Source organism: Amphibalanus amphitrite, unplaced genomic scaffold (genome assembly GCF_019059575.1).
Source record: "Amphibalanus amphitrite isolate SeventyFive unplaced genomic scaffold, NRLGWU_Aamphi_draft 000272F_arrow, whole genome shotgun sequence".
Classification (NCBI taxonomy): domain Eukaryota; kingdom Metazoa; phylum Arthropoda; class Thecostraca; order Balanomorpha; family Balanidae; genus Amphibalanus; species Amphibalanus amphitrite.
In genome coordinates, this window is record NW_024881767.1 from 536,640 (window position 1) to 604,240 (window position 67,601).

At 46.3% G+C, this 67,601-nt stretch overlaps 1 protein-coding gene and 1 long non-coding RNA gene across 2 annotated transcripts; both read right to left on the reverse strand.

The window, feature by feature from the left end:
- Positions 1-20,894: 20,894 nt before the first annotated feature.
- Positions 20,895-56,307, reverse strand: LOC122387050 (respirasome Complex Assembly Factor 1-like). The gene is made up of 6 exons (XM_043376849.1): positions 56,254-56,307; positions 55,769-56,010; positions 53,788-53,812; positions 31,500-31,603; positions 31,085-31,214; positions 20,895-21,300 (listed from the first exon to the last, which is right to left on the reverse strand). Exons 1-6 carry the CDS (start codon positions 56,305-56,307, stop codon positions 21,259-21,261), a joined length of 597 nt encoding a protein of 198 aa, XP_043232784.1. The 3' UTR covers positions 20,895-21,258.
- Positions 38,036-48,219, reverse strand: LOC122387072. Its single transcript, XR_006257495.1, has 2 exons — positions 47,250-48,219; positions 38,036-38,768 (listed from the first exon to the last, which is right to left on the reverse strand). It is a non-coding gene; the product is annotated as an uncharacterized LOC122387072 (long non-coding RNA).
- Positions 56,308-67,601: the final 11,294 nt, after the last annotated feature.

Sequence of the window (67,601 nt, forward strand, 5' to 3'; positions counted from 1 at the left end):
TAACTTCTGATAGAGACGTGCTAGAGCGCTGAAAACGCCTTAGATGTGTTCGGCTCGACGTTGCGGATCGACTGATATGCAACATGACCTTTCCCGGTCAGGTCATGACCTTGACCTGAGGTCAAATTTTCAAGTTGACCTTTCAAGGTCAAATTATAGTTCATTCGACGCGTCTCGACGAGAGGAACACGATGGTGGTAAAAGTAATGTCATGACTCTTTTGAGTCAAAAGTTATTGCCGAAAAAACGTTTTTCGTAAAAACGGCTATTTTTGGAGTTTTTGCCCCCTGGAGGCTAAACCGTTGACCTGAGGTCAAATCTGAGAACATTACTCAGAAAGGTCTGTAAAAGGGCTATCGAATGCGCTTTTCCGCGGCGCTGTAGCTCTATCGGTTCCCGAGATAGCCGTTGGTAGTTTCCAAAATGTTGAAATAGCGGACATTTGACCTTTGGTGACCTCTGGTGACCTGACCTTTGACCTGACCCAAAAAATGACCGAAGTGTTTTCGTCCTTATTTTGGACGTTCTTTCGATTGCCGCTTACCGCGTGTCGCTACGTGGCCCAGGGGCCGAGTTAGAAGGGGGGGTGTTCAGACCCCCCCCCCCCCTGCCCGGCGCGGAATCTCAGAGCACCGGCCCGGCGCGGGTTAAAAACGGCGGCGCTCCGCGTCGGTATTTTTTAACTTATTTAATAACCTTTAGCTTTAACTTTACCAATACCAATACAAACCAATACATGCTATATATGCCTATAGGCAACAGGTGTGGCATCATATTGGACCTTTCTCCCCCCCCCCCCCCGCTCAGCAACCGGACTGCCAGGGATCGGGCCGGCCATGAGTTACCCCACGCCCACCCTTAACCAGGGATGCGGAGTCGTGGACATTTCAGACGGTTCCGACTCCGGCTCCGGCTCCGGGTGAAATGCCATGGCGGCTCCGGCTCCGGCTCCGGCTCCGAGTAAAATGGTCCGGCGGCTCCGGCTCCAATAATCAGTACATTTTAAATACCTACGGGTGGCAGAAAAAAGAAGATGGGATTGGTGCACGTTGCTTCTCCATTTGCATAACTTAAGGCTATTTTCATATTTTGAATACCGTATTTCTTACTGCCTGGAACTGCAAGTTCAAGGCAGTTCGGTTTGACAAACCGAACTAGGTCAATATTTGTTTCTTCTTCAAAAAAAGGAGCCGGAGTCGCCCCCTTTTTTGACAGCTCCGGCTCTGGCTCCGGCTCCGAACTATATTGTTTCACGGCTTCGGCTCCGGCTCCGGGCAAAATATGCCGGCTCCGGCGGCTCCGGCTCCGGCTCTGCACCCCGGCCCTGCCTCAAACCGAAAGTCTGGATCCACCCTGGTGCCCTAGCTAATAGTACTAGAATCAGCGCACACAGATGTCGTGGTTTACATGTATATGCATAGATGTCGCAGCGATAGCGACACATGCAGTGCAAATGGTAGCAGACAGCAGTAGTTTCCCCTACCAAAGTGGTGGTTTTCTACCACAGACGCTCGTCAAGGTCGGAAATTCCAAATACGCGCGCGGCACAGGTGCCAAATTCACAGGTCACATGTCCCGATGTTTGACCATTAACATATGGTATGCTCGGCAGCAGGGGGTGCGGAATGCACGCGCCAGGGGCGAAAAACATGTTTTGAGGATGCATCCTCCGATTCCGGAAAACCTTGACCTAGGCACAGCAAATTTGGCACACTGACACTACTGGACGAGCGCTTTAAGGCGCTGTGCCAATAGATGTGCTGGGGTACACGGTGCACGTGCTGTGCACGTGCAAACCTTTTGATGTTGCACTCTGTGTCACATATACGGGCAGAGCGGGTAGCGCTAGCAAGCTCAAAGTGCCAAATTTACACAGGCCACCCAGAATGCATCCCAGCATAGTTATTGAGCATATCTATCTCCTGGTGGACCCCAAAGGTGCGCTCTGCACGTGCAAAAAATTATCCGCGCCGGGCGGTGGGGATGCTTGGACACCCCATGTAGGTTTATGTAAATATCTCGAAAACGGCGTTGTGGAGCGTCGCCGTTTTTAGCACACCCTTTCATGAATCTTTTTCACACATGCTGCATAACTTTAAGACCCAGGCACTCAAGGTTTGGTCACCAGGTTACGTCCAAGCGGCCTTACCTTAGGAAAAGTTATAATGCCTGTCATAGCTACACAGACTGAACAATCGGTCTAAAACGTTGGCGGCGATTACTAAGAGCACCATATAGGTATACGTAAAGTATCTTATCCATAGTAAAGTATCAATTATCCATAGTAAAGTAGCTTATCCATAGTATGTAGGTCATAGGTGTCAACCACCACTGATGGCGTCGTAACATGTTACGAAGGCACTAAAACTATAACTTCTTAAATGTTAAACTGAATGCTAAATTCGAAATCAGCTCCAAAAACTGTCCTAGAAACATGTAAAACTCGAAAAGGTGAACCAAGGTCATTAAAGGTCAGTGACCTTGACCTAATTTTCACGTAACCTTGACACCCACCATATTGTAGGTATGTGACCAACATCATATCACATGTTTGAACGCTTGAAACCACGAAAAGACAGCAAACGCGCGGCTAGTGCGCGCCGACGTACGTACCTACGCCGAATCACGATTCCGGCCAAACATGGTCTCGTAATAATAACTTAATATCAGATGCTGATTTACCGCTACTCAGTCAAGTTAGAAGCATTTCTTCTTGGCCGCGGTCACCGGTCCAGGCCACCACATAATCGTATTCACGTATTACACCGCGCAGCGCTTGCTCAATGCTCAGTTCGTATTGTAAAAGCACTGCGGCACAGCATAGATGCAGGCGCTCTGCTACTGCCATCTATAGGTGAAAGATGAAGATAATGGTTATTGCGGTACAGTATCACTAAAGGCGCAAACAACGTGCAAACAAATACGATGCCTATGCTGCGCTACCGGGCGATGGTAGCGTAAATTTGCGTTGCTGGGTAGCTAAAAGTTTTGGAGCCCGAATTTGACAAAAGAAATGGTTTGCCGTTTTAAAGACCGTATCAAACAATCTGCGGTTACTCTCAATTCTTGCTTTGAGATAATTGGTGATTTGTTTATCAAACCGTGGTACTTCCAAGCTTTTACCAGCACATAACGAACTTCAGGGGACACCGCTCGTCTATTGTGTCCTTTGCCTCACGTGAGGGTGATGGGTAGGTACTACCTACTGGAGTAGGCAAAAGTGATATCATCTCCCATTTTCAAATGGATCAGCACCTAAATGGTGAGCCGACCAGGGGGACCGATGAACGTTGTTGTCGTCATCATGGACCATAGGTGGCGGAACGGGGAGGACCTAACCTTGAGTGACTGGGGTCTGAAAGTTATGCAGCATGTGTGAAAAAGATTCATGAAAGGGTGTGCTAAAAACGGCGGCGCTCCACAACGCCGTTTTCGAGATATTTACATAAACCTACATGGGGTGTCCAAGCATCCCCACCGCCCGGCGCGGATAATTTTTTGCACGTGCAGAGCGCACCTTTGGGGTCCACCTTTGGGGAGATAGATATGCTCAATAACTATGCTGGGATGCATTCTGGGTGGCCTGTGTAAATTTGGCAATTTGAGCTTGCTAGCGCTACCCGCTCTGCCCGTATATGTGACACAGAGTGCAACATCAAAAGGTTTGCACGTGCACAGCACGTGCACCGTGTACCCCAGCACATCTATTGGCACAGCGCCTTAAAGCGTTCGTCCAGTAGTGTCAGTGTGCCAAATTTGGTGTCCCTAGGTCAAGGTTTTCCGGAATCGGAGGATGCATCCTCAAAACATGTTTTTCGCCCCTGGCGCGTGCATTCCGCACCCCCTGCTGCCGAGCATACCATATGTTAATGGTCAAACACCGTGACATGTGACCCGGTGAATTTGGCACCTGTGCCGCGCACCGTTTAAAGGGACCCTCCCACCTTAACCCACGAGCCGCTGGGGGGGGGCATAAAGTTGCCCCCCCTTTACGTTTTGTGGAATATCTCCGAAACCTGATGAGCTACGAACGTGAAACTTGGCATAGCTTCAAATGAATACCTAGGCAATGTTTGAAGAAAGTTTGGTGGTTGTAGCATTTAAGATGACGTCACAGTGACGTCATAAAGTTTTGTCGTTTTCCGATATGGACCGTTTCTGATGACGCTGAGCATGAAACTCAACTGTAAATGAACTAGACAGCACCTGCTGTCATCCTAAAACATCTAAGTACACTTCCATCTAGTTGCTAACCAATAATTGGCCCTTTATATTCGGTCCCATATACCTGATGTATCGTGAGGAAACTGAGAGTCGCAAATCTATAATTTGACTTATGACGTCACTGTGACGTCATTTCAAATGGGATCGACACCAAATTTGGACACAACCTCGGCTAGGTATTCAGGAAGATGTGTGCAAAGTTTCGCTTCTCTATCTCTTCGCGTTGCGACGATATCGCCGCGGAAGTAAAGGGGGGGCAACTATATGCCCCCCCCCCAGCGGCCGGCGGGTGGCGCGGAGGCCCAGCGGCCGCCGGGTTAACATTCGATTTGAGTTGAGATAGCCAAAATGGGGTCCCTGGCTCACAATTACCGGTTTCGGCACTCACAACATCGAGAAATGCCTTAAATAGGAAATATTGAATTTCAAAATTGCAGCATTTGGATCCAGAGGGGCTAATGCATAGGAATACCCCTCTGAATGTGTGACGTCATCGCAGATATCTAACGATTTTTAAATGTTTGACTAAAACGTTTTGTAGCACGCGGTGGTATATGCTGCTTTGCGCGCAACAAATGCCGCACTTTTAAATAAAGTCTCTAGGAACAGCGGAGATCCCAAAAAGTAAACAAAAGTAAAAGTATAATATCTTGAAAACCGGTGAATATTTTTCGATGAAATTTGGTAGATATTGGTTTCCGCTCTTTCTGAACCGAGCGACATCACTCATGCCAATTCATTGACTTTTTTGAAGGTGGGAGGGTTCCTTTAATTTGGAGCGTCGCTTAAAGGTGTTTGCCCTTCCCGACACTTTGTCGGCACGTGGCACGCGCCACGTGACACCGAATGACCTGTGACATGCATCAATACCTGCCTCAAAGCATTACCCATCGAACGGTACCACCAGCATCTCGATCCGATCATCCGTTTAGACGCAATTCCAATTGTAATGGTTCGATGACCTTTCAGAGCACGGGTTTTTGGCAACGTAAAATGGCGCCTTGTCGGCTTCACTATCTTCCATAGGAGGTCCATTGGGATCAAGGCCATATAACCTTGATTGGGATCGTCAGTCCAGTTTATTTATACGTCCGTGGCGGCGCCCGGCTCCAAGCTGTACGTCGGGTACATCTGGCACCGTATAGTTGTTATTATTACTGAACGGAACAACTACCTAAATAACTTTTTTAGGGTAGACCGGGGCAAGTCGCCCCGCCGAGGTAAAACGCCTCACCGATGTTTCTCGGAACTGGCAAGGTTCTGTTCTGGAGAAACATCATCTCTTCTATAAAACGTGCACTATATGATCATTATATGAGCAGACTGGAAAGAAATTGTGATGACTCTTTAGGAAGATATAGCCAAAAATGTGTTTTTGGAGTGATTTTTATGTTTTGTTGTCAGCTTATGCATCATGGCGTTCTTTAATGGTCCACATCAGGTTAACGACTTTTATGTATTTTGAACAACTTTATCTAACGCTTATAATGCCGGCTTGGTTCGTGTTAAATTATGCCTTGCTGGAGTGCAAGGCGTTGTTCTCTGACCGAACTACGTGATGGGGTAAAACGCCCCAGTAGGTCGCGGGGCAAAAAGCCCCATGGGGCGTTTTACCTCATGTGTTGTTTGGACTACCCACTTCCTAATGTTCGGTAGCTGGCTAACAGTAAGTTTCTATGCATTTATATGTACTTTTCTCAGCAACTGGATGGCAAAGGCAAAGGAAGTATTTTGTTAACATTTGCATTGCAATAATTTATTATTTGGCCTTATGAGGCAGGTCAAAAACATGCTCATACAATAGTGTTTTAGCTGAACACCTGATAGGGTGGAAGGAGCTAACTTCAGTGCCGTGCTTCCCAAGGTCTAACAGACCTCTCATATAAGATTTAAGTCAACTAGCATGTTTAATCTTTAATCTAGAGTATGGGGCTTCTTGCCCCAGGCCGTGGGGCGTTTTGCCCTGGGGTTGGGGCAAAATGCCCCATTTGCAGTTGCTTCACAAATCACTTCCTAGCTAGGAGTCCGATCATAGGTGAATGAATTTTAGGGGTGGAATTTAAAGTAAAATGTCCAAAGAACGCATTGAGCACAAATTTAGCCTTCCAGGTGATGTGGGACAAAAGTTGTGTAGCAAAATAAATTATCTGGGGCGTCTTGCCCCAGGCTACCCTACTCACCTAAAGCTGATTTCCTTGCCGGTACATTGCCGACCCGAGCCCCAGGGTTGACAATCATGGGATATGGGTAGGATCACAGGTAGGATGGGCGGCCTCGCGACGGGAGAAGGAACGATTGCAATTGCTGTGTCCCGCACCGCCGATTGCATTCTCTACCTGCACTTGGGGGGGGGGGGAGGCAGGGGGCACGTGCCCCCATCGGATCAGGGGGCCTCAGGCCCGAGGGGCTTTGCGACGCCAATTGGCGGCTGAGGGTCCACGCTGGCATCTTTCGACTCAGAAGGGCCCACAGGGCTCGAAAGAACACCTTATGTGCTCCGAAGAGCCACATTTCTCTCCTTTAACCCTCGCCGGCCGAGGGGGGGGGCGGGTGCCGCCCCCCCCCCATAGGGTTTTTCGCGATAGCTCCGAACACGCTGGCGATAGAGAGCTGAAACTTGGCATACCTGACCTTTGATCCAAGCCGGATCTTTTGACACCAACCGCATTTTTGGGTCAGGTCAGGTCACTGACCTATGACGTCATAAGTGAACCTCTGCACGGTCTTCAGATGTCGTAACTTCGCAACGCCCTCACTGCCAGAGGAGATGTCACAGGGAAATGAAACTTGCAGGATCTAGTATCCATTATGAGTCCCACAACTTGTATATCTCGGATTTTTCCTAAAGGTCATATGAGGTCAGGTCATTTTCGTGACCTCACCATTATAAGTCAATGGGGAAAAATTCAAACTGCTATTCTGGCGCCGGGAACGATCTCCAACTATCTCAAGCACACAGGATCGTGATTTGATGCACTCCTTGCAAGGTTAGATGCGTCACTTTTGCAATGTTGACCTTGCGTGACGTCATTTATGACGTCATCAAGGTCATATTAGTTTTTCGTCAATAACTCTTGATCAAATTGAGCTAGCGAGTCGGGAAAGCCACCAATGGACTCAGGAAGACCTGCCGAATCGAATGATATGCGACATGACCTCTTTCGACCAACTTCGTGACCTGGGGGTGCTGACCTGACCTTGACCTGAGGTCAACACCCCAAGTTGACCTGACCCGGACAAAAAGTATATCATTCGACGCGCCTGAGCGAGACGAACACGATGCTGCAAAAATCGGCGCGCTGCGGCCGTTTTTTGCGAAGTTATTCACCAAAAACTGAACCGTACCTTGGGGCACTTGACCTGACCTCAGAGGTCACCGGTTGACCTAGGACCTTAAAATCGGGTACCAATCTCTGCGTCTCGTAACGGCGCACACGCTCGTTTTTTCCGCGACGCGCTAGCTCCACCAGGGGCGAAACGGCGAGGGGGGGTCGTACCCGCCCCCCCCCCCCCCTCGGCCGGCGCGTATGTAGAAAACCAATAGGTCCGGCGAGGGTTAACCCTGGCCCTGGCAGGGGGGGTCGATGCGACCCCCCCCCCCCTAAGGTTTTTCGAAGATAGCGTAAAAACGGCGGCGCGCAGCGCCGCCAAATTTGGCACAGCCTATGGGGCAACCTTTTTACATATGACCTGAAAATTTCAGGTCCGGGTGACCTTGGGTCAGGTCACCAGGTCAGAAAACCGGTACAAGGTCATGGTCAAATTTCAATTTTCTTTTTGCACCTGTCCAACTCACAGTTTTGGACTGATTTCTTTCAAACTTTCAGGATGTGCTAAGTTCACCGAGTTGTATAACATATAGTTCGGGTTTTTTGAGGTCACTGACCTGAGGTCAGTTAGAGGTCATTACGTCGTAATGTTAAGCCTATGGGAAAATACTAAATTCGGAAAATACTGGAGATATCCGCTTTGTTCTATCACTTATGTGTTTTTAAACCACAGTACTTAACAGCAGGTCACTTGGTGCTTCTTTGTTTGGTGTACTTATCCATGGGTCAGGTCAAATGAGGTCAACTGAGGTCAAATGACGTTTTTGCCAATAACTTGGCACATAATGACGCTAGAGCTTAAAAAATGGTATCATTGTGTTCCTGGTGATCAGCCGAATCGAAAGATATGCGATATGATGCAATTTGGTTAACTTAAACTTAATTTACTAATTTAAGTTTACTTAAAATTTAAGAAAAACTTTAAGTACACTTAAGCAAGCTAAAAAGTATATCAATCGACGCGCCTTGACGTGCTGAGTTCACTGGTGCTTTTCTTTTTGCTCTATCTTAATTAGATCAAAAGTTATAAGCGAAAAACTTTTGGCCTGTTTTCAGCGAAATTTTTACATTTATAGGGGAGAGTGGGGAAAGATGCCCAGGGTTTTGCTATGTCATATATTATTCGAAAATGACGATCGGAAAGCAACAACTTGGAGTTTCAACGGAAGCCGACATCATTTTTCTCCAAAAATATCACACTTTCGTGCCTGAAATATGATAACTTTTTTTGCTATTAAGCATTTTCCTGAAGAAGTGAAAGGGGGCATCTTACCCCACAGGGTGGGAAAGACGCCCCCTGGGGTTGGGGAAGATGCCCCCTGCACTATAAGTGACATAAATGGGCACGTGAATCGCCTGAACGAATCAGTAGTCCATTTGAGCCTGCAGTAAGACACCAAACGTCATCGCAAGGGCCCTCAAAAGTAGTTGTAAGGGGCCTCAGAGGTCATCGTTAGGGCCATCATAGTCCAGCGCGGCCAAACAAGCCTCCGTGGTGGCGTTCGGAGACCACTGTGGGGCCCTTATAGGTCTTCATGATGCTTGAGGGCCCTCGAGCCCATCGTGGGGACCTCAGATGCCAGCGCGGCCCGTGGAGCCAGCTTGGGAGCCCTCAAAGGATGTCGTGAGGGGCCCTGGAGCCAATAATGGGGCCCACAGAGGCCGTCGTAAGGGCTCTCAGAGTCAGATGCCGCCCAAAAAGTCACTGTGTGGGCCGAGAGACCGGCATGGGGAGCACCCGACCGCACTGGACTCCCAATAGTCCCAGATCGCCTTTTGTCTCTCATCAAAAATATGTAATAAATGATTTGACGGGCTGCTTGAAGGACAGCCTACAGATTTAGGGGGGCGTCTTTCCCCATCAGGACAGGGGGCATCTTACCCCAAGGTACCGAAGTAACATTAAAGGAAGGGTGCCACCTTCCGAAATTTTTGTTCTATAAATCTATTTTACTTATTTGAATTTTTAGACGTGGTTAGCGCGTCCACAATATACAAAAAACCGAAACATTGCATTTAATACATTGGCCAAAAAAAAGATCGTTGTTTATATCACCACTACAACTCAAGGTCGTTTGATGTGGCAGCTAGGACGGCTGGCATATCCTGTTGTCATGGCAACATATCATTCTGCCATTTGCATTGATGGCGCAACTGAGACAAAAAGATGAACAAATAAAAAGGAAGAAGATAACATGATTTGAACTAAGTTGTAGGTAACCAAGTAGGTAACTGTTGGCCATATTTGCCACCTAATTGGTAATGACGGTAAAGTCGAGTAAAGGTTTTTCCTTTACAATGCTTAAGAGATCTATGGAACCCTTCACCCTTCATGCAACTTACTAGAAAAACTTCCCAATTAAAATTTTAAAACTTAAGTGTATCCCATAAAGAAAAAATATACCCTTTCAAAATGATAAAACATGCTTCAAAAGTATAACTTTTATACATAGGGGAAGGAGGGTGAATTGCGCCACCTTAAGGAAAAACGCTAATTGTAAGAAAACCGCTGGAAATATAAGCATACACTTGTAATCATTTCAAAGAGGAACTCATTGGCTACGATTCAAGAGCCTTCCGATTAATTAAGAATGTTTCGTTTGCTTCTGACAGCTGCTTTTTCAGAAACATGCAAAAGGGCGCATTTGCCAACAACTGCTGTAAATTGTGCCAGGGGGATGGCGCAATTAGAACCCAAATGCGCCCTATACTTTAACATGGCTAAGCGAATGAGACGGAATGCATACACCCCGGCAGTCTAATGTCATTGCGGCTTACTTTAACATTCATAATGTTATTCACGCTGGTTGAATAATAAATGTAGGTGTAAATCGCGATGTTTTTTGCCCAGGTAGATAACTTTACGTGTGTCCGTACGCTTGTAAAAGTGCAACGAAAACGTTTACTGTAACCGACTAGATTTATGTGAACGTATGCGCCTATACGGTTACATTTTCAATCGTATCTCTCAAAATTAATAATTTTTCTCGCTTCGACAGCTTTATGACATCAGTTTTTACTTTTTTATCATAGCTGTTACGTCTCACGCCTGAGTCCATGTTGAAATTGTTGTATTTTGTCAATTACACCACAAGTTCGTAGCCTAAATGGCAGCTGCATTACAAGTTTGACGAGAGAAATAATTTGCGGACTGACGACAGCGGGTTGCTCCCCTGCCTGGCATTAAACTTCTTCTTTATTGCAATCAGTTAATGATGCATTCATTCTGTTGTGATACAATAGCTACACCATTATTTTATTTGCGCCCCCCTGGCGCAATTGCTATGGGCGCAATTAAAATTGAGGTACTTTTTAATAAAAGCGTAGAAGTTATCATAAAGATGTTGAAGGAAGTTTACTGTTTCAGTGAAATATAATGAAAAAAGGGGTTTTCTTTCTGAATATCACTCTGAAAATCACACAAATATCACACATTTTTATAGCCAACGGTTCAAAATACTGCAAAAAAGCTAAGAAAACGCCGTAACATCTTTGATGGCGTAATGAGCCTTGCTGATTGGCTTCATCGGAGAGCTTGGGATACAAAAGGGACTGTCTAGTGGGGAAAATAATGTTTTCGAATACAAAATTCAAAACATGCCATTGAATCCGGGGGAATGTTGGTGGGCGCAATTGGTTAGGAGGGCGCAATACACCCACTTTCCCCTACCTTTGCTGATTTCATGTTTTATAAAATACCCTTAACAACACGACGAGGAAATAGTGCTGAAGATTTTTGCCTACCCGAATGCTGGCAGCAAAACTCGCAAATGATAACTTCACGTGCGGATTCAATGCTGACCGTCTCGAGCATAGGTAAGTGAAGCCGGTTTTTAGGTTCATGTGAGGCTAATCTTGTAAAAACTGCGTTGTGTCCAAAAGGTGGCACCCTTCCTTTAACCCTATTCCTGGCGGGCTCCGCCGGGACAAGAAACTGGCGGGGGGGGGGGCCGATTCGGCCCCCCCCTGAGATCTCGAGAACGAAGCAAGATAGCGACAAACGGTAAACGGCATCGGATACGCACGGTCAAGATCTACAATTTTTACTAAGGTCATTTTCAGGTCAGGTCAAAGATGACGTCACAGGGGTCGAAAAAGTCAAAATGGCGGCGCTAGATATGGAGGAGTTTTTCTCGAATAACTTTCGAATTAGTCAAGATAGGAACAAACTAAGGGCATCATCGTGATCCTCTCGTCAATCCGCATCGAATGATATATGTTGACCTCGCAAGGTCAAGGTCAAAGGTTGACCTCAGGTCACGTGACCTCGAGGTCATCATGTATAACATTCGATGCGTCTTGACGAGCTGAACACAATGAGACCATCCACGCGTCTGTATCTTGTTCCTGTACGGAGTTATTGGCCAAAACCCTTTGGTGACCTTTGATGACGTCACATGACCTCACAGCTGCCCAACAGCAAAACAGACCTCAAGGTAGTGAAGGTTGATCGTATATGAAGTCATGTATGGTATATGGGGCCATTCCGACCCGTTTTAGTGGTAAAAACAGGGAATTGATTTTTCCCCCATTGACTTATAATGGGGAGGTCGCGAAACTGACCTGACCTTAGGTCACCGATATCAAAATTCCGAGATATACAAATTGCACATACTGGTACCCTAACTAAAGCCTGAAGAGAAGAAATTGATCGGTCAAAAACTCTAGCTCTGGCGTGATTGCAAACTTTTCTGAGGTAGGGTCACCAAACCGCCTCTGGTGACCTGACCTGAGGTCAGATTAACTCAAAATTTTCAGACATGTTGCGTAGAAGCCTTTTAGGAAAAGTCAGAAAATTTGAGCTTCCTAGCTCAACGCGTTTGGGAGAAATAACCAAAAAACCTCAGGGGGGGGGGGCTCCTGAGGCCCCCCCCCGCCAGGAATAGGGTTAAATCAGTACAATTTGTTAGCCATAAAGCTACACCCTGAAACAAACTGTTTGGGACACAGTACACGCACGTTAATGTATCACGACTATAGCAAGGGACGCAAACATTATATTCCTTCTTTGATATTTACAATGTTTTGACACCAAAATATTTTTTGAAAGCAGCAAATAAAAAACATACAATCACCAGCCAGCCGTTGCCCAACTGAGCGTCGCAAAGTTTTGTGCAGTTAACCCGCGACCGCCTGGGGGGGGGTCGGATCCGACCCCCCCCCCCCTCCGTTTTTCTTGAATAACTCATGAACCACTTTCGCTATCTACTTGAAACTTGGCATACCTTCTCCCCCATCAATTTGACGTCTCCTGTGCAATTTTTAAGAAAAAATTTCCAAATTTTTTTTAGATATATCGATTTTAGTGATGTAACTACATGGCGTTTTTAGTCAAAAAGTGGTAAATGTTTAAAAAATCGCCAAAAATCAGGGTTTAAAGCAAATTGCAAATTAAGGACATGAAAAGACGCAGCTCAACGAGTTCTTTAAAATGGCTATCTCGGATTTTCCATAAAATGCGTTTTTCACCCCTAAAAATTCAAAAAACTATATTTTTTGGAAAACAGCTAATAAAATCCAAAATTTTGGGAATTTCCAAAAAAAACCGGAGTATATGTTGTAGAGCTCTATTAGAACATTAGATGCCCCAAATTTCAACTTTCTATCTTGATTTTTGACCCCCAAATTGTAAAAAATAGCTCCAACATGTATAGGGCATGGTGACGTCATAAGCATTTTCGTGAATTAGAGGTACTTCTGAACATCGCATGTGAAAACAAATGGCACCACTAGATTCCTGGGACAAAGCTCGTCTAGAAAAGTGCATTTTTATGTCAAAAATAAAAAGTTGAAAAATTGACCTTTTTTCTCAGCCCTCGTATAGTATAAACGATTTTTTATGCTTTCAATGCACACTTATCACCAGCACAGTGACTTGGGGTCACATATAACCATTACCATCGGATTCGGCGTGAAAAATAAGCCATAAAACATGTGTCGCACGCCCATGTAGCAGAAATTGAAAACCGTGACCTTTCGTGACCTGACCTGACCTTGACCCGTACTTAGTATGACCCCTATACACACATGGTACCTTCACTAGGCCTTTGAGGTCATTTTTGGTGAGTTTCGAGCAGCAGCTATCGATTCCGCTGTCCGTAAGCCTAATCATGCAAAACCCCTGAATTTGACCTTTGACCTGACCTTGACCCGAAAGTTGACCTCAATCTTAAAATCTTAAGAGTGCTTTGGGAAGGTCTCGTAGAGACCTTTCGAACGCCGCCTCGCGGGGCTCGATACGACCATTGGTTCTCGAGATAACAGGAGGGGGGGGGGTCGGATCCGACCCCCCCCCCAGGCTGTCGTGGGTACGGAAATAGCCCAGGCGGTGCCGGGTTAACCCGCGAGTTGCTCGGGGGGGGGGGCGTTAAACGCCCCCACTTTTTTCGCCGGGCCATAGCATAAAAACGGCGCGCCGCCAAATTTTGAGTACCTGTAGAGAATTGATTGAAGTTTATTGTGACAAACTTTCAAAAAAATCGGTCGGAAAATTTTTGAGATATCGAGGTTTTAGTGACGTCATGATTTCTGAGTTTTCGACCAAAAACGGCATATGTTCAAAAAATCATATAAAATCACAGAATAGACATACAGACATGCCGTAAACGCCATTAGATTGCCAATACCATGATCAATCAAATGGCTATCTTCAATTATTGATTATCGTTCCGCATTTTCCAAAATCTTGAACTGAATCTTGGCAATTTTTCGTGACCATGATACATGAATATCTGAAATTGAACTTTTTGAGCCAAACACGTACACATATGATAAAATGAATGTCACCATCGTGTTTTACGCCCCAAATTACCTATAAAACATGTGTCACAGGCTGCGAATATCAGTTTTGATTTTCGGGGATATGTGCCCAGTAAACATGCCGACGTCGGCCCAACGTCGGTTCAACCTCGGCCCGACATCGGCTGGACGTCGGATATGCCCGCATGTTCCGACGTCCAGCCGAAGTCCAGCCGACGTCGAGCCGACCGACGTCGGGCCGAGGTCGTTTGCCAAGGTTGACGAGATCGTTTGTCGTTGGACCGACGGGGCCGACGTCGGCATGTTTATTGGGACAACGCGCCAAAAATATCAACCGGTGCACCGGTGTGGGGCCATCACAGCCGCCGGTGAGGGCCCTTGCATGCGCCGTTGTGGGGGCCTTCAACTGATTGGTTTAGGGGGTCATCGCTGGCGTGTGTGGAACCCTTAGAGCTGCTGGTCCCTGATAGGCCGGTAAGGGCCCTCAGAGGCCGGCAAGTATACTTGCTATAGCCCTCAGAGGTCGCCAATAGGCCCTGAGAAGCCGGAAGGCCGACAAGGGACACTAAAAACCGGTGTGGGGCTCTTAACCCTCGCCCTGGCAGGGCATTTTTCATAACACGGCCTGGCAGGGGGGGGGGGGGTCGATGCGACCCCCCTCGCGATTGGCTCCTATGGCACCTAGAAACACCAAATTTGGTAGGTAGGTGGGCCCCCTGGAGTTCTCGCCCCTGTGCAAATTTGGTTGCTCTAGGTCAATATTTAGGGGGGTTTTGGGGGTAGGGGAGAGTGGGGTAAGATGCCCAGGGTGGGAAAGACGCCCCACCCCCTCTAGTAGCGAAACAAAGAATCGAACCTGGAAATTAATGTTCTTAGCGTGAAACGGAAGCCTGCCTTGTTAACCCGGCAGTTGCTGGGGTATTTCGCCACCCACCGTTTGCTGGGGGGGGGGGGGGGCGTTAAACGCCCCCAGCCGATAACTCGAGAACCAATAGGCGCAGCGAAACGCACGAGGCGGCAAACGAAAGAGCGCGACGAGACGCTTCAGATGAGTACTTTAAAGTTGAATTTTGAGGTCACATGTCGGGTCAAGGTCAGGTCAAACACCTGAAATCGGGCTTTCAGTAGCATGGACTTCAGAACTTCGCAATGGGCGCCTCTCGCCATAAACTTTGTCAAAACGGTGCACAATCCATCTTATAAGGCCTACAAGAGTGTCAGCCCCATATAGGGGTCAGTCAAGCATAGGTCAGGGTCAAGGTCAGGTCAACCGGGTAGGCACCCAGTAAACATGCCGACGTCGGCCCGACGTCGGCCGACGTCGGGGTGACGTCGGCAACTCGGCATCGGCATGTCGACGTCGGCCCGACGTCGGTCCAACCTCGGCACGACATCGGCTGGATGTCGGATCGGATATGCCCGCATGTTCCGACGTCCAGCCGAGGTCCAGCCGACGTCGGGCCGACGTCGGACCGAGATCAATTGCTGAGGTCCAGCCGACGTCGGGCCGACGTCGGACCGACATCGGCCGCTGTTTTGACCGTTAAAATAATATAAAATACATGTTTCATGTTTCATAAAGAGCTTCTGTATTCAAAATATCCTCAGAAAACTCAAATCTTCCTCCACGCCGCAACCCCCTGATCCGGACTGGACGGGAAACTTTATCCCATTTGGGATTGCCCGTAAGCCGAGCTCGCCCGTAGCCGGGTGCGGTGAGTGCTTGGGGGCTGCTCGGCCTATCCTTTGGTCAGGCTCAGCCACGGCAACTCACCAGGGCCGGGCCCAGTTCATATAGAAAGGCCAGTCGGCAAGTGTCACTTTGCCAAAGTGCCACTAATCAAAGGGACACTTTGGGAAACGTTGGTGCAGGTGTGTAAGAGTGGCTATATGAATCCATTGTGGGGTCGCCCTTTCCAATAAGTGTCACGTAACAGCAATGGGACCAGGGACTCTATATGAACTGGACCCAGGGTGCTCGTCAAGAAGACCAATCATCCTTCCGGCTCTGAAATGGTCTTGTCAGACCGAAAGGGCATAACCCAACAAAACAAACTGAATTCTCTATCTGGCTGCGTGGTATAGTGGCTAGCGCACTAACCTCGCGTTCAAATGACAATGGGTTCGAATCCCATCACCGGCTGTTGCTTTTGGCGTGTTGTCCCAGTAAACATGCCGACGTCGGCGACTGGGGGGCTCGAATCCCGCCGCCGCGCGGTCTTGCCGAATACCAGATTAGCGCGAATTTAATCAAAAACCCGACTTTCGATAAACTGTTATTTATACCTATCAGTGGGTAGGAAATTGTCTGAAGTTATCGGATAGAAACTTATTTTTAAGCCACTTTACCATTTGAGGACTTATATCCCTGCCGAAAGTAGACCCACGCTCCGGTTCCTAAAATCGGGCTATGGTACTGATAAATATGTCCAGTTTTCAACGTAAATTTTACGGAAGTTTCGAGAAGATATATGAGAAAATAGCATATCACCGGATAGCACAATTCATGATGAAGCTATTGCTGCTATCATAGTAACTTTTCAATGAATAGTTTTTGAGTTTAATGAGTTAGAACAAGAGCCCTGCATGTGTATCGTTCTCACGATAGCATTTAATACAGAAGTTGAAAAATGTCAAAATGGATAAAAATGGATAAGACGAATAGGGCATTGCTGAACTCTCCGCACCTTTCTGAACATGAGCAAGCAAGTTTCAGCTGCCAGTTTTTGCCTATTTGCCGTCAACTCAGCTTTGAACATGTCTAGTCGGCCGCCCTATGTGACCTGACCAAGGTCGGGGGCGGCGCGGCCGGACAGGCTCCAGCCTAATAAACTATCTCAAGCACACGAAGTCGTGATTTCATGCACTCCTTGCAAGGTCCGATGCTTCACTTATGCATTGTTGGTCTTACGTGACGTCATTTATGACGTCACTAGGGTAATAAGAGTTTTTCGTCAATAACTCCCGATTAAATTGAGCTAGCGAGTCGAAAAAGCCACCAATGGACTCAGGAAGACTTGCCGAATCGAATGATATGCAACATGACCTCCTTCAACCAACTTCGTGATCTGGAGGACTCTGACCTGACCTTGACCCACGGTCAACACCTTAAGTTAACTTCAGCCGAACAAAAAGTTATATCATTCGACGCGCCTTAGTGAGGCGAACATGATGATACCAAAATTGCGGCTCTGCGGCATTTTTTTCGCGAAGTTATTAATACAAAATGAATCCACGCCTGGGTCACTTGACCTGACCTCAGAGGTCACAGGTTGACCTTAAAATCGGATACCAGTCGCTGCGTCTCGTAACGGCGCACACGCTCGTTTTTTTTTCCGCGGGGCTCTAGCTCCATCAGGGGCGAAACAGCGACGGGGGTCGTACCAACCCCCCCCCCCCCTTCGGCCGGCGCGTATTTTGAAAACCAATAAGTCCGGCGAGGGGTAAGTGTCAGTTTTGGAACCAGAGAACCGTTTTCAGTGGATCCGAGCGTCGCTGGGATTAAATTCGCGCTAAACTGGTGTTCGGCCACACTGTGCGGTGCCTAGCTGAGGGCCCCACACTGCCACCTCTTGAGTGCAACCGGCACCCCTGAATGAGGTCCCGAAACCAGTGCTTCTTAAAGGGACCCTCTCACCTTAACATTAGATTTGAGTTGAGATAGCCAAAATGGGGTCCCTGGCAGCTGGCTCACAATTACCGGTTTCGGCACTCACAACATCGAGAAATGCCTTAAATCGGAAATATTGAATTTCAAAATTGCAGCATTTTGATTCAGAGGGGCTAATGCATAGGAGTACCTCTCTGAATGTGTGACGTCAGCGCAGATATCTAACGATTTTTAAATGTTCGATTAAAACGTTTTGTAGCACGCGGTGGTATATGCTGCTTTGCGCGCAACAAGTGCCGCTTTTTCAGCTGCCAAACTACACGTATTGCTTCCAAATAAAGTCGCTAGGAACAGCGGAGATCCCGAAAAGTAAACAAAAGTAAAAGTATAATATCTTGAAAACCGGTGAATATTTTTTCGGTGAAATTTGGTAGATAAACGTTTCCGCTCTTTCTGAACCGAGCGACATCACTTTCATGCCAATTCATAAACTTTTTGAAGGTGGGAGGGTCCCTTTAAGGCCATATATCGGCGGCTCTGAGGGGTCAACGCCTTAGCCTCTGACGGCCTCAGACGGGACCTGCGCATCGGACGGCCACTCACCGGTGACTTTTGAGGGCCCCACACCGACGACTCTGAGTGCCCCACCCAGTAAACATGGTTGACAACCACTTAACCCGCGCCCCGTTGAGCTCCGCCGAGCAACGCGCCCCGTTGGGGGGGGCATTTTGCCCCCCCTAAGATCTCGAGAACCACGCAACCTAGCGACAAGCGGCAAACGGTGTTGGATAGCCCTATCAAGGAACTACCTTGTGACCCAATTTTATTGACCTAGGTCAAACCGATGACGTCACAGGTCAGGTCAAGAAATGCGTTGTAAAATCGAGTAAAATGCATTTCATTGAAAATCATCGATGGGGAAATATTCTTCAAACACATATTTTGCTATTTGAGGTCACTGATACCAGGTTAGGTCACAGAGGTCAGGTCACGGGGGGGTCACAATATGAAAGTGTCGTGACTCGTGTGATACATGTTTTATGGTCCATTTTACATGACAAATGCGATTATGTGGGTCAGGCAGCCTTTGGGGCCAGCTTAGGTCACGTTTTGGTCAAGTTCAGGTCAAGGTCAGGTCAAGGTCAGGTCAAATTAGGTCAAATTTCAAAGTTAATAGTTTTGCATAAAATGGGTATTGAATCGATGCAGCTCGTCACGGGGAGTTCAATGGTGGTCTTTGTTTTGCCGTACGTGGTCTAGAATCGCTAAAAATTGAGTTCAAAAATTTGACGTCATCATTTTTGAACACTTTTTTCGCTATAACTTGGCCAAAAAACGAGATATCGATCTGAAATTTGGTATGTATATAGAAGAGCGCTGGGACTATCACATATATTCCGGTTTTTTTCGAAATTCGGAAAAATTTTGGATTTTTTTAGTTTTTCAAAAAAAACAATTTTTTGATTTTTTTTTGTCAAAAACCCAAAATTTTGAAAATCCGAGATAGCAGTTTTGTAGCGCCGCTTTTTGCCTACTAGACCATATAAAGAACTTTGAAATTGCTTGATAACTGTAAATTTGGTGAGCGTTTCAAGATTGCATGTTTTTTGATCATTTTTGCTCGAACATGACCTCAGTTTGACCTCAATAACTCCTGACCTAAGGTGACCTAAGACTTGAAATTTGGTGTGAAGGTGTCAAATTGATGCCCGGGAAGGTACTGAAAATTTGGCGGCGCTGCGCGCCGCAGTTTTCTTTCTATTCAGGAAAAACAACAGGGGGGGCCAAAATGCCCCCCCCCCCAACGGGGCGAGGGTTAACCTAAAAATATATGACTCATCATTGTCTGCAATCTATTCAAGTGTAACTTTTTCCTTATACACGGGTAGGCAAAAATCAGTAGGTCAGGTTAGGTAAGGTTTGGCTATGTTTTTCTTATATTTTGGTGACATAGAACTTGTAAGTAGGTATCATATCAGGATTTAGGAGCTCAAAAAATGGAAGAATGTGTAAAATTTTCCTTTGAAAAGTGGGTCGGTCCTAAAGTTAATACTTACGGGTGATGTTAATTGTTAGGTTAGGTTAGATTAGGCTAATTTCGGCTAATTGGCATTTCGGCAAATTGAAATTTGGACTAATTGATTTTTCGGTAAATTGACATTTTGACTAATTGACATTTCGGCAAATTTACATTCGGCAAATTAGCTTTTCAGCGAATTGACATTTCGACTACTTGACTTTTCGGCAAATTGACATTTCGATTAATTGACATTTCGGCAAATTAGCATTTCGGCAAGTTGACATTTTCGACTTATTGCACGTCGGCAAAAAGGCATATCGGCAAATTATATTTCGACTTTTCGCACTTCGCCTTTTTGACACGTCGGCAAAATGACACGTCGGCAAAATGCATTCGACATATTGACATTCGGCGAATAAGCATTCGGCAAAACGCAGTTCGGCAAATTGTCCTGTGACCGGCGCACCGGGACGTCGCAAAGGTGTGGGGGTTGCTGCGGGCGGACGACGCGCCATCCAGCGTGCAGGAGCTCCTGGTGCCCCGCAGCGCTGTGTCGACCCGGGACACCCGCGGCTCGGAGGGCGGCGACCTGCAACTGCAGCGCTGCAGGCTGGCCTCGAGCCAGAAGGCCTTTACTTACCGTGCGGCGGTCGCCTAGAATGGTCTGCCGCGCGCCGCCCGCGACGCGCCGACCTCCCGTGCTTTCAGACTGGCAGTAAGGGAATGTATCACTTCTCATCTCACTTATCTTATTATGTTTTTATCGCAGTATATGTTTTATCGTGTGTAGTGTGGTATTATGTGTATGAACAACTTATCGCTATTTTAGCCTCACTTTGCTTTTACAACATGTATGACGGGAGACTCGAATAGCCACGGTGTGGATGGTCTCAACAGTACACGAAACGAAACGAAAACGAAAGCGAGCCAGGCATGGCAGCGAGATAAGGGAACAGTATACTAATTGTATTTAAATTAACCATTATTTTCAGGGAACACAATAGATAATGTAATTCCCACAAAATGACGAAGAACGGAAAATTGTGCTCCGCATACGTTGCATCTATTTACAAATCGATATAAGCGTAAAACACTGCTGATAAAACTTGCATTTTACACTTCAGTGCCAACTTATAAAAACAAAACGCAGATCAACTGGTACCTAAAGAGCAATAACCCGAAACAAGCAGCGCAATGTAAAGAAGGATTAGATATAGCACATTTCTTGAACACAAGGTTGCACTCGCACGCCCTCATAAGCGTACGCTGAACTTCATAGAAATAAGCAGTTCCGCATTTCGGAACATTTCATGAAGTCAGCCATAGTGAAGCCCCGAGTAGGTGATGATCCACGTCACCTGCCAAGTGACAACAGTTAGTCAGAAAACAAAACAAAAAAGTCCGGTCATGTCATGTGAAGAAAAGATAAAAATATAGCATACATAAATACATGCAGATTGTAGACGTTGCAAGGAGGGTATAATAGGTACCAAGCATATATTAACAGCGCATGGCAAGGTTGATATACTGATGTCTTTAATCGATGATTGTTCACTTCGACTAATTGCTTAAGTTTGTACCATAACAAAAAATTGAGTCACGGTCGTTCCCGAAACACGATGAATAATCGGACATGATATGTGCTAAGCTATGCATCAGTAAGAGGCTTTTTGGGGCATCAAGCGAACGAGGGCGACAGTAAGCCCTGTACCATGTACATTAGTGATGTCAATTACGGAAAATCGAGATACCGATACCAAACCAAATACCAACAATATCCATGGAAAAATACCGAAACCAAACCGACTTGGGAATATGAGGAAAATACCAACTATATAGTCCAAATTCTCAGCCTGTTTTACATTAGTGAGGGTTCATAATACCAACAAAATACCGAATCCACTGGCCGTGAAATACCAAATACCAAGTTGATATCGGTTTGGTATCGATATACCAAAAGATACGTGAATTTTATCCAATCCATTATGTCTACTTGGATTTTAGCGGAGTGATAGGTTTGTTCCATAAACAAGCACGAGTATCGACAATGGCAGTTTAAAAATTCAGTTCTAGAGTGTTGCATGTGGACATGAATTTTGAATTTTGTATTGTGTCATTTTGTTGGTTTGACGAAGGCTTGTAGCCGAAAGCTCACCGCATTCAATATAACTTTTGGCATTGTTTTTACATTTTCGAGGAAAAGGTCAATGATTCTTCACGTATCTATTCTCGCTATGTTCCTCGCTCAAGCACTTCACACCATTGATATACCAAAAGGTTGGTATCCAAATGACATCTCTAATGTACATGCTCAGCTGTGACGCAAGACACGTGATTTTTGCGGAGTACCGTTCTGACTTCTGACCGAACCATAACCCGCGCCCTGGTGGGGGTGGGCTATTTTTTGCCCCCCCCCCCCCTCCAAACTTTTCGATATAGGGGAAAATTGGGTATTATCGGACGGGTAACTTCAAGCCATCGTAACATGAAGGTTATCATTTTTATGTAACTGGGAGTCATTTAAATATATGTAGAAAGCCCAAAACTTTGTTTTTAGAAAGTCTGCTGAGGTTCCGGTGTTGCGTTGGAGCGCAGCGATTTAACCCTCGCCCGCACATGGGGGGGGGGGGGGTGGTTGCCACCCCCCCCCCCCCCAGGTAGTCTTTCTGCTCTGCACTCAACATTTTTAGAGCTAGAAGGCTGATTTTTCGTATAGCTGCTCCTCTATCCTTTCTTGAGGTCCACTGAAAATTTCAAGTTTCTGTGATTTTTGGTTTCGGAGATATGACCTTGTTTTTCAGGTCATGTCATGACCCAAATGGCCAATTCTCAACATCTTGCGTCTGCCATGGGCCTTGTGAGCTTTTGACACCCTGATTTCGGCCTTTCTTGCCAGTCTTACCTCCCACCTATCATGGAACATGTTGTTCGACGATGTACAGGGGTCAAGGTCAGGGTCAAGGTCAACCTAGGTCATCTAAGATAATTGCGTTTTAGGCAAGCTGAATTTACTTTTGTGAAGTTTTTTGACTGCATTTTTGGTAAAAGCTTCTCAGATCATGATTTCATGTAATATGGACCCAAAACAATCGGTGCACACATCAGTATACACACAGACACACACAGACATACAAACACATATAATTGACCTTGACCTAACTTGACCTGAAATGACCTCAGCAGCAAAATTCTGGTCGGGTAGTGTGACAAAGAGGTTCTAGCTGGCTTGGCACCAGAAAACAGCATCGTCATCGGTATTTGATAAGCAGCGCACTTGATATCCAACGGTGACCCAAAACAGCAACATTTTTTAGTTTGACCTGACCTGGAAGGTCAATGACTGACCTGAGAAGGTAAAACTGGGTATCATTGGATTCGTCTCTTCCCAAAGAATCTTTTTGGTCTTTACCGCTAAGCTCTATCTCCAACAGGAACGAAATGGCGCGGGGGGGGGGTGGCAACCCCCCCCCCCATGTGCGTTCTAGGATGGGAAAATGGCATGTGCGGGCGAGGGTTAAAAAAAAGTTACTTGGGTATTATCGGACAGCAGCAGCAAATTACGGACGGGCGTCCAAATGGATCCCAAGAGTCTTGATATTGATATTGGTCCCAGAGTTATGCGTTGGCTTCTTACTCTTTCGAACGCCACCTCCCGCGTGTCGCTCTGTGGCCCAGGAGCCGAGTTAGAAGAGGGGGAGGGGGTTCAAACACCTCCCCCCACACTGGCGGATCCAGGGGGGGGCACGGGGGCCATGCCCCCCCCCCCAAAGGCCTAAAGTGGCCTGTTTGGCCCCCCCCCAAAACGCCAGAAAAATTGCTAAGAAAATATACCTTGATGGAGGTTTTTAGCCACTTGGTGAAGTAAAGCTTTCCACAGCATAATATGGAAGCAATATAGTAGCAGTGAGGGTCAGTCAAAAGTTGCGCGAGCGGAGTCGACCTTAAAAAAAAGACTGTTGTTGGCACGTGTTTATGGCGCGGCAGCTGGTAGTTGGCGGTGTTTCGCGTGGTGTGGCATCACTGGCGGATCTGGGGGGGAGGGGGGGGGGGCACGGGAGCCTGAGGTGCCCCTGACAGGCCCGTGGTGCCCTTGCTAGGCCTTGCAGCTGCAACTTAAGCTATTGACATCTTCTTTTCAATCACTTCGCATTAAACAATCGCCAGTCAAAGCCAACCGTTGAGTTTGGTAAAACCCTACATTACTTTAGCGGTGGGCTGTACCTCTGGCGGGCCTAGGGTGCCCCTGCTAGGCTGCTGATGCCCCTGGGACCTGACAGGACTGTGGTGCCCCTGACAAGCCTAAAGTGCCCCCAACAGGCCCGTGATGCCCCGACAGGCCCAAGGTGCCCCTGCGTGATGCCGTGATGCCTGCGAGGCCGGTGGTGCCCCCTGCGAGGCCGGTGGGGCCCCTGACAGGCCCATGGTGCCCCTGCTAGACCGGTGGTGCCCCTGGCAGGCCTGTGGTGCCCCTGCTAGGCCGCTGGTGCCCCTGGGCCCTGACAGGACTGTGGTGCCCCTGACAGGCCCAAGGTGCCCCTGCAAGGCCGGTGGTGCCCCTGTAAGGCCTATGGTACCCCTGCTAGGCCTCTGGTGTCCCTGACAGGCCCATGGTGCCCCTGCGAGGCCGGCGGCGCCCCTGGCAGGTCTCTGGTGTCCCTGACAGACCTGGGGTGCCCCTGACAAGCCTGTGGGGCCCCTCACAGGCCCGTGGTGCCCTTGCTAGGCCTGTGGTGCCCCTGGCGGGCTGGTGGTGCCCCTACTAGGCCGGTGGTGCCCCTGACAGGCCTGTGGTGCCCCCGGGCACCAAGGGGGTCATGACCCATGTGACCCCCTTGGATCTGCCACTGATGCATAATATATTGATTTGTAAAGGCGTTATGGCTTATGCAATATGCAATTGCAGGCACTTGGTATCCCTCACTTATCCCTCATTGGGGCTCTGGCGGGCTCCTGAGGGCCCACGTCTATCTCCGGGAGCCCATATAGACAGGCTCCTTTGGGTCCTTTCAGTACACTATAGCACAAGAGGTCTCCATGCGAGTCCTATACATACATCTGAGGGCGTACCCTGATGTCTGAGGTACCCAACTGCAGCTCCAATGGTCTCTTCTTACACTGGCGGATCCAGGGAGGGGGCATTTAGGGCCATGCCCCCTTCCCAGAGGCCTAAAGTGGCCCGTTTTCCCCCTCCCCCAAACGATAATGAAACATAGTTCAATCAGGGCGTGGCCCAGGAGCCGAGTTAGACAGGGCTGTTTTACCACCTCCCGGCCCGCAAAGGGACCCAAGCACTGACTCGAAGCGGGTTAAAGAGACCCTCCCACCTTCAAAAAAGTTAATGAATTGGCATGAAAGTGATGTCGCTAGGTTCAGAAAGGGCGAAAACGAATATCTACCAAATTTTATCGAAAAATATTCACCGGTTTTCAAGAGATTAGACTTTTATTTTTGTTTACTTTTTGGGATATCCGCTGCTGTTCCTAGCGACTTTATTTGAAAGTGCGGCATTTGTTGCGCGCAAAGCAGCCTATACCACCGCATGCTACCAAACGTTTTAGTAAAATATTAAAAAAATCATTAGATCTCCGCTGACGTCACACATTCAGAGGGGTATCCAAAAGCATTAGCCCCTCTCAATCAAAATGCTGCAATTTTGAAATTCAATATTTCCGATTTAAGGCATTTCTCGATGTTGTGAGTGCGTGCCGAAACCGGTAATTGTGAGCCAGGGACCCCATTTTGGCTATCTCAGCTCCAATCTAATGTTAAGGTGGGAGGGTCCCTTTAACTGGTCGATAAAAACAATGGTGAGTGTTTACAAAGTAATATAAAGGCATGGGTCGGGTGGGCTACCATTTATATATTTTTCTTTTTAGTTAAAAAAATTCATAGTGTCAGGGCTGTGACGAAAAATAAGTGGCCTAAATCCGATGAGAAAACAGGATTTGGGGGTACCCTAGGTTTGGCTCCTGCATGAGTTGGCCCCCCCCCCCAAAAAACGCAAGCCTGGATCCGCCAGTGCCCCCCCATAGGGTAATATCGGATGGGTGTCCGTTAACGATTATCCATTGTTTGTCCAAACAAAATGCTTAATGTTTGCGGATGACATCAAGGTGTACTCAGAGATTTCAGATTTGACAGATACTGCACGGCTACAAGGGGATATTAGGAGACTTTATAATTGGTCGAAAACTTGGAACTTGAAATTGAATCCCTCCAAGTGCAAGCAGTTCTGTATTACCTTAAAAAGTGACCCCCTTACTTGTCAATACATGATTGGTGACACTCGCCTGGAAATCGTGCACACAATTAGGGACTTGGGGGTGGTTTTAGACAGACGACTCACGTTTTGTAATCATGTTGACTTTATTGTGTCTAGGGCAAACAAAATGAACGGCATTCTTATGAGGGCGATGCAGTCTGAATCAAAAATTGGCATAGTAAACTGGAAGTCAATTTTGACCGCCTTCTATGGAAATGTTCGTGCGATATTAGAATATTGTTGTGTCATATGGGGTGGTGCGGCAAAATCGCACTTAGATAGAGTAGAAAAGATACAGTATCACTTTCTCAGATGGCTATACTTTTATGTAAATCGAAGCGCGATACCATCCGATATTGATTATTCTCGTTTGCTCCAAATGTTTAACGTAACTGAATTAGAGAAAAGACGCCATCAATACGATATCATGTTTGTGGAAAAACTGTACAAAGGTGTCCTCGACTCACATGTACTATTGGCACGGTTTCCGCTGTATGCTGCTCCAAGAATTACAAGGAGGATTGAAGGAGCTCGTGGTGTCATGAATGTACCATTTGCGCGGGTCGACACTATGAAAGGTTCGCTTTTTGTTAGGGCACCCACTATCATAAATGAATTTATGTTCGAGAAACAGATTTGGATTTGTTTCACGACTCAATGCGGGATGTTCGGGCTAAAGTAAGACGACATATACAAAACATGTGAGTCCTGGTGTGAACCGGGTGTGAACCGCGTGACTGTATTTATTGTGTTATGCATGTACTGTATGGACTGTGTGATAGATATGGTTGGTATATCGAGGGATTGTATGTGTAAGAGACGAAAGACTAAAGGCAATGTTTACACTGCTCCGAACGTATAACTGCTATGGACTGTTACTGGGCGTCAATTCGCCTGTTGTTCCATGACATCGAATAAATAAATAAATAAATAAATAAATAAATAAATAGCAAACACGTAGGCCGTTCAAAATGCGCCAAAATGGAAGCAACAAACACATTGAACACAGATAGTTGGGCCATAATCGATAACAAAAATGTTCAGGTAAGTGGAAAATGTACAACTTGGCAGTTGCAACTTCTTTATCTCTGCGATAACAGGTAATTAATAAGTTGTATGGACGGAAGGACAAATGGTGATTATCGTAAAAAAAATATGACAACCTAGCGGCAAACTGCCTGCGAGAGGAGGTGGTGACAAAGGAAATCCAGGGCTATCTTTTTTTCCAAATAAAATATTTGCGTATGCACTTGGGGGAGAGTTCAGAAGATAACTGCCTGTCCGATATTACCTACTGGCCGATATTACCCAACTTTCCCCTATCTCCAGAACCGCTGCGCCGATCGTCACCAAACTTTCAGTACTCTCCCTGGCATCAATTTTGCACATTGTGACCAAAAAATTTCCAAATACTTTGATAGGATCGCCGCAAATGATGTCAGAGTGCAGGGGCGGAGCTTCCTATACAGTTGGTGGGGCGGCTGCCCCACCAACTTTGTATTTTGCCCCACCAATGAGCGTTTAGCCCCACCAACTTTAGGTGATTTCTAAGACTTTGTTGCTTTGCAAATTAATCTTTTTCGCATTGAAGAGCTTTGAAATGTCTGTTTAATGCAAAATAATATGTCTGTAATTATAGGGATTGATTCAGTGTGGCATTTCATTCAACTTTATAATCGGACATTGTGGTTTTGACGACTTTTTGCCCCACCACCTTCCCTGGAAAAGCTCCATCTGTCAGAGTGGCCTCATGTTCTGCCGTTTTCGACCCAAAAAAAAGGTTTCGCGAGAAGAGCTGTCTGTCACTTGTCAGGCCTATAGCTTTGAAGATACAGAAAACGTTTAAGACATAAGAGGTGTAGAATTACCAGGGGTACTAAACTGTTGTCTCGAAATTGTGAATTTTCAAATTTTGACCCCCCACCAAAAAAGGAATATAATAGTAAAACAAAATCCAAAAAGTTTTTCTTTTTAAAAAGAACGGAAATATAGGCGTCGCCAGAGATTTTCGGTTGGGGGGGGGGGGCAAAATCAACTTTTGTGTTAAAACTTGCCTTTCCCCAGTCTTTACTAACTCGTTTTACCTATCATTCGATGCGCAGTGGTGCGAGGAATCCGATGGTGACAAAGGTTTCCTTCTAGCTATGACATGTATTTTTTTAAGAAAAATTCGAAATTTTGAAATTTCATTATAGTACCTATACATATAGTGGCTGCGATTGCCGACGCACTGCAGAGGGCCCCTGTGCAGACGCTCGACGCTCATGATCATTACCCAGAAAAAGGTGAAAAACGCTCCATTTAATCGGATCCCCTGCTAAAACCTCCATTCACGCATGCATGCAGAGGTTTTACGTGAAATGCATAGGACTTATCCCAGCCGCCTATCATAGCTAAGTTGGGCATTCGGCGGAGAGTGAGACGTGAGTGTCGGAAGTGTGAATCGGAAGTAATTCATCTTTGCTCCAGTGAGAGGAAGTGTTATGTTCACTCGAGTGTGAACAAAAGTTTCTCGTTTTTCGTGTGAAGGGAAGCGCTGCAAGCGCGAACAAAAACTGTCAAACAGAACCAAAAATTACGTACGGCATAGCGGCAAGGGATCCCTTAAGGCTGAGCTACACTATGCGTGACCGTCCAGGAAATTACGTGCGTGATCTGCAGATCCGTGATTGCGAGACTCCCTTGACATCGGTTTCTGCGATTTTCCAGAATTGCCGTGAATTATTGTACGCTGCCGTAATAATAACAATTAATAAATGGTTTCGCAACAAACGCTTAACTTTGCTACCTTCTATACTATTTTATCGATAAATAGTTTATTTTGTTAATAAAACATCAAAAACAGATGAAAATTAAAGAAACAATTATTATTTACGTCACTTGGATTCATACGGTGCGCCACCAAGTGCGCCCACAACTGTCTCATATCACGCAATCTCGCAGATTCTGCAAAAAAGTTCGTAGCTTTGAACTTTATATCGGTACGGAACATCCTGACCGTCCTGACTATGCGGCATTTTTCCTGTACTGAACGTCCGGGATTTCCTTGACTGAATCTGTGTGACCCCAGTGTAGCCGACCCTGTGTATTTCCTATCAGCTGAACTTGACCTGCGTACCGATTTCCCGCAAAACCCGACAAAACGCAGATCACGGACTAGGATCCCGCATAGTGTAGCTAAACCTTTAGAGATAGGTTTGGGACTTCCAGGCCATTTCAGGTCACTCAGGGTCAGTGCTGACTCTCAGAAGCATGCTTAGGATCCCGGAGATCGGCGTGGGTCACCTCAAATATTTACGTGTACGTGGTGCTTTAGGGCTTTCCGATCCCAAGGTGGGGCCCTCAGAAGCCAGTGTGGGCGGCGGGCGCTAAGAGACTAGGCCCAGGGTGAGCCTGGAGCCCTCGGATAACGGTGTGAACCCTCGGGGTCTGTGTCGAATCCCTAAGGACCCTACGTAGGGACATAATAAACATGTGTTGCGGACCTCAGAGGGACACGTGAGCCGTGACCCCTCAGATGCCGGCTTGAGGTTAGCAAAGTGTCGCCTCAAAAGTTTGGCTGAACTATCAGAAGCCAGTTAAGGTTCTCAGAAATGTTCGAAGGCTCAAAGATCCCTGTATAGGCCCTGAGAGAACATGGACACCAGTGGGACTTTCAGAGGCCGGTTTGGGCCCTTTGAAGTCTGAAAGCTTCTTTACGGCTCAGTGGAGCTCCTTAGGAGCCTTTGTTTAAAGCAAGCTCATGAGCCCTGCGACAATTGTACGGTACTTGAGCCTGTCGCAGACATTTGACGAGAGTTGAGAGAGGCCCCGAAGATTTCGTTTCACGCTTTGAACGAAAATTGTGTCAGCACTCCAAAACTTATGAAAATCAGCTGTAAAATGTAATAAAGAACGAACTAGGAACATGGAATGAATCACAGCATTGTCATTTCCGAGTCTGGACTCGGAGTCTGGAAGATTTTGGCGACTGCGAGTCAGACTCTGGTTTGAACTGCACGCTCCAACCGAGTCTGACCTCACAGGCATTCTCAGAAAGGTACCCCCCCCCCATTTTTCCCCGACTCCAAAATCTCATCGGATCTGTATCGATCTCAGGGGGTGCCCGGTCCGAGGTTGGAGGGGCAAGCTGCCCCGCTTGCCCCCCCCCCCCCCCGTGGCGACGCTAATTTACGGAATATATGTGACAGCCCATACCGACACCACTTAGCTCAAAACAAAGAACACCATTAGACTCGCCGTGACGAGTCGCATCGAATCAATACCCACTTTACGCAAAAATATCAACTTTAAAATTTGACCTTTTTTACCTGACATTGACCTGACTTCCATCAGGAAGTGATCTAAACCGTTTCTGATGGTCTTGTAACCAAGAACATTGAGTTAGAAATGAAAAACTAGCCATAAAACATGCATCGCACAGCCCTAGTAAAATTGGGTTCATGTGCTGACCCTTGGTGACCTGACCTGTGACCTGACCTGGTATTATCAGTGACCTCTGATAGCAACATATGTAATATACAACTTACACCCTATCGCTGATTTAAGATAAAATGCGTTTTACTCGATGTTATAGCGCATTCCCTAGAAGACCCGTGAATGGCAGAACATTTTATCTTTGACCTGACCAGTGACGTCATCGATGAACCCGAGGTGAAGGAAATTGGATTACCCTCAACAAATTTGACAGGGCTTTCGAGCGCCGTTTGAATTTCGCGGATCCGTCCAAGAGTTTCGGAGATAAGGGGTGGGTGGGTAAAAAATACCCCCCCCCCCCTTCCCAACGCGCGGAAGGTGGCCGGAAGGCCCACCGCCTGCCGGGTTAAAATGCATTGCCCGGTAGGCGCACAACGATTAATAAAGTTTCAGCAAAAACTTACCAGGAACCCCGCAAAAGACGTCATGCATCCTTCCTTTACCAGCTCTGAAAACCCGCCAAAGTCGTCTTCGTCGACACCTTGAAAACTTTGGAAATAGATGTATATTATAATACTACTGACAAAGAAGAACCTGAAAAAGACGAACACAAACTGTTTAAAAATAATTAAACTATCCAAGAGGCAAAGCAAAAAGACTAGAATGACTGTCCCACCTTTACCTACCTACATTAAAACTAAGTTCAGTAGCCAAGTTGAGGTGGAACTCAGAAAATACGACCCATGCAATGCATTTGCACTCGTAGTTCTGTCTGGCTCAGGCGAGGTAAGTACTTTTGACATGTTTATGAGGCAGAGTCCGTTTCATTATTTTGTTGCTGGAAAGGCTAGGTTACACTGTACAAGTGAAGATACTTACAATGCTAGGCCCAAGAAACCCTGCATGGGAAGAATGCCCCACACAAGACCAATGATGATCCCAAGAACTTGTCGCAGCCAGTAGATGACATCTAGGAATTCATCCTGAAACAGCAAGCATGCAAGATGCACATTAAGTCACAAACATGTGCAGTGCACCTTTCACTCAGAGCATACATACATAAATACAGAATTGATTGTGACTACTGACTAGACTGTGGCGGGCCTTCATTTGTTTGGTAAGGATAAAGCAGATACCTACAGAGCAATAAGAAACAGGCAGGGAACTACGTACGGCCCTCCAGCAAAAGAGTGGTTGGTTAGCCTATGTGCTTTTTGGGTAATAACTTTAAATAACAGAGACACTCCTGTAAAATGACTCAATAGCAATGAGAATAGGGCTCGCGCGCACATTTCGGCAGTGGTTTTCAACAGCCATTAGACGTATTCATCAATGCAGATCGATTATTGTGATGTTGGCAACCAACCACTTAATGCCTGGAGGGCCGTACACCAAGCAGATTAACACACCATTGAGCGGCTTAAAAGCTAAACAAGACAAAAAAGACATTTAACTCAAGACAACAACAACAAGACAAACAAGCTCCTTAACCCGCGCCCCGCTGGGGGGGGGGGCAGAATCTGCCCCCCCCCCCCTCCCATTTTTCGCCAATAACTTCTACACCTTTTACGGCCAAATATAGAAATAGTGCACACAGTTCAGAAATAGTTAAATCATTTCGACAGTTCGGCATAGGGCACCGTTACTTCGGCCGAGTGCATGAAATTCAGTAATAGTGCACTCGGCTCCGAAACAGTGCAAGCAATTTAAAATTAGATGCATTCATTTCAGTAGTTGCGATTTCAGTTTCGCCAGAGTGCATTGCTTCGTCATATGCATTTGTAATCGGCGTACCACAAACCAATTTAGTTAATCTTCAAGTGAATTAGGTGCCCCATCTAGAAAATATTTTTGAAAACGCTCTTGCTGTTCATCAAGTGTAGCGTGTTGCCGTTCAAACAAGCTGCTAATGAAATTTTACTGAATGACTGAAATTTTATCGCTAATGAAATTAATTAAATTTTAATGAATCTAATGAAAACGCCCAATTTAGGCGGCAGTGCACACATTTCAGAAATAGTGCAGGCGATTTCGACAGTACGGCGTAGTGCATTCATATATTGAATCGCGGCACGATATTCGTCATATTGCAGCCATTTCGTCGTAGTGCAGATTTAAGTGACCCAGGCTCAGGCATATTACACATAGCGCACATTATTCGTCAGATCGTTTCAATTTCGGAGTGCCGCATGTAATTTAGGCACTCTTCAGTAAGACTGGCATTGCATAATTAAGTAACAACCATTTTTATTTCACATTTTACGCTTCCTAAGCCTCTAATGACACTCGTAGGCAGTCAGCAACGCAAAACAGTCAAGTAGCCAGCTGCACTGTTCTTGATGCAAAGGGTAGAAGTTATTTAATGCTTCATCTGGCTGCCTTAGCTTCAATCATATAACACATAGTGCACATAATTCGTCAGTTGCTTTCAAATTCGGCATGAGCAATATTTTTTTCGGCTTTGTTCAGTCAAATTCGCCACGATGCTGAAAAGCGATAACAAGAATCAATGCCATTTCTGATCTTGTTGAACCAGCACCGAAGTTATGCACCCGATTCAGAAGCCCTGAATGCCACGTGACCGCCATTTGACCGTGTCACCGAATTCTTAGAGAGAGACAAATGATAAGTTAATTCCTGAGAGCTGAAACTGCATTTGAGCAGCTCTTTGACCAAAATTCACGCTACTCTTGACAGACAGATAGGGGCTTTCAAAAACATTCTCCCAATCCAGCAGCGAAATCACTTGAACATCGCCTAAATTGCTTTGCTGGACGCCGACTATCAAGCCACATAACGAAACCTTGCACTATGACGAAATTGAACCTACCGCTAACTGAATTTGAACGCACTATCTTCTAAATTGATTGCTCTTCTTTTGAAACGTGTGCACAATTGCCGAAATCGGTTGCGCTATTACTGAACTGTGTGCACTATTCCTATATTTGGCCGTAAAAAGGTGTAGCGCATTTCACGTTCACGTGACATCCCATATTCATCATCAGCTCCAGAGCTTCGCTGAGGGTTTAGGTTGCGTAAGAAGGTGAGATTTGTTTACATAATCGCTTATTTTTTCCGTGCGGGATTTATTTGAACGTTGCCGTAACCACATGCCGCATGTCGAAAATGAATTAACCTGACGACCATAGACGGCGGAACGGGGGTGGCACCGGGGCACCGTGCCCCCCTTTGATTTTGGCATTTTAACATTAGCCCTATGGGCGTTGCATGGGAAGAATGGGACCAAAGGTCGGCAGAGCCCCCCCCCCCCTAACCCGCGCCCTGCTGGGGGGGTGGGTGTTTGAACACCCCCCCTTGTGATTTTTCGCGAATATCTCAAAAACGGCAGCGCGGAGCGCCGCCGTTTCTGGTACACCTTATCATACATCAATTCTATACATGTTGTGAAAATTTCAGACCAAGGTCATTCAAGGTCAGGTCACCAGGTCACTTGAAGTGACCTCACCTCATAAAAAGTTTCAATGTCTGTCATAGCCACATTGAGTGACCGATCGCTTTGAAACTTTCAGCGATTGCTAAGAGCAATAGCATGTACAAAATGTATATCTCAGAATTTTGATATCGATGACCTAAGGTCAGGTCAATTTTGCGACCTCCCCATTATAAGTCAATGGGAGAAAATTGAAATGCGCGTACTGTTATTGCTGTGAATTCTTGAACCTTGCCTGCACCACAAGCTGAAGCTAAGCCTGAGTCATGAATCTTGCCAAGGCTCCAAATTCAGAGAAGCTTACCATCTGTCGGAAGTATTTTTATGGTGGTTTCTTTCTGCTGCCCTTCCTCTGGCTTGTGAATGCTGTGTGGTTCTGCGTGTATGCATTCAGGACTCCAAGGTTTCCTGAACAATACCAGATCAAAAGATACGTGATCTTCTCGGCACTGGGCTCAGCCGTCTGGCTGGTGGCGCTGATCGTGTGGCAGATCATGTACCAGACGCAGCGGACCACCTGGGGACGCACCGGAGACGACATCTCGTTCTTCCTGCCCAGGGGCCGATTGTGACTGCGTCGGTACTGGTGGGGGAAGGTGGAGGGGAGGCTGAGATTTGTGTGATTATATTGATGGTGGTCGTCCTAAGTTAGAGGTGCAGGGAAAGACGATTGACATTTAGCAGATGGATGAACTGATAAATGTAAAGGATATCAAACTGTTCAGAAATCCAAGAATCTTAGCTCAGTTGGAGCAGGGTGTGTTTGATGATTTGTGCACTAACGGTCTCATAACAAAGGTCGTAATAGTTGTCCAAGCCTCACTTAGCCTGCTTAGGACCCGCCCGTAACATTCTTGATCCAATATCTGACATTGTTTCACGTGGCATTTCGCATCTGAGGCGAACTGGCATTTTAATTGAAGCTGCATGAACAACACAGTGCCGGAATCAAATTTCCTTTTCACATCATATGGCTCTAGTCTCTGCTTAACTTTCTTTAGCTTTCTTACGGACGATATTATATGGATGTAGCGTTTTTTTTTCACTTTTATTGAATACACACTGTCATTCGTCATGTGCTACATTGCGGTGCAACCTTTCTTATATCAGCAAAACCTCCGACACAGCACTCCATTTTTTAGCGTATTTATCTGTTGTACCACTCCATTTTGCAATATCTAACTCAATGTCTCTCTCTATTCTAATACGCGCTATGAAGTGGTCCAGGCTAAGTCTGCCGTCCTTATTTATAATATCTTTACACACTACAACCACGTGATTGAGTAGGCTGTTTCGCATGCCACAACCGTCTTCTTCGTTAACTCGCAATTAGCGTAAGCGCCCAGAGAGTCCAGCCACTGTTTGACGGTAGTCCAGAATTCTCGCACATGATAACATTCCCAAAATCTGTGTTCTATTGTATCTCGATAAGTCTTGCACCTCATACACATATCTGTTTCCCTGACCCCTATTTTACAAAGGAGAATGTTTGTGGCCACGGTCCGTGTCAGAATTCTGTAGTGTAGCATCTGCAGCCTAACCGACGGGGTTGACCTATACAAACAGATGTAACTTTCCCCCCAATCGACATCTCCAAGTTGTATCTCCCACTTGGCTTCCCAACTGTTTGAACTTCTCTTGTATTTACTGGCAACTAGCCTATCATAGAAAAGTTTGGCACCACTATTAGTTTGCATAACAAAAGCTACGTATGGATGCCATACCGGCCTTGGGTGCTTAATTTTATTAGTTTGACTTCGCCACCTTCTAGGTAAGCTCTTTACTAGCCCCTCAAAATCTAAATACGTGCCTTTAATATGAAAGCTGGCCTTGAATTGATCATATGTCTGAATCTCGCCTGACGGTGTAAGAATATCGTCTACAATACGCAGCCCTTTTCTTCTCCACTCCAAAATCTCACTTTCGTGAAACTTAGTTTCATTTGAAAACCATAAATTGCAGCGACCTAACTCTTCACAGTCAATGTTAATAGTCGATGTCAGAGCCGCAAACGCGTTACATGTTTCCTTCCAAAAGGGATCTTTTATTCTAGCAGCCAGCTTTTGCATTGAACGAGCATTCCTATCCCAAATAAATTCATTGTTACTTATATCATGCTCGAACAATGTCTGCCACATATGAAATTCGGCAATATATCTTCTAACCCATGTTACTTTCAATGCCGCAATATATGACTCAATCTCAGTCATACTCAATCCGCCTTTTCCATATGGTTTATAAATGCTCTTTCTTTTTATTTTATCCACCTTACTACCCCATATAAAAGCAAAAAACTCTTGCCTAAGCTTTTGAATGAATGCATCTTTTGGTTTTGGAAGGGACGTAAATATATGCGTAAACTTAGGGAGTAGTAAAGTTTTTACAATAAGTATTTTGCCCTTAATAGTTAGCAGTCTCCGCTTCCACTGTTTCATTGTAGCCTTCACCTGACTTAGCTTATTTTCAAAGTTTTCCTCGAAAACTTGTTCGTCGTCATTTGCGAAATACACACCAAGCACCTTAAGCTTTTTGACCCACGTGAAATGCAATTCATCACAAATTGTACTTTTATCTTCCACGTTAGCCCCGGCCCAGAATGCTTCAGTCTTGTCTATATTTGGCTCGAGTCCCGAGTACTTTGCAAAAACTCCGAGGTCATGAAACAGAGCCCGACAACTGTTGACACTACCGTCGAGAAAACATAATGCATCGTCTGCATAGCATGATAACTTATATTCTGTATTGCCCACCAAGACTCCTATTATGCTTTTATTGTCCCGTATTTGCTCCAGCAAACATTCCATTATTAACCCTCGCCCGCACATGCCATTTTCCCATCCTAGAACGCACATGGGGGGGGGGTTGCCACCCCCCCCCCCCCGCGCCATTTCGTTCCTGTTGGAGATAGAGCTTAGCAGTAAAGACCAAAAAGATTCTTTGGGAAGAGACGAATCCAATGATACCCAGTTTTACCTTCTCAGGTCAGTCATTGACCTTCCAGGTCAGGTCAAACTAAAAATTTTTGCTGTTTTGGGTCACCGTTGGATATCAAGTGCGCTGCTTATCAAATACCGATGACGATGCTGTTTTCTGGTGCCAAGCCAGCTAGAACCTCTTTGTCACACTATCCGACCAGAATTTTGCTGCTGAGGTCATTTCAGGTCAAGTTAGGTCAAGGTCAATTATATGTGTTTGTATGTCTGTGTGTGTCTGTGTGTATACTGATGTGTGCACCGATTGTTTTTGGGTCCATATCACATGAAATCATGATCTGAGAAGCTTTTACCAAAAATGCAGTAAAAAAAACTTCACAAAAAGTAAATTCAGCTTGCCTAAAACGCAATTATCTTAGATGACCTAGGTTGACCTTGACCCTGACCTTGACCCCTGTACATCGTCGAACAACATGTTCCATGATAGGTGGGAGGTAAGACTGGCAAAAAAGGCCGAAATCAGGGTGTCAAAAGCTCACAAGGCCCATGGCAAACGCAAGATATTGAGAATTGGCCATTTGGGTCATGACATGACCTGAAAAACAAGGTCATATCTCCGAAACCAAAAATCACAGAAACTTGAAATTTTCAGTGGACATCAAGAAAGGATAGATGAGCAGCTATACGAAAAATCAGCCTTCTAGCTCTAAAAATGTTGAGTGCAGAGCAGAAAGACTGCCTGGGGGGGTGGCAACCACCCCCCCCCCCCCCATGTGCGGGCGAGGGTTAAAAGAAAAATATAACAACTGAACGGATCTCCTTGCCTACATGATCTTTCCAAAGCGATTTTGTCTGAAATATGACCATTGTACAGAAGTCTTGAATAAGCGCCGTTGCATAACAAGTCAAACCATTGCAATATGTAACTTGGAAAATTCCTCGCCTTGAGTGTTTGTCTCACGAAAGTCCATGTTACAGCGTCTTTGTCTGTGCTCGTCTTAATTCGGCGCAGTGATCGATTGTTCGAGACAGTCAGTTTGTAGCTGTATATTCGTACGTAATTCTGAAAGAAAACAGTCGATATTAGAAGCCAGAAAATAAGCAGATGTTAAATGAATACAAAACGACACATAAATCAATATAAATAATAATAAAAGACACTTACAACACCATTCCTCCATTGCGCCGCTTGACCCGTTTGACCTCTGCGCATCGATCAGCTGTTAGCTACGTAACGATCAGCTGATATCTCACGGCACAACCGAGGCCATGACTGGACGGTGATGCCCTCTACAATGGCTCGCCAGCGCCCTCTGCGGCTGCTGCGGTAACATGGCTCCCCGAAATTTGGGGACGCCCAAATTTCCAATCACAACCACAGCACACACAGGAAACCACAGTTTCCCACCACAGTATATCAGGCTCCCCGACAGGGACTCCCGGGTTCTCTACTGTTCACTTCCGGCTATCTGCCTTTACCATTGGCACGAGGCAGTGAATGGGCCTGTCGTACACTGCACCGTCCTTGCCCAGCCGGATCTGCACACTCCGCACGAGGCGGTCTGCACTGGGGTACGTCTTGATGACACGTCCCAGCGGCCAGCTATTCCTTGGAACGCTGTCGTCGGCGACCAGGACGATGTCGCCCTCTTCGATGTTCGGTACGGCGCGAGTCCATTTCCTGCGTTCCTGCAGCGTCGGTAGCACCTCTCTCCTCCATCTGGTCCAGAAGAGGGAGGCCAGATGCTGGACCCGTCTCCAGCGCTGCCGAGCGTAGACGTCTGAGTCACAGAATCTACCAGGAGGAGTTAGCACTACCTTGGATTTCAAAGTCAACAACTGGCTAGGGGTAATCGGCTCTACAGTGGTAGTGTTAGTCATGCTACAGTAGGATAGGGGACGGCTATTGACAATGGATTCGGCCTCAGTCATCAGAGTACGGAGCAGTTCGTCATCAAGGTGCTGACCATGACCATCAAGAAGACTGGTCAGAACCGCTCTGGCTGACCTGATTTGCCGCTCCCAGATGCCTCCCATGTGACTTGAGCGCGGCGGGTTCATCCGGAACTCCACCAGGTCACACTCATCTTTCAGCAGCTCACGCCGAAGCTTGTCCATACTCAGCTCGTCCAGAGCCGTCTCCAGCTCTCTTCTTCCTCCAACGAAGTTTGTTCCGTTGTCGCAGTACAATCGTACCACTGGTCCTCTGCGACAAACGAAACGCCGGTAGGCGTTCAGGAAGGCGTCTGTAGTCAATGAATTGGCTGTTTCTATGTGGATGGCACGGGAGTTCAGGCATGTGAAGAGCACGCCCCAACGCTTCAGTTCACTTCGGCGCTCTCTGATGAAAAAGGGGCCGAAATAATCCACACCCGTGTACGAAAAGGGCTCAGCTGGTTCCAGACGCTCCTCTGGTAAGTCCGCCATCTTCTGTTTGTGAAGTGTTCCACGGAACCTTTTACACTTCACACATCTCAGGATATGCCTCGCTACTGCCATTCTTCCCCGGATTATCCAAAATCCAGAGACACGGATTTCTCCCAGCGTCATGTCTCTGCCTCCATGTTGTGTGCGTTGGTGAAAGTGAGCCACGATCATGTCGGTCACATGTCCGCGTTTCGGCAAGATCACAGGATGAGTGACCGCTGTAGACACGTCGCCTCTGCGCAGGCGTCCTCCAACGCGCAGGATTCCATCTTGACCCACGAACGGGTCTAGTCGGTGTAGGTCACTCTGTTTTCCAGCCACCTTCTTTTCTGCCGCTGTCTTCAGCTCCTTCTTGAATGCATCATTTTGGACCGACTTGATGATGATTCGTTCCGCCTCCTTCATTTCAGCGGCAGTGATCGGTGCATCAGTCAGGGAAGCATCGACTTCTTCGCTCACTTGGCCCTGCTGAAGACGAAGTCGCTCCATCATCCTTCTCCGAAGAACTCGTACGTACCTCAGACAGATGGCGAGTGATTTCTTCGCTCTGAACCAGCTCGAAAATCTTTCAAGTCTTTTCGGGAGTCCATCGTAACTCACTGGATCCGCGTCGGCGTGTGTGACGAGGACCCTTTTCGACTGCTTGACCTCAGGATCATCTTCATCTACCTCATGGGTCACTTCTTCGGCCGGCAGGTCAGCTGACTCTCTGAAGAAAGATGGGCCGGTCCACCACAACTCATTGTCCTTGAGTTCATCCACGCTCAGACCACGTGAAGCCAGGTCAGCCGGATTCTCTTCTGACTTGATATTAGAGGTGGCAAAAGATAAAAAATTTGGGAACCAGACTCGAACCAGACCCGGCTGGACATTTCTGGAACCAGTCGGACCCGGTCTTAGTTGGAATCGGAACCAGTTGGACCCGTTCCCCAAAAGTCAATTAATACAAACTGCTTGTATGTATCATTAGTTGCATCATGTAAAACAGCCTATTTCCCACTGGGAATACTTATGAGCTACTGTGTGCAAAGAAACATTCGCTTCATTCACTTCATATTTTGCAAAAATGTGTGGTGTGCAAGATGTATAGTTTATGGTAGTACCCGGTTGGACCCGTCAGAAATTTTCCAGGAACCGGTCTGGACCCATATGGGTCCAGACTGGTTCTTTGGACCGGGTCCTCGGGTCCACATTTTGCCACCTCTACTTGATATACCTCCACTGCTCGGGTGAGGAGGCGAGTCGCACTTGCTGAATCCTATTGGCTACGAACACGTGGAACCTCTTGGATTCGTTGAGGAGGTAGCCAAGGACTACTTTGCTGTCCGTCCAAAAATACTCCTTCAGATCGTTGATGTCCAGTTCATCTCTCAGGAATCGACTTGCCCTTGCTGACATCACTGCAGCAATCAACTCCAATCTTGGCACTGTCACAGGTCGTTTCGGGGTGACCTTGGTTTTGCTCATTACCAGCTGTGAGGAGATGACACCTTCGTCGTCTATCATTCGCAGGTAGCTGCATTGAGCACAGCCATCCACACTCGCGTCAGAGAAGTGGTGGAGTTCATAGAGCTTGACCTTCCCGAAGTCTCTTGGAGCATAGCAACGGGGAACTGTGATCTCAGGCAGCTTCTCTGTGTCGCTCTTCCATGCCTCCCACAGCTCTTCCAGATCTTCTGAGATGACATCATCCCAGCTGCTACCACTGCAGCAGAGCTGCTTGAGGATGTTCTTCCCTTTCAGCACGAAGGGCGACAGAAGACCCAGCGGGTCATAGACCGAGCTCACCATTGACAATATTCCTCTCCTTGTCGGCTGTTTCTTCGGCAGGTCCACTGTGAAGTGAAGCGTGTCGTCACTTGCATTCCACAGCAGCCCGAGTGCTTGTTCGAGGAGTGGTTGCTTCTCCTTCCCCAGCTCCACGTTCTGCAGGTTCTTCGACCGGTCTTCTGGTGGGATGTTCTTCATCACCTCCGGATCATTCGATGCGAACTTGTGCAGCCTGAATCCGCCTTCTCTGCACATGCTGGAGGTGCTTCTCGCCAGGCGAATGGCAGTGTCTGCGTCAGGAGTGGAGATCAGGCCATCGTCGACGTAGAAATTCCTTCGGATGAAGTTAGCAGCCTCTTCGCCATGAGTGTCTTCGAACTTGTCTGCAGTGGCGTTGAGTGCGTACATGGCACACGACGGCGACGATGTGGCTCCAAATAGATGAGTTGTCATCCTATACTCCGCAGGTTCAGATGTCAGGTCTCCATTCTTCCACCAGAGAAACCTCAGTAGATTCCTGTGTTCAGCATCCACTCCCACTTGATTATACATCCCCTCGATATCGCATCCCAGGACTACTGGATGCTTCCTGAACCGAATCAGCACGCCTGTGAGGCTGTTGGCATGGTCAGGTCCTTGGAGGAGTTGACTGTTCAGAGAGAGGCCTCGATACTCGTCACTGCAGTCAAACACCACTCTCAACTTCTTCTTTTTTGGATGGTAGACTCCATGGTGCGCCACATACCAAACTTTCCCGTTGTCAAGGAGCAGCTCGTTCTCGGGGACAGGCTCTGAAAACCCCCTCTTCAACATGTCATCCATGTACAGTGGGTCTATTTAAGATCTCCAGAGCCACCACGTGGCGCTACGGTCGGGGTAGGGCGAGTCCAACTCCCGAGGGGAGCGAGGTCACCGGTCATTGTGGGGGAAGGAGGGAGGGGGGGGTGACGCGATGCTATCGCGGCGTGGAGCGGCGTGGAGCGTGCCGGGAGTGGGCCGCCCGCCACTGCGCCGCGGCTGAGGGGAGGGGATGCTGGTTGCGGGTGCGCTCCCTCAGGTATGGTGGTATCCCGGGTGGTGTTTCACCGGTGATATCTGCTGACGTCACACTTGTGGTAGTGTTGGAGCAATGGGCTTGTTGACGTCTCCATGGAAACCCAATTTGACACGTCGTAATAGCAGCGTCCTGCGATCGCCGGTGAAACACCACTCTGATCATGTGAAGCCAGCAAGAATGCGACTGAAGGGAATAGCTATCTCAAACAAACGGGCAAGCGAAAGGCAACGCCTCAAACTTGCAGCAAAAATGTTAACCAATCATAATTGAAATCTAGGACCTATACTTTCAGTCGATCCTTGCATGATGTGTAAGGCTTTTCTAAATTTATATTCAGTTGCATAATTTCTTCCATTATTTGGCACGCTCAGCACTGATGGGTTTTTATCGGATCGAAAAGAATCACGAGTTGAAATGGGTCCAGAGAAACGACAAAAAAATGAAAATTCATGAAACTCAGCAAAACATTAGAAAAAAATATATAGGTGCGACAATTTTGACTTTGTTAAGGGGATATCGGGAAAGATAAATCACCGTGCTGGTCAGTATTGCAGTAAAAGGAAAGGTTTTGGCTAGTGTCTAGATAAAACCAGAGCCGAGTGGGGCTCGAACCCACGATATCGCACTCGGCACACAGATCACCCAGCCCCAACGCTACGAGCACCTGTCACAATGCGCCGCGCCCCTGCGCAGCTTGCTGGATAGTGTTTCCGCCAAAATTGTTTGTTGAATGTCTGACGTCTGTGAATGTCACGAGACCAAGCCCGAAGGTAAATGAGGGAGCCGAACCAGGTCCTGGAAATGAGGCCGCTTTCTGGTCCCGGCGTTTTATTCTCCGGGTGGGTTAGCCCCGTTTAGCGCTTAGCCTGCCGCTCAGCCCATTCGAGATGCAAAGTTGATAGTCACACGAACTTTATTTGAGGCCCCTGAATATATGACTTCGAAACTAATCGATTCTACAAAACCTTTTTCTTTCATCTAATGCATACATTTAACAGTGACTCCAGACTAGGCTGGTTTGGCTGGCCCTAAACTTAAGCTTCGTGTGACTATTAACTTTGCATCTCGACTGGGGCGCGGGGCGAAAACAACCGCGACCCTGAGTTGGGTCTTGAAAGGCTAAACGCTGGACGGGCTTAACCCGCCCGGAGAATAAAACGCCGGGACCATAAAGCGGTCTCATTTCCAGCACCCATGAGACCGGGTTGAACCAGGCTGGACCGGGGTCTTACACCCAATCATGATCATACAAAACAGAAGTTAGTTTCGGGTCATATATTGTTATGATTTTTTTATTGTTTAACTTATTTTGGCTTAGTTTTTTTGTATTCGAAACCTTATACACAAAAATGCGATACTCGTCCACTTTTTCTCATCCCCTTTTAGCGACTAAATTTGACCTTAGTGCGATGTGACCCGTCATACAAAAAAAAAAAATCGCCGGCCATGACAATTATTTGTCAAAAGGCGCTCTACGCAAGAAACACCAGCCCGTCCAAAACTGGTGAAGGATATTTCTGGTGCTGGAATTATCTTCAATGAAAATTTCAGGCTGTATTTATAATCTTATTTAATCCTTTAAGCTATTCGGCGCTCGGAGCATTCGCTAGTATTCCACTGCCACCTGCATTACCAACATCGCAATCATTACCAACAATAATACCTACCATAGCATCATGCATTACCAACATCACATATGCAGTACTTTGAGTGCGTCATATAGGTGACAATAGATGAACCGACCACGGCAAACCCATGCCTTTATCCTTTCCTTCCAAGCAGTCAGGCTACGGGCCGCCAGGCCCGCCACCGCGATATGGAACAGCGAGCCGGCTGGAATGCGTCCTTTGCCTACGGCAGCGCCTAGCTGCGCCGGGGCTGTTTGACAGGTCACCCGCACCGTGACCTCGCCCCTCCCCACCTCCCCACCGTGCCCAGCTCGGTACTGACCTCCCCTTGAATTTGACATGGACTCGACTAAGGCTCAACGCCATCTAGTTACGTCTGGAGATCCTAACTAGATCCACTGTACATCTCATATTCATGTCGAAAAGAGGGATCTCTGTTCAATCTTTTCTTCAGTCCTGTCAGCCGTCGCTCTGCTGCTTGTCTGTTGTTTGGGAATCGCAAGGCTGGGTCTTTGAGAGGCAGTGGTGCTTCAAAGTGTCCATCCTCTCTCTGATGCATCTTCTCGTCCATCAGGTTCAGGAACTTCTGGTCTTCATATGACATCTTCTTGTCAACGTCAGGCTCTTGGAAGTCGGTGTCCATCATTCGTGCAATCTGCATCAGGTTCACTTCTTGAGCGTGTACTCTGAAGGTGAAGTGACACAGCTCTCGTCGTTCTTCTGTGACGCTGACGTAGCGGCATGCTGAGTCCTCCTTGTATCCACCTTGCACGGGGCCCACGACACTCCATCCCAGGTCCGTCTTGACTGCCCACGGATCTTCATCATCGCCCTGAACGATGTCTCTTGGTTTGATCGCGCGTGGACAGTTCATGCCTACCAACAGGCCAACTTCGGCACCTGGGAAGTAGGGCGGCAGTTTTTCCGACACCGTCTTCAGGTGCGGCCACTTGTCGATTGTCTCAGCTCTTGGGATGAGATGCCGCTCTGCTGGTATGTCTTTGCGTGAGTAGGTAGCAGGCATCTTGATTTCTGTGTCACTGTCGAGTGGTCGAATGATCAAGTTCTTCATGCTTGTCGTCTTCATGGTAGTTTCACCAGCCATGGTTCTGAGTTCGAGGAGCACGTCTTCTCCCTTAGCGCAGATGCGAGTGGCAACAGACTCCTTGACGAAGCACGCATCCGACTGTGGGTCTAACAATGCGTACACCACTTCCTCCTTCTCCGGGTGTTCAGCGTGTGAGATGCGCACCGGTACAACCATGGTGTGAGAACAGTTGATATCTCTGTCACTGGCTGTTACTTGCAGTGTCACTGCCTTCACTTGTGTTTCTCCAGACTGAGAATAGGCAGTGGGCTCTGTTCTCTCTCTCCTTGGGACAGACAGGGCGTCATCATGGAGAACAGTTGGGTGCCCACGGGAGCACTTCTCACACTTCATTCTTCTCTTGCATGTGCGCCAGACATGGCCAGGTCTCAGGCATCCCTTGCAGAGACCGTGCTTCATGACGGCCACGCTCTTCTGAGAGAGTTCCATCTTGTTGAAAGCGTCACAAGCGCTGACTTGATGAATTCCATCACAAATCATGCACTTGGGCTCCTTCTTGTCAGCAGTGGTTGCCAAGAGAACACGAGCTCTATCCGGTCCCACTTGTCTCCTTGTTGGAGCCTGCTTCTCTGTAGCTGCAGATTCCTCTTGAATGGTCACAGGCCCACATGCCACTCTGGCCTCCTTCATCAGGAAGTTGACAAAGTCCACAAACTTGGGGTAACCAGCCTGCTGGCCAGGGGCAGGCTCATAGATGCTGATGTCAACCACTCGCTTCCATCTTTCTACTATGTATCGTGGGAGCTTCTTGATGAGATGGCCAATTTCACTTGGTTCATTGAGCACCTGCAGACCAGCAAACTCCTCTGTGGCAGCCAGGAGATGCTGTAAGAAATCTGCAAGGTGACGGAGTGCCTTACCATCTCCACTTCTCACAGGCGGCCAATCTCTCAGACGTTTCTTGTAGGTGCTGGCAATGATAAAATCATTACCGAACCTGTCTGTCAGCAGACTCTTGGCTCTGGTGTATGCATCTTCAGTGCGCAGGTGAAGAAGGCCTTGGATTGACCTGCGTGCCTCACCAGCAGTGTACTGTGCCAAAAAGTGCAGCCGTTCCACAGGTGAGACCGTTCTTGCCTCGATGTAGCATTCAAAGGACTTCATCCAGAGCGAGAACTCTTCAATATCTCCCTTGAACACTTGTGGTTCCAGAGCTGGAAGAAGACTTCTCCTCGTTTGTTCAGTCAGCAGCTGTGTCAAACCTGTGAGCACATCAACAACTCCTGGCTGCTGTCCCTGGTTCACTGCTGTAGACAGGTCAGATGGTTCTGTGGGTGACACAGTCGGATGAGATCCACTGACTGGAAGTGGATCTACTGGAGCAGGACCAGGCTCCGCGAGGTGGGTTACAAAAGGCTGAGCAGTAGTGACAGAAGCCGCTGAAGGCTCAGCACGAGCAGAAAGCAGGGGTGCAGAGGGCACTGGCATATCATCGACACACTGTCGCTCAAACTTATCAATCACCTCTGATTGTGCCCACTGAACTGCCAACTCTGTCTCCAGTGACAGCTGTTCCTCCTTCCATTGGAGCTCTTGACGTTGTCTCTGGAGCTCTCGCTTTGCATCCAGTGCAGCCAACTTGGCCCTCAGCTCCGCCTTCTTGTGCTGCTCCAAAATCCGCATCACCTGTATCCGAGACTTCACACTCGCAGAGCTCATTCCTGATCCCTGACTGGCCTCCGATGCAGCATCATCCTGTTCTGCTCCACCAACAGCACCTGGTGGAGCACCCATTGCCATGCCTTTGCCATCCTCGGATACATGGTCTTCAAGTTTCTCACTCGTCTGACTCATGGCCACAGGATAGGTGGGAGCTCAGGAATGAAATGTCTACACTACTGGCTAAAATCTACACAATCAAGAATGGAACACAGGGACAAGGTCATATCAGGTTCACGACAGTGTTAAAATACATATCATTTGCAATCTACAGTTTTCATCAGTTTTGGGATTTATCAATTAAAATACTTCCCCTACTTGTGGTTAGTTGTGTGAGGCCTATTTACTGCTACAATTGTCGATATCAATAACTATGCTACAGTTAATTTGGTGTTAATTACTGTTACAGCGTCTTTGTCTGTGCTCGTCTTAATTCGGCGCAGTGATCGATTGTTCGAGACAGTCAGTTTGTAGCTGTATATTCGTACGTAATTCTGAAAGAAAACAGTCGATATTAGAAGCCAGAAAATAAGCAGATGTTAAATGAATACAAAACGACACATAAATCAACATAAATAATAATAAAAGACACTTACAACACCATTCCTCCATTGCGCCGCTTGACCCGTTTGACCTCTGCGCATCGATCATCTGTTAGCCACGTAACGATCAGCTGATATCTCACGGCACAACCGAGGCCATGACTGGACGGTGATGCCCTCTACAATGGCTCGCCAGCGCCCTCTGCGGCTGCTGCGGTAACAGTCCAATTTACGGAATTAAACGCACCTTCAACATCAAGGCTAAGAAAAAGCGCCGACCGTCCGTTCTCTTTTAAGTATTGCAACAAATCATATGTCAGTCGAGTATTATCACCAGCAAATCTCCCCTGAATAAAACCTGTTTGTTCACTCCCAACTACGCTCCCAACAACCGATTTCAGCCTATTCGCTATTGCACCGGACACTATTTTATAACTACAGTTAAGTAAGGTAATTGGACGGTATGAATTTATTTGATGCCTTGGCTTTTTATTTTTAGGAAGAAGCGTTATTAATCCCTCACGCAGGGACAATGGCAACATACCATTTTGAAGGCTATCTTGAACCATACGGAAGTAAAAATGTTTTAAATCAGCCCAAAAGAATTTAAAGAAACCTGCTGGAAACCCATCTAGGCCTGGTGACTTGTCATTGCTCATTTTCTTAAGCGTTAAGCTAATCTCATCTATGGTTATCGGTGCACTTAAATCCTTCTTCTGTTTTTCAGATATTATCTTAACACTAAGCGTATTTATAAAGCTATCCATTTCCAATTCATTCACTGGCCTTTCCTTGAATAAATTTCTAAAATGTTCTACCAATCTCTGAATAATCTGACTTTGTTCAGTTACCCTCTCCGTCCCAACCGAAAGGAAAGGTATTAACTTGTTAACGAAATTTCGTTTTTCCAAGCCCAAAAAATACGCAGTTGACTTTTCACCACACTCGTACCATTTAGCCTTTGCTCTGGTAATGATCCCTTCGATTTTTTCCTTCCGCATATTTTCTAACCTATTTTTTAGTACATCTAGCTCATCAAGTTTACCGTGAGAACTGTCAGTACACAACTCCGCTTCAACTTCAGCTATTCTATTCATCAGTGCCGTCTCTTCCTTCCTAATTTGGCGACTCCTGTGTATACTATAAGAGATTGTCCCCGTTCGCAGATTCAGTATAAGTACCTCCCACAACTGCGCATCACTGATAGTAAACTCAATCTCCGTCATATTATTGCCGATGAAGTCGATGCTGTATACCGGCAAGGCATATTGCAACACAGTCTGCTTAATGGTTCGCTTTATCTTCTCAATGTATGCCGAGTCCCGCAAAAGCGATTTGTTAAACTTGAAATACCCTCTCCCACGCGTCTGATCATTCAAGTTTAACTTCATAGTTATCATTGAGTGGTCTGTACGATATCCTGGTACTATGTTGCACTCTAAAATGAATGGGGACAGATATTCCGATGCTAGAAAGTAGTCAAGCCTGGCTTGTTTGAGTGCCGGTCTCCTCACTCTCCAAGTATATCTCCTCGCCTCTTTGTGCATCTCACGGAACACATCAAGCATGCTATTGTCTTGCATAAGCTGAAGTACTTTTGTTCTTGCTCTCACGTTATTCTCACGACTGTAATTAAATGTGTCGAGTTCCCAATCCAGAGCTACATTTAAATCGCCTGCAATGAGTACTGGCGTGTTCTCTCCAGCAAGTTCAAAACAAAAGTTTTCTACTGTTTCAAAGAAATCGGGTCTGTCAGTGTTCGGACCGTATACATTTGCTATTATCATTTCAAAAGATTGATTAATTTCTACTTTCACGATCAAATAGTTGCCATATTCGTCAGCAACTACTGTCCCGAATTTAACATCTATAGGGGAGAGTGGGGCAAAGCGGCCACCCTAACGTTTCTAACGATGCCGACGCTTGATTTTTAAACTTGGAAAGATTCTTTCTATACCAATGTGATCCCTATTAAATTGTCTTTTATTCCAACTGCGTTTCATTTCCAAAGGCGTTCACATATGGGAGATATTGACAAAACTTTAAACCTATAGCATATTGGCCACTTTGCCCCATCCCTGAGGCAAAGCGGCCACTGGCGACTTCTCAAGTCCCGATATGAGAAACAGAATAGTTGCCTCATGCACGACTAGGGTGTTTGATGGTGACAAGGTTTAAGGGAAGATGGATGTTTACTTTGTTATCTTCCCACCTATTGCTAAACAAAGAAATAATTTTCTTGGAAAAACATTTAATTGCATAATTTGGTAACTCATGTAACCGAAAAGTGGCCAAGATGAATGCATGACGACACATTTGAATATAAATAATGTTTTTATCCAGATGGAAACAACTTATGGCTAATTGGGGGCTGGCCACTTTGCCCCGGCCGCTTTGCCCCGCGCATACCGTCCGAGACCAAAATATTCCAGCTCAGCTATTAGTGGGGTAAAAAGCATTAAAATTGGTAGAAGGCATGTACGATAACCACGCAATGCATGGACAAAAACGCTTATAAAAATTCCAAACGGTTATGGAATAAAATAACATTTAAAAATTGTAAACATAATTGGTAACCTGGCAAGAAATGCTTTTCCGTGTTTCACAGAACAATGGCGATGGGCCTGAAACCCCGGTCTGGCTCATTCGAACGACCGCAAAGAGAAGTATAATTGGAAATCATAAATTGGAACTGACGCCAGCTGTGGAGGGCTAAAACGATGGATGGCCGCTTTGCCCCGGGTGGCCGCTTTGCCCCACTCTCCCCTATTTTTTGTCAAAATGGCCAAACCCCTAGCATTATGTGTATGAGGTGCAATAACGATATCTGATCCCCACATGTTTCTAAACGAATTTATCCTATCCTGAGCACAATGCACATCTTGCAGCAGGAAGAGATTATAATCGAGTTTCCTCAGATAATTGAACACATCCTTCCTTTTGCGATATTCCCCTATGCCCCTACAATTGACCGAACAAACGTTCACACTCGACATAGTGCACACCTATCACTCATCATGGGCACTGGAAATAAATGCACGGTTCTCTTTGAGCAAAAAAACAAACAAACAAACACAATATAAACGGCATACATTGCTGCTATCACGCACCACACCTGCAATGGCGTACCGTTCTGACTCTGACAGCTACAGCTCTGACAGCTACAGCTTAAAGGTAGTGTGCCACCTTTGAAAGATTTCCCATTTTATTTTTCCTAGGATAAGAAGCTTCTGTTTTTACCTAATATCGCAAAAAAAAATCAAAAATGGGCCTGGAATAGTGCCTTTTTCGCCTAAAAGTTTATCGGTTTTTAGATATGTATAACAACTGTAGTGGGCTCACCTGCAAACAGGCGTCGGGCAACAATCGCGAATGCGGCGCACTTGTGACAATAAGCAAAGGTCATTATAGTGTTACGACCATACGACGTACGGGGATGAGTTATCAGCTGTCTAATCGTAGACAACACAATGTCGAGCCTTAAACTGTAAGCCCGTATTGGTATTGTTTCTTTTATTTGGCTGTCGAACATTATTTATGGTTTGAAATATGATTTTATGCAAAATAATTGATATGAAAAAGCCGTCTTATAAGTTATAACCCCATTTCACCACACGCAAGTGGCAGAAATGACAATGATCAGCTGACGCATTTTTCTTGGCCGAAGTCAGAGCGCGCAGCCCGACGCACCACCACCGCACCACAAAGTATGAGCAGAAGCCGCGCCCAAGGCCAGGGCCCCGGTAACGTGAGGTAGCCGAGTCGGGGCAGCGTGCGCTGACCCAAGCCGGGGCCGCAACTTTGGGCGCGGTCTACCGCATCCCCGCGGGCAGCCCCGGGCTATCACATGACACCGGGAGGACGCGCGGCTCCGGCTTGGGTCAGTGCACGCTGCCCTGACTCGGCTACCTCACGTTACCGGGGTCCTGGCTTTGGGCGTGGTCTACCGCACCACCTAACAGGAGTGTTCGAAACCGCAGGAGCTGATGATGAACGGGTTTATCGAAACTTGATTGGATGAGCATATCGGTAATAGCGATTTCAGTGTGTGCATTTATTGTTCATAGTGGTGTGAAATGTGGTTGGGGTACGACCGACAACCCGTCGGGGCGAATTTCGCACTGGGGTACTCAAAATTTGAAGAATTTAAGACGTTTCGATGAGTTTTGAAGGTATGGATAAGTTCTAAAAATCCGGTTCTCCTTATCTGGGCCATTAACTCCATACGGTCCAAGAAAGCTGGCACACTACCTTTAACCCTCGCCCGCATATGGGGGGGGGTTGCCACCCCCCCCCCCCCCCCCAGGTAGTCTTTCTGCTCTGCACTCAACATTTTTAGAGCTAGAGAGCTGATTTTTGGTATAGCTGCTCCTCTATCCTTTCTTGATGTCCACTAAAAATTTCAAGTTTCTGTGATTTTTGGTTTCGGAGTTATGACCTTGTTTGTCAGGTCATGTCATGACCCAAATGGCCAATTCTCAACATCTTGCGTTTGCCATGGGCCTTGTGAGCTTTTGACACCTTGATTTCGGCCTTTTTTGCCAGTCTTACCTTCCACCTATCATGGAACATGTTGTTCGACGATGTACAGGGGTCAAGGTCAGGGTCAAGGTCAACCTAGGTCATCTAAGATAATTGCGTTTTAGGCAAGCTGAATTTACTTTTTGTGAAGTTTTTGCCTGCATTTTTGGTAAAAGCTTCTCAGATCATGATTTCATGTAATATGGACACAAAAACAATCGGTGCACACATCAGTATACACACAGACACACACAGACATACAAACACATATAACTGACCTTGACCTAACTTGACCTGAAATGACCTCAGCAGCAAAAATCTGGTCGGGTAGTGTGACAAAGAGGTTCTAGCTGGCTTGGCACCAGAAAACGGCATCGTCATCGGTAGGGGAGAGTGGGGAAAGATGCCCAGGGTTTGACTATGTCATATATTATTCGAAAATGACGATCGGAAAGCCAAAACTTGGAGTTTCAACGGAAGCCGGCATCATTTTTCTCCAAAAATATCACTCTTTCGTGCCTGAAACATGATAAATTTTTTTGCTATTAAGCATTTTCCTGAAGAAGTGAAAGGGGGCATCTTACCCCACAGGGTGGAAAAGACGCCCCCTGGCGTTGGGTAAGATGCCCCCTGCACTATAAGTGACAAAAATAGGCACGTGAATCGCCTGAACGAATCAGTAGTCCCTTCGAGCCTGCAGTAGACACCAAACGTCATCGTAAGGGCCCTGAAAAGTAGTCGTAAGGGGCTTCAGGGGTCATCATTAGGGCCATCATAGTCCAGCGCGGCCAAACAAGCCTCCGTGGTGGCGTTCGGAGACCACTGTGGGGCCCTTATATGGTCTTCATGATGCTTGAGGGCCCTCGAGCCCATCGTGGGGACCTCAGATGCCAGCGCGGCCCGTGGAGCCAACGTGGGAGCCCTCAAAGGATGTCGTGAGGGGCCCTGGAGCCAATAATGGGGCCCACAGAGGCCGTCGTGACGGCTCTCAGAGTCAGATGCCGCCCAAAAAGTCGCTGTGTGGGTCGAGAGACCGGCATGGGGAGCACCCGACCGTACTGGACTCTCAATACTCCCAGATCGGCTTTTGTCTCTCATCACAAGTATGTAATAAATGATTTGACGGGCTGCTTGAAGGACAGCCTATGGATTTAGGGGGGCGTCTTTCCCCATCAGGACAGGGGGCATCTTACCCCAAGGTACCGAAGTAACATTAAATCAGCACAATTTGTTAGCCATAAAACTACACCCTGAAACAAACTGTTTGGGACACAGTACACGCATGTCAATGTATCACGACTATAGCAAGGGACGCAAAAATTGTCTACCTTCTTTGATATTTACAATGTTTTGACGCCAAAATATTTTTTGAAAGCAGCAAATAAAAAACATGCAATCACCAGCCAGCCGTTGCCCAACTGAGCTTCGCAAATTTTTGTGCAGTTAACAAGGCAGGCTTCCGCTTTACGCTAAGAACATTAATTTCCAGGTTCGATTCTTTGTTTCCCCGCTAGAGGGGGTGGGGCGTCTTTCCCACCCTGGGCATCTTACCCCACTCTCCCCTATATGATAAGCAGCGCACTTGATATCCAACGGTGACCCAAAACAGCAACATTTTTTAGTTTGACCTGACCTGGAAGGTCAATGACTGACCTGAGAAGGTAAAATCGGGTATCATTGGATTCGTCTCTTCCCAAAGAATCTTTTTGGTCTTTACCGCTAAGCTCTATCTCCAACAGGAACGAAACGGCGCGGGGGGTGGCAACCCCCCCCCCCCCCCCATGTGCGTTCTAGGATGGGAAAATGGCATGTGCGGGCGAGGGTTAAGCCCTCGTAGCGTTTCCCAGTCATCCACTCGCACATTGTACCCATGCCTTTTCTCCTTCAGAAAGATCGAACCCTGACGTGTAAACGTCGTGTAAATTTTCTGCTGCTTTTTCAGAGACAAACATTCCATGAAAATCTCCTGTCGGTAGTGTGTGAGTGACTCTGACACGTATAACTCACTACCACGACTGTTGTGACGGAGATTCAGCCTACCGCTATATACCGTCCCGCACTGAGCCCGTACCTGACTTGACAAAGCGACACCAGATCTTGTCCCGCGAACGCACACAGCCGCTATTTGAGTTCGGAAGTGGCCAAAATGCGATAACCCGTTAACCAGTTGACATTTTGCCAAGCAATTTTTATTGTATGTGAAGTCAACCGTAAGGTCACATATGGGAACGTATGAGCATCCATGCTGATACATCATTGCCGTAAAAAAAAATATTTTTGCTCGTAATTTGCGGATGACGGGTATATCCCATAACGTGGGTGACTCGGGAGGGGATTCTGCATAGCTTCCCTGCTGTCTCCGAAACTACTCGTTCAATAATAAAAGTTCAAACGGCTTCTGATAGGAATAGCTGACAAACGAAACCTAACTTTGTCACAAAAGGTCATGGAAAGGTCATGGGTCACAAAAGGTCATGGAAAAGGTCATGGAAGGAAATGTATACATTTTTAAGGTCATGCGACACATCTTTAATGGTCCATTTCGGCAAAAGCATCTAAAAATGATTTCATCTGGGTCGTCCGATTCGAAACTATTTCCATTCGACAAATGAAGGTCAGGTCACGGCGAGGTCAGAGAGGCAAAATTTTGAAGTTGAACATTCTCAACAAAAAAGATGTGCATCGGATGCAATTTGAGCTCTGGAACACGATGATGCTATTCGTTTTGGTTTTCGATGTCAAGAACGTACTGAAATTGCCTTTGCAATATCGAAAATTATGATTAACCGACTACGGTAAAATGCAAAAGCCGATAACATAGCCATTTCTGAAGATATCTGACTGAAACTTTCCAAAAGCAATGCAAATGTTACATACAAAAACCAATAAGGTTCATTCTGGTCGATGGCTGCTCCCCAAAACTCTGAATCTTATCAACCATATCGGACATTCTTACGATGTTCTGTTGGCTGGATGTCTTTTTGCTTTATTGAATTTGATCAGATTACATTCAGTTAAGACGACGTACATTTATTGGTCACCAGAAAGTATACCCACGGTGACTATAAATAGTACCGTGGTACCGAAATAGTAGTAATAGTATATAAATAGTAATAATAGTATATAAATAGTAAATACACCTTTTTGCACTCAAAATAGACATCTTTTCATTCAATTTCGGCGAATTGCATTCAATTTTAGCGATCTCTCTATTCGAAGCAAATGAGAGATCGCTAAAATTGAATGCAATTCGCCGAAATTGAATGAAAAGATGCCTATTTTGAGTGCAAAAAGGTGTAGTAGAGTATACCCACAAGTCAATCGACAATCGACAACCAACAAATGCAATCGACACGAGCGTCGAGCACCCCTCAGCACAAGCAACTGCTGGGAGCGATTAGACGGACCGCGCTCCTCTCTCGCAGCTGATTGGTCAGCTGCAGAACCGCACGGACGTCAGCTGCACGGCCGCCGCCCGGCCGACCTGATCGGGGTCGGCCGGGCGGCGACCTAGCGTCACTAAAACTGCAATAACTTTTGCCGGCAGTGTGATGCCGACCTAATTTTTTCAGCAAATGAATCACAATTGTACGGTATATGTTATGTACGTTGTCTCGATGTGAAGCACGCTGTGCGTTTTTTGGTAGGCCTATGTAAATATTGAAATCCTCAAGCCCTTCTGCTTTGTGCAAGTGTGCAATAATTAGCTTACAATAACTGAGTGGGAAGTTTTTTAGATGCACTTTTGCTATCAATGGATTCCGCACATTTTCCCCTTTCAGCTGATATCTTACTTACGCATGTTCAAGCAAAGAATATGACAGGAGACTCGTCAACATTTACATGAAAATCGCAGCACAAGTTCGGTCTCACGGAGCAAAACAGAACGGTGTACTTTGGGAGCCCACCAATCTGTGCCAGAATGAGTAATATTTTTTCTGGATGAGATTTTATACAGTCTGATCAATTTACGACCAGGAAATGTGAGAAAATCACGCTTTAAAATTTGTCGAAAATTAGGGTATTGGCCACTTCTGAACCCAGATAGCGACTGTGTGGAACGGTGTGCTCTGTCGATGTCGCTGGTCTGCATGTTCAGTCCAGGAAACGTCGAGTTGAGCAGCGTCACCACCGTCGCCTCCACGTCTTCTGGTTGCTGGTGGTTCGTCGGTGTCTCCGCCGCTTGGACGACGTTGCTGTCCAGCTGCGTCGACACGTCGATCACCGCCCCCGCGTAGCTGCCGGGCCGGCCCTGTCGACCGTCAGCTGACTCCTCGGTCGCGGCCTCTCCCGCCTGCCCCGCCCCATCAGCTGATCATGTACCCCCGGACCCCGCCCCGCCGGCCGGCGAGCGCCAGCAAGCGCCCGCGGCGGGCGTCTGGCTGGGATGGCCCGGCGATAGCGCATGCGCGGCGTCCCCGCCCGCCTGCGGTCCGGTCACCGGCCGCGCCGCCCTTCGTGGAGGTGCAGATTTTGTAACCGCCGGCCCGGAGAGGATGAGGGTGGGCAGCCGAGAGATGACTTCATTTGCATGTACTTGCTCTTGAAGTGCATGGCACATTTTCTCTGATGCTTTTAACCTCGCATTCATGCTTTCTAATTCCTCGTCCTTCCTGTTTGTGTGCTCTTCTAGGTCTCTTATCCTCTCCTTGAGCGATCTCAACTCCGTTTTCATCATATCTGCGATGCCTTGAAATTCATCCCTCAGCTTAGAAAAATCTGCCATCTGCCGTTCAAGCAATTCTTTTAGCTCAGACACTCCAGTGTCAGCTGACTCACCCGACGTTTTCCGGCGCCTTTTCTGAGGGCTTGCGCTCCTTGGCTGCAGTTCCTGAATCCTTTGTTGTATGAGGCCTCTTCCTCTTCCTCCTGGTGGCGCCATTCCCTCACTTGAAAAACAGCACAGCTGGAGCACACGCAACATTGCGATTTGTCTATCAGAAAATCACTTAACGTCCATTGTAAGCACGGTACTCGCGGACCCCGTCTCACACAGCGAGCGCGTGCGCGGAGCGCCCCGCCCACACGTCCGGCCGCCACCAGGCGCACACCGCAACTCAATATGGATGTAGCGTTGATTAGCGTAGTTATTTAGCGAATCGTGGGTTTAATGTTCCTTTCTTGTCCTGTATCCTGTATGTCCGGCATGAAATATCTAACAGCAGTGGCTAACAGTCTGCAGGCTAGCAAAAATGCCTTAGGGCAAGGTTTATTTACGTCTTCGGTTGGGGTAAAACAAGGCGCAGCAAACAGCTGTTCCCTTTTCACTTTCTATATCAACAGTACGGTCAGAGCCATAAAGACGTTTGGACCTGACGGTTTTCTCAGTAACACCCATTCGCTGCTATTCATGGACGATACAGTTGTCTTAGCCACATCCAGAGATGCCATGAAACAAAAGCTAGCACTATTGCACCGCGAAGTTGGCACCATTAGAATGGAAATACACCCGCAGAAGTCAAAGTTTATGGCGATTAACGCAGGGGACACTGTTCCTTTTGTTTTCGATAACGTATCCATCAGTCACACAGATGAGTACATTTATCTTGGAACACCAATCAGCAATGCAACTTTGCGTAATCAAGTCAAAGCCCACATAGATTTTAAGCGCAGTCATTTAGTGAAATTTTCCGCGTTTTTAAAGAAAAACAAAGACGCGCCATTTCCTGTCAAGGAGATGGTATTCAAAAGTGCTCTCTGTAGTGCAATACTGTATGGCTGTGAAAGCTGGCTTTGCAACGATTTTAAGCATGCCTCGACGGCGGTATTGTCCGCGGAAAAACAGCTATTGTCAGTCAGGAATCAGACAAGCAGTGACCTTGTTCACGCAGAGTTGGGATACCCAGACTTAAAGACAGTGGTTAAAGAGAACCAAATTAAATTTCTAGGAAAGCTGACATCACGAGATGATTTCGAGGGCAGTCCCGCCCAGTTAGCCATGCATTTATCAGTGCCGTCGGGCTCACAAGCTGGCCGTTATGTCAACTCCCTACAAACGGAAGAAATCGGGTCACTTAGAGAAAGAAACATGGAAACCTTACGCTGTAAAATTTTAGAATCAACATCGACGCGAATGACAACATACCGTGAGTTTAATCAGAATGTCGCGCGACACCGTATGTATGAGGCAAATGTACCTGAAAACGAGCGCATCGCTTTTACAAGAATCCGTTTAGGTTCACACAGGTTAAAAATAGAAACGGGGAGGTGGTCGCGCATACCAGAGACAGAAAGGCTGTGCACGTGCGGGTCAGTGCAAACAGAGAAACATGTACTTTTAGACTGCCCAGAATCAAATTCACTTCGAGAACATTTCCCCAGATTAAATTTTTCCGGTCTAACTGTCCTTATGGATGCACACCCTTTAGATCTCGCAAGGCTATGTAAGAACATTCTTGAAAAGTATGATTCATAATATGTATTTAGATTGTGCTTCGCCATGTCCGCGGTGCTCATATTGTATTTTGTTATTTTAATGGACACGTTTTCACTCGAGTTTTATCCTTTTTATGTATATTTTTAGTGTATTGCATTATGTATAGAATTTTGTATTTTATGTATTGTGTGTATTTTATCAAGAGTGCAGTGTCAATAAACTATCTATCTATCTATCTATCATGCGCATTTTCGTAGATATAAGTATTTGGTGTGACATCATTGAGAATCTGTTGTCTCCCGTGCTTAAATCCAAACTCAAAGCTCACAAAATCACACAGCATACAATTTCACCGTCCTAAGCTGACCATCTAGTCTAAGTGAACTTTGTATTAAACGCAGTATCTGGGGAGCTTTCCTACGATAAGGGACAGTAATATGACATGACGATGCATTCCATTAATATCGCACATTATATTCTGCTGTCTGATTGCTTACTTTGTAAAGGTAACAGACAACGTAACCTTGTTTTCATGGATAATTGATACATATTTCATTCAAAAAAAAAAAAATGAAATGCGCCTCTTTTGGACGAAAGACATTATAAACACTCCCAAACACCACATTACAAGTGGTTTAGACACACTGAACATGAAAATGGTGTCCGTGACCCTTGTTTATGCCCTGAGGTCATCTTAGGTCACGAATGGTATCTAACAGTTTTTCGCAAATAACTTTTGATAGAGGCATGCTAGAGCGATGAAAACGCCGTAGATGTGTTCAGCTCGACGATACGGATCGACTGATATGCAACATGACCCTTTCCGGTCAGGTCATGACCTTGACCTGAGGTCAAATTTTCAAGTTGACCATTCAAGGTCAAGTTATAGTTCATTCGATGCGTCTGGACGAGAGGAACACGATGCCGGTGAAAGTAAGCTCGTACAAGACTTGGGTCAAAAGTTATTGCAGAAAAACTGTTTCCGAAAAAAATCGGCTATTTTTGCAGTTTTTGCCCCCTGCAGACAAAACCGTTGACGTTAGGTCAAATCTGAGAGTATTACTCAGAAAGGGCGTTAACCCCCGCCCGCACATGCCATTTTCCCATCCTAGAACGCACATGGGGGGGGGTTGCCACCCCCCCCCCGCGCCATTTCGTTCCTGTTGGAGATAGAGCTTAGCAGTAAAGACCAAAAAGATTCTTTGGGAAGAGACAAATCCAATGATACCCAGTTTTACCTTCTCAGGTCAGTCATTGACCTTCCAGGTCAGGTCAAACTAAAAAATGTTGCGGTTTTGGGTCCCCGTTGGATATCAAGTGCGCTGCTTATCAAATACCGATGACGATGCTGTTTTCTGGTGCCAAGCCAGCTAGAACCTCTTTGTCACACTATCCGACCAGAATTTTGATGCTGAGGTCATTTCAGGTCAAGTTAGGTCAAGGTCAACTATATGTGTTTGTATGTCTGTGTGTGTCTGTGTGTATACTGATGTGTGCACCGATTGTTTTTGGGTCCATATCACATGAAATCATGATCTGAGAAGCTTTTACCAAAAATGCAGTCAAAAAACTTCACAAAAAGTAAATTCAGCTTGCCTGAAACGCAATTATCTTAGATGACCTAGGTTGACCTTGACCCTGACCTTGACCCCTGTACATCGTCGAACAACATGTTCCATGATAGGTGGGAGGTAAGACTGGCAAAAAAGGCCGAAATCAGGGTGTCAAAAGCTCACAAGGCCCATGGCAAACGCAAGATGTTGAGAATTGGCCATTTGGGTCATGACATGACCTGAAAAACAAGGTCATATCTCCGAAACCAAAAATCACAGAAACTTGAAATTTTCAGTGGACATCAAGAAAGGATAGACGAGCAGCTATACGAAAAATCAGCCTTCTAGCTCTAAAAATGTTGAGTGCAGAGCAGAAAGACTGCCTGGGGGGGTGGCAACCACCCCCCCCCCCCCATGTGCGGGCGAGGGTTAATAGGGCTATCGAATGCGCTTTTTCGCGGCGCTTTAGCTCTATTGGTTCCCGAGTTATGCGTTGGCTTCTTGGAAATTTTCGACATTCGACCTGGAAATCGGCGAAATTTTGCCTTCAATGACCTCTGGTGACCTGACCTTTGACCTGAACAAAAAATTGACGGAAGTGATTTCGTCATTATTTTTGACGCTCTTTCGAACGCCGCCTTCCGCGTATCCTTACGTGGCCCAGGAGCCGAGTTACAAGGGGGGGGGGTGTTCAAACACCCCCCCCCCCCCCCGGGCAGGGCGTGGAAATCCAGGACCCCCAGCCGGGCGCGGGTTAATTGAAGGTGTTCCGCCGCTACTGATGACGACTTATTTGCACAAGTCTAATATGTCTGGACCTGGGCCGCTTGTAACTGCACTATGACGGAGTGGGGTGCACAATGACGAATATCGTGCCGCGATTCAATGCCTACAGGGTGGAAAGTAATTACGCGAACATGTATTTTCTTACAATTTTGACCGTCAGTGGAGCATTTTTATGAGTACGGGCTGTCATGGAACATAATTGGTCGTGTTTGTTGTCGCCCCATCTACCAAAAGTGACCTAACTTTGAACAATGACCTGGAAGGTCTTAAACACCTCTCGACTTAAAATGGTGCAGACACCATACGCTGCACAAGACCGAAATGGGCAAATAGCTCAATTTGGAGCTGCCAGGGAAAGCGTTTGTGATTATTTTCGCTGGACTGGCGGAGAAGGGATTCGTAGCGGTCTCAGCACCAGCATTGCACAATTATACGTTTTTTTAAACATAATAACACTTGAGAGGACTTAAAAAGCAAAGCCGTCCGCGGCAGCAACCCCTCGGCGAATTCTGTCGCCGGGCGGGTGGTCACCATGTCGGCGACAAAACGACGCCAGTCGACCCGAAAACTGGCAAAATAGCTTACTCTGGCCGGGTGGCGGGTACCCGATCTAGGATATCACGATTCGCACATTAATACGCAAAAAATTCGAAAATTAAGTCGTACAAACCCTCGGAATGACCAAAATTCACGAATTAACAGCAGAATTGTTAATTGAAGCTTTTCAAAGACAATCAAAGATGGTCAGAGGAGGACAGGCAGCTGGATTTGTGGTTGGGTGAGACATCTGTGAAACTGTTTCATCCGTCAAACCTGCAGAACAACTGCTCTGAGGGCTGCTGTTGCGTCCTATGTCCCGTCCGTCCCAACCTTCAAACATCCGGCAAAGGAACACATCAGTGGGTCACGAGCCCCCGGGTGGTGTCAGAATTGCGTGTAGCGCTAAAAAAGGTCACTAAAAATAAAGCATACAACCGGTGGAACATCCTCCAAGACGAGTGTCTCTGTCTAATCCACCGTGCAACGAAAGGGGCAAAATGACTGAGCGCACTTTTGTGCCTGACGCAAAGAAACTGCTCTTCGTGATTGGTGAAATCCTTACTTTCACGGCCAATAAAACGCAATACTGGTGCTGTGAGAACCTGTTTTTCTTCAGGACATACAAAAGCTGATCTGGGAAACGCCTGGGCCTCAATTCGATTAAAAATATCCAGATGACTCCTCAGGAGACCGTCTAAAAGCTGCAAGGAGCCACCAATACCAATTACCTCACTGGACAGCTCCATAAGGTGTGGGCTGAGCTTTAGCCAACAGATCTTCACATGCTGATGTAAATCATGCCGGAACGCCTATGTCAATGCATCGCAACTAGATAAGGATAAAGTAAAACATATATTGTTTATGTCACCGCCGTTTTTTTCATTACTAGAAGACGAAAAAGTATGTTCGCGTAATTACTTTCCACCCTGTACATGAACGCACTATGCCGAACTGTCGAAATCACCTGCACTGTTACTGAAATGTGTGCACTTCCGCCTGAATTGGGCGTAAAAAGGTGTAAACCCGTTACGCCAGCGACGTCAAGCTTTCAGAACCTTATCATACATCAATTTAACACCTTTCCTGAATATTTAAGCGAAATTCGTTGGGAATTTTTTGAGAAAATGACGTTTAAGTGACGACATGTCCGACATTTTAGCCTCAAAAAACGGCAAAATTTTAAACGCCGCTAATATCTTCATTTTTAAAGTAATCAAGACGTAACAAAAAAGGTTATACGTGATTTTACTTTGTCTATCAAATGGCTATCTCGGTTTTTTGAATATTTTGAATTTTAGCCCAATTTTTTTCTTTAAAAAAACTGACTTTGGGGAAAATAATTATAAAATCCAAAATCTTGAGTGTATCGAAAAAACGGAATCTATGTCAGAGAAGTGGTCTTAAGTGCACCTATAAACCAATTCCTAGAAGAATCGGTTCAAAAATGTGGGAGTTATTTAAAAATTTATGACGTCACGACATCCAAATTTTTTGAAAAATTACTTTTTTGGAATTCTAGACCTCGTACGGAAACAAAATAGCACCATTCGATTCGCCCGGAAAAACTCCATCAGATAGACGACTTTTTAGGTCTTAACAACCAACTTCAAAATTTGACCTCACTTGACCTGACCTCGACCTGAAATTCATCCAGATGTGGTCCATGTCACTTATTGAGTGTGCCTATTGAATTCTATGAATAGAATGACCCATTAAACATGTGTCGCACATGCTCTTTTCTATACCTATTTCGTTTTTGGTGACCTGACCTTGACCTGACCTTGCATGATATTGTATGCAACGAATATTGTCTTGGTAGCCTAAGAACACGTTTTGGGCAATCAGTCTCAGTCCATTCTTCGGCAACTACGGTGCAAGGCCGATACTGTAGAAACTTGCATTTTGTACCTACCCTTGACCTGACCTTGACCCTCTGACCTACTTAAGCAAAAAATGACCTACTTAAGCAAAAAATGGGCTCTTAAGATCCGCCTTGTTGAGAGCTTTCTATTGCCGTTTTCCCCTCTTTCTAAGACCATCGGTTCGGAAGTTAGACAAGGGGCGGGGCAGAATCTGCCCCCCCCCCCCCCAGCAGGGCGCGCATGGCTGAATAGCCCAGCGGGGCGCGGGTTAAATTCTTTAAGTTAGCCTACTGTCTAGTTATTATGGTACACCTTTTTGCGTTGTTCGATGGCCAATTGGCAAAACCCATTCGTCCGATCTGCATATAGGTAGGTGGCGACAGTGAGATGCATTCCGGCAAAACCTTCAGCATATGGGCAAAACGGAAAGCTGATCCCACTCCACAGTTCATCAGTTGGTAAAACATTCGCTAATCGCCATAACTGATTGAATTCCAGCAAAACCTTTGACGATTTGGGTAAATGCTTCGTCATTCGTTCAACCCGCGCCGGGCCGGTGCTCTGAGATTCCGCGCCGGACCGGGGGGGGGGGAGTCTGAACACCCCCCTTCTAACTCGGCTCCTGGGCCACGTAGCGACACGCGGTAAGCGGCAATCGAAAGAACGTCCAAAATAAGGACGAAAACACTCCAGTCATTTTTTGGGTCAGGCCAAAGATCAGGTTACCAGAGGTCACCAAAGGTAAAATGTTGTTTATTTCAACATTTTGGAAACCGCCAACGGCTATCTCGGGAACCGATAGAGCTACAGCGCCGCGGAAAAGCGCATTCGATAGCCCTTTTACAGACCTTTCTGAATAATGCTCTCGGATTTGACCTCAAGTCAACGGTTTAGCCTCCAGAGGGCAAAAACTCCAAAAATAACCGTTTTTACGAAAAACGTTTTTTCGGCAATAACTTTTTACTCAAAAGAGCCATGACATTACTTTTGCCAGCATCGTGTTCCTCTCGTCGAGACTCGTCGAATGAACTATAATTTGACCTTGAAAGATAAACTTGAAAATTTGACCCCAGGTCAATGTCATGACCTGACCGGAAAGGTCATGTTGCAAATCAGTCGATCCACAACGTCGAGCCGAACACATCTAAGGCGTTTTCAGCGCTCTAGCACGCCTCTATCAAAAGTTATTAGCGAAAAACTGTTAGATTCTGTTCATGACCTGAGATGACCTCGGGGACATAACGAGGGGTCACAGTTGCCATTTTCCGGTTCAGTGTGTCAATCTTACCTACACCTCGATGTTTGAGGGTGTCTACTGCCTTCGTATACTGCCTTTTTCGGAATCCAATGGTTGATTAGTTAATTGGTCAGAGGCGAATTAATGCAAATTGCGCTGGAACATGTCGCAAGCCTCATCTATGAATGTGTGATAAATGTTAAACATTTAATATGGCTAGATAAGCAGTACACCATTGACATTTTGATCACTGACGAAAGTTTTAAAGGGACCCTCCCACCTTCAAAAAAGTTTATGAATTGGCATGAAAGTGATGTCGCTCGGTTCAGAAAGAGCGAAAACGAATATAACTATGCCAAATTTCACCGAAAAATATTCACCGGTTTTCAAGATATTAGACTTTTACTTTTGTTTACTTTTTTGGGATATCCGCTGTTTCTAGCGACTTTATTTTAGAAGTGCGGCGTTTGCGGCAGATGTTGCGCGCAAATAGCATATACCACCGCGTGCTACAAAACGTTTTAGTCAAACATTTAAAAATCGTTAGATATTTGCGCTGACGTCACACATTCAGAGGGGTATTCCTAAGCATTAGCCCCTCTGAATCAAAATGCTGCAATTTTGAAATTCAATATTTCCGATTTAAGGCATTTCTCGATGTTGTGAGTGCCGAAACCGGAAATTGTGAGCCAGGGACCCCATTTTGGCTATCTCAACTCAAATCTAATGTTAAGGTGGGAGGGTCCCTTTAAATCAACAGTCATTGCTTACGCACAGTACCGATGAATTCTGCACATCGAGTAGGTAACCATTTTGTGAAATGTCGAAGCATTATCACAATCTGCCAAAGTGTTTTGCCTATGACGAATATCATGCTCAGTGACAAAGAGTTAGGTATGCAGAATGGTTAAAGGGACTATCCCACCTTCTAAAATGTTGTTAAAACCAGTTAAATTGTGCCCGACTTTATAGATTGGATGACCAAGAACACGGTTCTGGCATTTATTTTTCATTAAACATCTTAGGCTTCCCATATATTCCAAACACAAACTTTCAAATATGTGACGTCACAGCCCAAAATTACCTCCTTCCCCAGGCCACATTACTGTCATAAAGCTGATTCTTTTTACTCTGTAGGCACCACAACAAAGTTCAGACCAAGTTTTAAGCGATTTTTTAACGAACAAACCCATTTAAATCAGAATGACTAAACGAGGTGACGTCACACTAACGGTCACTCCATGTTGAAGATAGGGCCTTATACAAGGCCCATTTTCAAATGAAGGGAACAAATTTCTTCAACACCAAGAGGCCGCGGGGTTGCAACCTAGATAGATAGTGGTTTCTGAACCTCGCCGCAAACTTGGCTATCTCAACTCAAACCCCATGTTAAAGGTGGGATAGTCCCTTTAAATGGAGTCCAGCCTGTTTTGCCGACCGTCAAACAGTGATGCACGTCGCCGATGGGTTATGCTGAATGACGCTTGTTCAAACTGATGCCGAAACGGTTATGACGATTCCATGACGGTTTTTCGTCCAGCAGATTTTCGTCGGACAATTTTTCGTCCGCAGATTTTCGTCCGACTTTTTTTCGTCTCGCATTTTTTCGTCTGTACATTTTTTCGTCTGTGCATTTTTTCGTCTGTACCTTTTTTCGTCTGTACATTTTTTCGTCCGGACATTTTTTCGTTCGTATATTTTTTCGTCTGTGCGTTTTTTCGTCCGGACATTTTTTCGTCTACAATTTTAACGTAACCTAACCTAACCTAACCTAACCTTTAACCTAACCTAACATTTAACCTAACCTACCCTAACCTAACCTAACCTAACCTAACCTTACCTACTGATGTTTGCCTACCGGGGGATAAGGAAAAAGTTACTTGCATGAATAGATTGCAAGCAATGGTAAGTCAAATATTTTTAGGTTAAGTGGTTATGCATCAGGCTTCAGGCCTTCGGCCTGAAGCCAGATACACAACCACTTAACCTAAAAATATTTGACTTACCATTGCCTGTAATCTCTCCTAAGGCATTGCCTTCGGCACTGCACTGCTTCGCCCCGAGTATTATTATGACGTCATTTGCCTCCACAGTTGAATAGCATTGTAGTATGTTTTCACTCAACCTTGGGTGAACAGACGTAAAATTTATTGAACGAAAAAATGTCCGGACGAAAATATGTACAGACGAAAAAATATACGAACGAAAAAATGTCCGGACGAAAAAAATGTACAGACGAAAAAATGTACAGACGAAAAAATGCACAGACGAAAAAATGTACAGACGAAAAAATGCGAGACGAAAAAAAGTCGGACGAAAATCTGCGGACGAAAAAGTGTCCGACGAAAAAATGTCAGACGAAATTTTGTCCGGACACGGTTATGACGATTGGCCATCGACCAACACAAAAAGGTGTATCTACATGTTTAACGTGTGGCTAACAAAACTTCAACATATGTCCCAATACAGTAAATAACAAGAAGTAATGTCATAGGGAAATTATGAAAAGTAAATTCAATAGCTAATAGCCTTTATATCTAACAGCCTCAAACTGAAATACAACAGCAAAACGTCATAGGCGATTGCCATAAAAGATAAAGTAACATTAATTAAACTACCTGAAAGAAGTGTTTCAAAAAGGGGTCAACAGATACAAAAGCAAGGGTCCAGGAGGGCACCTTGTCTGAAGTTTAAACTCGACTCAGAACAGTTTTAATGGGAACTGCTTTACAAAATGCTTCTAGTTTGGGCTACTAGCAAGATAACATTACTTATACTTCTAGCTAATAGCAACTTCCATTTACCAGGGACCATCAACATACTGAGATGCTCAGAAGCAATGCAGTTTATTGATGTTTACATGATCGCCCCAACGTTCAAGGTTGGGTTGCTGTCCTCTCACAGTGTCCTGGAAATCAGGGCCCTGAAAGTATGAATTAACAAAACACCTTACCTTGTCCGGCCACAGGCTGCCTCTGGTTATAGCTTTCAGAAAAGTCTTGCAAACTGAAGTCTCCTCGGGTGGTGTTTCTATTTTCGCCTTCATTTCGTCTCTGTTGCAAACTGTAAAATTCAGTTGCAGTTAATTTAAAAGCAAACCTCGGAATATTTGTCATTGAAACTGCTTCAATTCACAGGGGTGAGGGGCGCGGGAATTACTTTCAGACAGGGAGGGGGGCACACCATAATAAGGATCAACATAGGGTACCCCAAATATAGTTTTCTCACTGGTTTTAGGCCACTTATTTTTCATCCCTTGGCCTTTAAAAAAAAAAAAAAACATTTGCAAACAAGTGCGGTATTCCGTCTCAAAATTGTGAAGGCACCGCCCCTACCGCCCCAAAGTTGGGAGGGCAAGCTGCCCCAGCCCCACTGCCCCCCTCCCGGTTCCCGCGCCTTTGTCAATTCAGGTTGGGCAAACTACATGTAGGTTGTCTAGTCACTCAACAGACAAGCCTCAATAGTGAATAGACCAGTCTTAGTCACAAAGACAGTCACTCGATATTTGTGGTATAACATTGGCACCATTCT

Coding starts and splice junctions, on each gene's coding strand:
- LOC122387050 (XM_043376849.1), bottom strand. CDS start 56,307: ATGAATGCGAGGTTAAAAGCATCAGAGAAAATGTGCCATGCACTTCAA. Junction 56,011..56,253: donor GCCATGCACTTCAAGAGCAA/GTACATGCAAAT, acceptor GGGGCGGGGCAG/GCGGGAGAGGCCGCGACCGA. Junction 21,301..31,084: donor CGTCTTTTGCGGGGTTCCTG/GTAAGTTTTTGC, acceptor GTCACTTGGCAG/GTGACGTGGATCATCACCTA.